Source organism: Elephas maximus, chromosome 6, assembly GCF_024166365.1.
Source record: "Elephas maximus indicus isolate mEleMax1 chromosome 6, mEleMax1 primary haplotype, whole genome shotgun sequence".
NCBI classification, from domain to species: Eukaryota; Metazoa; Chordata; class Mammalia; order Proboscidea; family Elephantidae; genus Elephas; species Elephas maximus.
Genome location: NC_064824.1, coordinates 139,238,622 through 139,310,710, shown reverse-complemented (window position 1 = coordinate 139,310,710; position 72,089 = coordinate 139,238,622). Strand labels below are relative to the sequence as shown.

Here is a 72,089-nt window from a genome sequence, read left to right as displayed (position 1 = left end):
TTCCCTCTTCTGCCCTGGCCTCCCTGCTCTGAAGCCCAGGAGCAAGGCTTCCCCCCATCCCAGCTCCCCTCCGCAGCTAAGGCTCGGCCTGCACGGTGCTGGGTCCAGCCCTTCTCCCGGCCAGCGGCCAGCTGCTATGTGCCATGTCAAGTGCTGTGAGGGCATCTTGTAACTGTCACTAACTGCTGATGGTATTTGGCACTTGTTTATTGCTTAACCAGACGAGAAGCATGTACCTGGAAAGTCACAGCTACAAGCTTTCTGGAAAGTTTGCTGCCTGTGATTTTAATTAAGGACAGCAGGAATCGCCTATCCAAAGTCGGAGCTGGGGATACAAGAGCAAGCCCAGAGACAGAGGTTCTAAGGCTATCTCCTTGTTGCTGTCAGGTGCCATTCCATTAAATTCAGACCCATGGTGACCCCAAGTGACAGAGTAGTACTGACCAATAGGGTTTTCTAGGCTGCAGTCTTTCGGAAGCAGATTGCCAGGTCTTTCTCCTTAGGAGACATTGGGTGGGTTCAAACCGCCGACCTTTCAGTTAGACACTCCCCAAAAGCGAGTTTCAATTGAAAAGAGATGAACATGGAAGACAGAGTGGCGAGATGGGAAGGGGGCTTATGCTCTGGGTAGGACAGACGGGCACTGCCATTCGCTAGCATTGGGGCCTCCTGTAAGTTCCTTTGCCTCTCCGGGCCTCAGCTTCCTCATCTATAAAGTGGGGATAATAAAAACTGCCTGCCAGCCAGCTGTGAGAATCCAGTAAAATGCTGTGCTATGGGGTTCTGTCTTAGACATCTAGTGCTGCTGTAATAGAAGTACCACAAGTGGATGGTTTTAACAAATTTATTCTCTCACAGTCTAGTAGCCTAGGAGTCCAAATTCAGGGCATCAGCTCCAGGGGAAGGCTTTCTATCAGCCTTCTCATCAATCTTGCCCTGGACTAGGAGCTTCTCTGCACAGGAACTTCAGGTCCAAAGGACACGCTCTGCTCCCGGCACTGCTTTCTTGGTGGTATGAGGTCCCCCACTCTCTGCTTGCTTCCCTTTCCTTTTATCTCTTATAAGATAAAAGGTGGTGCAGGTCACACCCCAGGGAAACTCCCCTTACATTGGATCAGGGATAGGACCTGGGTAAGGGTGTTACAATCCCACCCTAATCCTCTTTAACATAAAATCACAATCACAAAATGGAGGACAACCACACAATACTGGGAACCAAGGCATAACCAAATTGACACATATTTTGGGGGGACACAATGCAAACCATGACAGATTACTTTGACTGGAGGAGTTTCTGGGTGGTGTAAATGGTTCAGCACTCTGGCTACTAATGGAAAGGTTGGAGGTTCGAAGCCACCCAGAAGCACCTCGGAAGAAAGGCCTGGAGATTTACTTCTGAAATACCAGCCATTGAAAACCCTGTGGGGCACAGCTCTACTCTGACACATGGCGCGTCACCACGAGTTGGGGTCGACTCAGCAGGACTCGATGGTAACCATTTTTTTTCCCCTCTGAGGCCTCCGGCCCAGGCCTCTCCTGCAGTGAGTAGCCAGGGAAGGCATACAGGCCCTTTGAGGGTTGCCAGCCATGGGTGGCGTCGGACACCCCACGCCCAGTCTGGCATTTACCAGGAGAGCTCGAGGTGGCCTAGTCTGTGATTCAAGTTGTCTACACCACAGTCCCCAGACACCTCTGCAGCCCACCCAGTGGCACACATGCATCCTCATGGGATGTCCTCGTTCTCCTCAGCAAACACTTGGTAGCAGGTCTGTTTACTTTCCAACGTCCTCGGACTCTCCTCAGCGGGGCCGAGGCCACGTATTCATGTCCTCCACCCTGTAGGGTCACTATGAGTCGGAATTGACTTGAGGGCAATGGGTGTGGTCTGGTTTTGGCCGGACCTCTTGTTTGTTTGTTGACATCTCTCTTGTTCAGAGTCAGCATTGGCTGCCAAGAAACAATCTTAAAGCTTCCTTTTAACCGGTAGCTTGCTGGAGTTATTAGCCTGAAGTTATAGTCGCAAGCTCAGAAGCTTCCATTTCAATCTCCTTTTACAGCCTCCCCCAGCTGCCGGGGTGGACAGCATTCCCGTGGCCCGAGTCAGCCGGAGGATGGAGAAGATGCAGGAAGGGCCCAGGAGGGACCAGAAGTGGACTCACTGTGGAGTTCATTTTTATGTATTCTGGAAACTTCCAGCTTGTATTAAGTAGCCATTCGGCTTAACTAATGAACAGACGATAAGAACGGCAACGTCAGAACAGCCTCGACGGGAGCCCAGGCGGTTTCTTGGATGCTGCTGTCAGAGAGAGGGGACTCAGCCCACCCCTGCCCCTGTGCCATTTTGCTCAAGGGTCCAACCCCCAGAGAGGAGAGTCTGATGAAGCCTGGGAGTGGGGACGGGTTGGGTGGCGGGGAGTGCAGGTGGGATGGAGGGCGGTTGTCCTCAAAGGAGAAGTGGGAAGTTATTGTTATAGGAACAGGGATGGATGGGGTGCACACACGAGCCAGGCAGACCCCTCTATCTGCACCCAGAAGGCTGGCTGCCCCGATATGTAATCAGGGAATAAATCACGGAGCTGGCTTGCTCCAGCACCCTCTCCCTGCACAGTGGAACCTCTTGGCAAGAAGACAGGGTGAAGGTCACAGCTGGGGGAACCAGGCTGCCCCCACCCTATCACACACCACAGCACAGGGATACTTGTCACAGCCTGTGGGCTGGGTGTCGGGCCTGGCTTGCTGCAAACACTTCATCAACACAAGTTGTCAGTGAGAACAAAGCCTCCTCCACACACAGTAGACGCCCTGTTCATCTTCTGTGGCCCAGGGGCTGGCCTCCCGTTCTTAGGCTCACCTGGTGGAATGAAGTGGTTCCCAGAGATGGACTGAAGGCGGGGACAGAGCCTGTAAGGAAGTAGAGCCTCAGGCTGCTCCCCAGGACCCCTGGGATGAGCTGAGTGGAGTCTTGGGGTAGAGCAGCCAGCAGCCCTGTACCAAGAGTGGAATGGAGAATCCACAGGGAGAAGGGCCACAACCTCAGGCTGGGGGCCAGGCTGCCACGCTGAAATCCCAGCTCCCCACTTAGAGGTGAGAGCTTCAGGTCACAGGGCTCTAGAAGACCAGCGTCTTCCTCTTCAAAGTTGAGAAAACAACAGCAGCTGCCTCTTCAGTGTGCTGTACAGATGTTCAATGTTTACAGCTTACAGGTCGGTGGCATTAAGTACAGTCACAATATTGTATCATCACGACTATCTATCCAGAAACTTTTCATCACCCCCAACAGAAACTTAATAGCCACGTAGCAATAACTCCCTGACTTAACTACCTAGTGCTGCTCTAACGGAAATACCACAAGTGGGTGGCTTTAACAAATGGGGGTTTATTCTCTCATAGTTTAGGAGGCTAGAAGTTGGAATTCAGGGTGCCAACTCTAGGGGAAGACTTTCTCTCTCTGTTGGCTCTGGGGGAAAGTCCTTGTTATCAATCTTCCCCTGGTCTAGGACTTTCTCAGCTCAGAAAACTTGGGTCCAAAGACCCAAGTCCTTCTTGCTTGGTGATATGAGGTCTCCCTGTCTCTCTGCTCACATCTCAAAAGAGATCAACTCAAGACACAACTTAATCTTGTAGACTGTGTCTTGCTTCATTAACATAACTGCCTCTAATCTTGCCTCATTAACATCATTTAAAAAAAAAAAAAAACCCATTGGCTCCTAGTGACCCTATAGGACAGAGTAGAACTGCTCCATAGGGTTTCCAAGGAGTGCCTGCGGGATTCAAACTGCTGACCTTTTGGTTAGTAACCATAGCTCTTAACCACTACACCACCAGGGTTTCCATTAACATCACAGAGGTAGGATTTACAACACATAAGAAAATCACAAAATGGTGGACAATAATGGACAATACTGGGAATCATGGCCTAGCCAAATTCACATACATTTTGGGGAGACACAATTCAATCCAGAACAATCCCCATCCGCCTCTCCTCCCAGCCTCTGGGAAACTGTATTCTACTTTCTATCTCTATGAATTTGCCTATTCTAGATATTTTGTGGTCTTGGCAAAGAATATTGAATATACCATGAGGCACTGCCAGAAGAATGAACAAATCTGTCTTGGAAGAGGTACAACCAGAATACTCCTTAGAAGCAAGGATGGTGAGACTTTGTCTCACGTACTTTGGACATGTTATCAAGAGGGATCAGTCCCTGGAGAAGGACAACATGCTTGGTAAAGTAGAGGGTCAGCAAAAAAGAGGAAGACCCTCAATGAGATGGACTGACACGATGGCTGCAACAGTGGGCTCAAACACAGCAAAGATTGTGAGGACGGCGCAGGACAGGGCAGTGCTTCATTCTGTTGTACGGAGAGTTGCTGTGAGTGGGAACCGACTCAGTAGCACCTAGGAACACAGCAACAGCTTCTTTTATCCCACTGAAAACGTGGAAAAGTACAAGTTGATAGCAGGGTTAGGAGCACAGGCTGCTGTCCAACAAACGTCTGCTCTGTTCTAAAGGCTTCTCTGAGCCTTGATTTTCCTTTCTGTGCACTGGGCTCTGGGTGCTGCATTGCAGTGTTGTTACAACAGCATGAGGCAGTTTGCACCGGGTCTAAGACAGAGCTCAATAACTGGGAGCTTGAGAATGGATGTTAAACTTTTTTTTTTCCTTAATAGGCCTTATTTTTTGGAGCAGTTTTAGGTTTACAGAAAGATTACGCGGAAAGTACGGACAGTTCCCGTAACCCATCTCCCCCCATACACATTTCCGCTGTTACTAACATCTTGTACTTCTGTGTTACATTTGTTACAACTGATGAAAAGATATCGATACATTATTACTAACAGGAGCGCTCACTCTGCCTGGTACAGTCCTATGGGTTCAGACAAACGCTCCATGTCCTGTGTCTCCCATATGGCATCCTGCAGAACACCTTCACTATCTAAGACCTAGTCTGCACGGTGTCAAACTTTTAAATTGAGAAAACATGTATTTCCCCATAACTTTATTATAGCCCTTTAGCACCTGGTAAAGATTATCAATAAGAGGTCTCAGCAGCTTTATTAATAATAAAAACTCACATTTCTAATCATGCATGTTTGGTGACTTTCAATGGTATTTTCTTGTTCATATCACTGCTCGTGACTATGATTTTATATGACACACACGTACTGGTTTATGCTGTGCTGGATACATTAGCCCTGGTTTATACAATAGAACCATGAACTGTATTGATACACCAAACAGTACCACAAAGAACACCACGGTTCCTAGGGGCCCAGCCACCCAAAACAAGATGGAAAACTCCTGCCATTGTATCCGGAGCTCATTGACATTGTTGTTAGTAGCCATTGAGGTGGCTCTGAAGCATAGTGACTGTCTTAGTTACCTAGCACTGCTATCACAGAAATACCACAAATCGGTGGCTTTGACAAACAGATTCATTCTCTCACAGTTTAGGAGGCTAGAAGTCCAAATTCAGGTTGCTAGTTCCAGGAGAGAGCTTTTTGTTTTTGATGGCTTTCAGGGGAGGTCTTTGTCATCAGTCTTCTCCTGGTCTAGGAGCTTCTCAGTGCAGGGACCCAGGGTCCAAAGGACACACTCTACTCCCAGCTCTCCTCTCAGGGTGGTATGAGGTCCTTCTCTTCTCTGCTGGCTTGTATTTTTTATATCTCAAAAGACGACTGACTCAAGACACAACTTGATCCTATAGACTGAGTCCTTCCTCATTAACACGACTGCCTCTAATCCTGCCTCAATGATTGATAACACATCAGATGACAAAATGGAGGACAACCACACACTACTGGGAATCATGGCCTAACCGGGCTGACACATATTTTGCGGGGACACAATTCAATCCATGACAGAGACCTTACGTGTAACAGAATGCAACGTTGCCCAGTCCTATGCCATGTTCATGATTTTGGTATGTTTGAGCCCATTGTTGTGGCCATCGTGTCAATCCATCTCATGGAGGGTTTCTCTCTTTTTCACTGACCCTCTCCCAAACATGGTATCTTTCTCCACTGATTGTTCTTTCCTTACGACATGTCCAAAGCAAGTGAGCTGAAGTGTCGCCATCCTCACTTCTGGGGGCATTCTGGTTGTACGTCTTCTAAGACTGAGTTGTTTGTTCTTTTGGCCACAGAATATTCGGTATTCCTCGCTGAGGTTAAATGTGGCTATTGGTAAAGAAGGAACATAGAGGCCCACAACGGCCCTGGCTTCTTGCTGAGTGACGCTGGACACGCCAGCTCTGTCCCATGGGTGTCTGCAGGAGGGCTCACAAATGTGTATATAAACTGTGTGTGCCGACATGCCAGAACTGCAGGCCTCACAGATACGAACGGGCCTGAGGAAAAGACCAAAGTGAGAGCTGAAAGCAAAGAGTCGCCATGACGTGAGTTCTAAGCAAAGCTCTGGTTACACTTCCCATCATCTAATCCAGGGGTCACCAACCTTCCCTGTAAAAGGCCAGAGGGCAATGTAGAAGGTCCCAGCATAGTATGGGAGCCAGCATAGCTCCCATACTAACAGTACACAGAGGCATTTTCTAAGATCAGAAACAAGGTGGGGATTTCTGCTCTCACCATTTCTATTCAATGTTGTAACAGAGGATCTGACCAGTGTATTCAGGTGAAGGAATATATATACGTATACATATAATGCAAACATATTACAGACACACACACATATATATGATAGGAAAGGAGTTAAACTATTTTTTTCACAGAAGACATGATTATGTACCTAGAAAAGCTTGGAGAATCTGCAAGAAAAGCCACTACGGCTAACAAGTGGATTTAGTAAGATTGTACGCTCCCTCCCCCCGCCCAAAAAAAACCCCCAAACAAACTAGTCACTGTCAAGTTGATTTTGACTCATTGCGATGCCACATGTGCAAAGTGGAATGGCATCCCACGGGATTTTCAAGGTTGTGACTTTTTGGAAGCAAATTGCCAGGCCTTTCTTCCAAGGTGCCTCTGCATGGGCTCAAACCACCAAACTTTGGGTTACATTTGAGCGCTTAACCATTTGCACCACCCAGAGACTCAGATTGCAGGATACAGGTCAATAAATAAATATCAACTGTATTTCTATATACCAGACATGAAAACAGAAGAAGAAAATTTTACAATACCATTTACATTAGCATCCCAAAACATGAAATATTTAGCCATATATTTAAAAAAAATACATATAAGACTTGTATGGAAACTACAAGACATTGCTGAGAAAGAAAAAAAAAACTTACATGAAGAAATACAGCATGCCCATGAATGGCAAGTTCAACATTGTTAAATGTCATCTCTTCCCAGATTGCCAGATTGATCAAAGGATTCAACAAAACCTTAATGAAAACTCCAGCAAGTTTTTTTTTATAGGATTTTACAAGCTTATTCTAAAATTTATGTGAAAATGCAAATACCCTGTTGTTGTTGTTAGGTGCCATGGAGTCGTCCCGACTCATAGCAAATCTATGTCTACGTACAACAGAACGAAACACTGCCAGGTCCTGTGCCATCCTCACAATCGCTGTTACGCTTCTGTCTTCCTTATTCATTGTCCAGCTTTCACATGCATATGCGGCGATTGAAAATACCATGGCTTGGGTCAAGCACACCTTAGTCTTCAAGGTGACATCTTTGCTTTTTAACACCCTAAAGAAGTCTTTTGCAGCAGATTTGCCCAATGCAATGCATCATTTCATTTCTTGACTGCTGCTTCCACGACTGCTGATTGTGGATCCAAGTAAGATGAAATCCCTGACAACTTCAATCTTTTCTCCGTTTATCATGATGTTGCTCATTGGTCCAGTTGTGAGGACTTTTGTTTTCTTTATGTTGAGGTGTAATCCATACTGAAGGCTGTGGTCTTTGATCTTCATCAGTAAGGGCTTCAAGTTCTCTTCACTTTCAGCAAGCAAGGTTGTGTTATCTGCATAGTGAAGGTTGTTAATGAGTCTTCCTCCAATGCTGATGCCCCGTTCTTCTTCATACAGTCCAGCTTCTCAGATTATCTTCTCTGCATACAGACTGAATAAGTATGGTGAAAGGATATAACCCTGATGCATGCCTTACATGACTTGATACCCAAGAAGAGTCAAAACAATAAGGAAAAAAAGAAAAAAAAGATTGGAAGATGCCAAGTACATGATTTCAAGACCTTCTGCACAGCTATAGGAACCTAGACAGAGTGGTATTAGCAGATAGTAGATGTAAAGATCATCAGAACAAAATAAGGAGTCCAGAAATATGCCCACACATATGGTCAAGTGACATGTGACAAAGGTAATTCAATTTGAAAAGCATGGTTTTTTCAACAAATGGTCCGGGAACAATTGGATATCCACGTTGGGGTGGGGGTGGGGGGGCCGGGATTTAACCTTGACTCTTACTTCACCACACACACGAAAATTAATTTCAAATGGATCATCGGCCCAATCATAAAGGATAAAACTATAAAGTTTCTAGAAGAAAAAATAAGAGAACATCTTCATAACCACGAGGTATACCAGAATTTCTTAGACAGGACCCAGAAAGCATTAACCCTAAAAAAGAAGAAAATTGATTAAATAATGGACTCATCAAAATGAAAACTTGCGCTCTTTGAATGACTCTTCTAAGAAAGTAAAAAGGCAAATCAGAGACCGGGAGAAAATAGTCTCAAAACACATATTTGACAGAGAACTTATTTCCAGAACATATAAAGAAGTCTTGTAACTCCATAATCAGAAGACAGACAACATTATAGAAAGGGGCTGTCTTAGTCACCTAGTGCTGCTGTAATAGGAATATCACAAGTGCATGGCTTTAACAAAGAGAAATTTATACTCTCACAGTCTAGGAGGCTAGAATTCAGGGTGCCAGCTCCAGGGGAAAGTTTTCTCTCTGTGTTGGCTCTGAGGGAAGTTCCTTGTTGTCATCTTCCCCAGTCAAGGATCTTCTCAGCACAGGGACCCCAGGTCGAAAGAACAGTCTATTCTCCTGGCTCTTATTTCTTGGCAGTATGAGGTTCCCTTGTCTCTCTGCTCTCCTCTCTTTTATATCTCAAAAGAGATTGGCTTGAGACACGACCTAATCTTATAGGCTGAGTCTTCACTCATTAACATCTAAACCTCTAATCCTGCCTCATTAACATCATAAAGGTAGGATTTACAACAAACAGGAAAATCACATCAGATGACAAAATGTTGGGCAATCACACAATACTGGAAATCACAGCCCAGCCAAGTTGATACGCATTTTTGGTGGGACAAAATTCAATTTATAAAGGGGCAAAAATCTGAATAGACACTTTACAAAAGAAGATATATGAAGACATGCAAATGGGTCATCAAAAAAGAGAAGACCCTCAAGGAGATGGATTGACACAGTGACTGTAACAATAGGCTCACACGTAACAACAATTATGAAGATGGTGCAGGACCAGGCAGTGTCTTCTGTTGAACACAGGGTCACTATAAGTTGGAACCAACTTGACGGCACCTAACAACACCACCACCATGAATGGCCAATAAGCACATGAAAAGGGGCTCAACATCATCAGTGCTATTAGTCATCAAATGAAATGAATTGATAATTAAAATCCCAATGAGACACCACTACAGACCCATTAGAATTGCTACAGTTAAAAACTGACAACACAGAGGTGGCAGTTGGTGGCCAAATGGTGCCCAGAGGTTTGGGTGTTGCCTCCATGAACCGGGTCCTTGAGCTCCTACCCACGTGTGCAGTGCTGCTGAGCACTCCTTTCATTCTCTTGCCCTTCACCCTGGTTACAGGAGTCCTGCAGCATCTGGGCTGGCCTTGCCTCCAGCACAGGAGGACGCAGCACTGGCTTCCCAAAGGAGACTCCCTTTCCACCACTTTGTATCTTTCAAATGTGGTTCCCTTGCCTATCCCTACCATGCCCCCAAACCTCTGAACACACTTTGCAGGCCTCTCTGAGACACCTTGCCAAATTTAACAAGCGCCTAGGGCTCCTGGTCTCCAAAGACTCTCCCTTTTGCCCGTTTATGTGACAAAAGTGAAACCACCAGCGTTCCCTACAAAAAAGGAGACTAGCAGACTCCTCCTTTCCTGGCTTTCTAGCACATCTAAAACTATAGAAATCCAACTGTTTCGAGTTTGGCAAAACACAAATGGGGTCTTGCCAAGCTTCTTGCCTTAATTGTAAAGTCTGTGTTAACTGAGAAAAACACGAACCTTCTGTTTCTGGTGTGTTTTTTCTGAGATCTTGCAAAATGGCCTTATTAGTTATTCAGTTTTCAAAGAGTCCTCTAGTATCGAGGGCTGGCAGGTTCCAGAAGGAAAACAATAAAAACTGCAATATGTTTGAGTATTTTTTCCACCTAGAAAGCATATGACTGGTGAGATTCTCCCCCAGACAACACTGTCTCTCACCCCTCCTGGCATGGCTCTGTGGGATAGACAAGGACACGGAGGGTAGGGACAACACGTATATTCTAAAGAGAAATTAGGGCCACATGGCTCTGTCTTCAGGACTTTCCCATTAATAGGAAGATGTGAACAGCACCCAAGAGGTTTAACCTGGGAGAAAAGCCAAGTGGGGACTCTGTTTCAGAAGTCAGACTCGGGTTGCTATGAGGAAACTGAAAACAGACAGCTCCCTGATGGTCCATTTTGAAACTAGAATAAGCCCAGTCAGTGTTTGGCTTTCTCTGGCTTCTTGCATGTAACTGGAATGTTTCAGAGAAAACGTAAAACTGGAGGTCAATCTTATGCATGTTGAATACAGTAAAATCCTATTTAAATGTGGTTTTCCCCCACCCATTACCTTTTAATCCCTGTGAATATAAACGTAAACTCAAATCAAATTCAAAAATTGATGGAAAAAAATATCAACTCCACATGATAAATGCAAAGGTAGAAACCAGACTGAAGTGGACTGAGGAGGGAGAGAGACCTGGGAAGATGGGGACAGTGGCTGAGGACAATTGTTAGAGGAGTTTATCTGGGAAGGCAGGGAGAAGATGGGATGGTAGCTGTGGGATGATGAGAGCAGGCAGGGGGTGTAGTGCACACAAAGGGTTGTGTGTTGTTGGTGGAGGTGGCTTTGTGCATGCTAATGAAAAGTAGACAATAGAAGCAAAATGGCAAAGATACAGGAGAGGGTGGGACTCAGACTGGCAACAGGATACCAAGCAGGCGGGAAAAGGCTGGCTGCTTCTCCATCATAAAGGAAAGACATGAGTGGGAACGCAGACTTGATGGTGCAAAATTGGGGGAGCACCTATGCTGGTTTCTATTTTCTCTGGGAAGAGGGAAGAAAGCAAATTCATATGTTGAGAGAAAAGGGGCTCAACGGGGTCAGGGCTAAGCAGTGTGGAGACCACAAATCTGGGTGAGAGAGATTCCCTGAGGACATTCCTTGGAGTCTCTGCTTCCATCTCTCCTCCTCAAAGCTGGAGATCATGGGCAGCTACATCATCGACTCCAGCAGCCAGGCTTTTTTAAGTGCAAGGAATTTTGCAATGTAACATAAATTCGAGGAAATCTTGAGTTGTTCTTTGGTGCTCTGGTTTTCATGCTATTTCACTAACCCAGCCAAAATTTTCATTTATTTTATTTTTTCCCCCAGACAGCCTCTATCAAAGTAGGAGCTTGGCAAAAAAAAAAGTCCACTTCTGTTCACACATAAGGAAGACAAGACCGGCTTCTGACCACCAGTAATCATTGACAGAAAATAGGCTGTGAAGCTTCTCTCTCATTTTTTCTAATAAAAAGAACAATAACGTGGTAGATAGTATTTTCCAAAGACATATACTTACATATTTATCTATACTTATCCCATTCCACAAACTCTCCTTACAGTTTGATTGAGATCCCTGCCAACGCGAGGTGGGGTCTAGTTCCCTACACTCAGATTTGAGCAGGGGTGTCTCACTTCCCTGACCAGTGGAGTATGGAAGAAGTTTGGTAATATGTGACTTCTGAAGCTAAGTCATAAAAATGATAGAGCTTCCTCCTCCCTCTCTCTCTCTCACTCTGTATGCTCACCTTTGGAATTCAGACACCATTACATGAGGAAGCTCAAGCCACATGGAGAGGAACGAGGCCTTCTGCCAACAGTCAGCACAATTTGTCAGCCATGAGAATGAGCCACCTGGGATGTGGACCCTGCTGCCTCAGTCCAACCTTCAGATGATGCAGCCCTGGCTAACACCTGACTGCAACCGCAGGGGAAAGGTGAGCCAGAACCACTCGGCCAAGCTGCTCCTGCATTCCTGACTCACAAGAAAGCGTGTGAAGTACTACATGATTTATTATTGCTCTGTAGAATCAGATAACCAAAACAAATGATAACAGTAAACTAAACAAATACTATCTCAGCATCCACCTATGTCTTAGTCAGGGTTCTCCAGAGAGACAGAACCAAGAAGATATATGGAATATATAGGATATATATACAGACAGAGGAGGAGGGGAGAGGAGACACAAGAGAAGAGGTAAGGGGAGGGGAGGAGAAGGGAGGGGAGGGGAGGGGCAGAGAGAGATTTATTTTAAGGAATTGCCCCATGCGATTGGGGCGACTGGCAAGTCTAAAATCCATAGCTCAGGCAGCAGGCTGGAAACTCTGGCAGTCTTGTGTCTGAAACCTGTAGAGCAGGTGGTAGACTGGGAATTCTGGCAGGATGTCTATTTCCAGTCTTGAGGCAGAATCCTTCTCCTTTGGGAAACCTCAGTTTTTTGCTCTTAAGACCCTCAACTGATTGGATGAGGCCTACCCACATTATGGAGGGTAATCTTCTCTACTTAAGGCCAGCTGATTTAAATGCTAATCAGATGTGAATATCTTCACAACGTCTAGACCAAACAACTGGGCACTGCAACCCAGCCAAGCTGACACATAAAATTCACCATCACAACTCCTCTGTCTGAGCTGTCAGGGCCAGCACCAAGTCCAGGGTGAATAACGCAGAGCAGCCTTCCCGAAAGCACCACACCAAAATATGGAAAATGTTAGGCAGAGTTTCATTTCAGCATTTTTATCTCATAATAATCCTCACAAAAATCCTGCATAGTAGGTGCTGATATTAGGACGATTTTACAGATGAGGAAACTGAAGCCCAAGTGTCACACAACTACAGGAGCCATATATCTGTCCCCGAGGCCACGTCTGAGATGATCTTCACGACCACAAAAGGCGGTACCTTAGGCTGCGTTCTCTAGAGGAGCAAAGCCAGTGAAGCATACATTTAAATACATAGAGAGGGATTTATCACAAGGATTTATCAATTGTGGAGGCTGGCAAGTCCCAAATCCATGGGTCAGGCCGCAGGCTGGAGACCTCCTAACTCATGTGGTCGCAGGGGCTGACGACCCAAAATTGGCAGGTCAGGTGGCAGACTGCTGACTTACAGCCCAAGAACTGAGGGTCCGAGGATGATGAAACGGACACAGGGTTGAGAGAGAGAGTGCTTACATACTAGACGCGGGCCTCACCCCCAAGGGAACTTGCCCTCCAACTGATTGGCTGCTCACACCAGATCACAAAATGGAAGATGATTGCATAATGTCTGCCAAACTGCTGAGAATCATGGCCTAGCCAAGTTGACACATAACAGTAACAACCATAGACAGGCTTTCCCACTGCCTGCCTTCTCACCCAAATCTGGCCCATCTCAGGGTATAGATGAAGGACTATCCAAGCGACCCGCTCATGAGCTTCTGGTTAAGTTTCTCCCTGCCGACTCCCCCATGTTCCCTGTCCACTAGCTGTCCCACTGCTTGTCCATCTCCAGAGACTCTTGCTCTGACTTTGGGGGTATTTGTACCCCCCAAAGACCCAATCATCTGTAAGAAGAAGAAGGGAGCTTCTGCTGGAGGCTAACAAGCAGTAGGAATCACCATGGCGGCTCTCAGTGTCTCCTGCTGGTGATTTGTGTCACAGCCAATGTAGGTTGGGACTGGCAGAGCACACCATGGCCTCAGCCCACCCAACTGCTGACTTTGCCGCATCTGCTGAAATTGTCCCACAGCGCCTCACCTGCAAGACCTTAGCATTTTTGAGCTTGCGGCTCTTTAGGGCCCCTGCCAAAGACTCCCTCCACTTCCTTCCCAGGAACAGATTTCCAATGCACGCGAGATATGTCCAGCGAGGACATCCTTCTCTCAATCCCATCCATCTTCTCAGTATGTTGAAGACGTTTCACAAAGTTTCCTGCCTGTGGATCTCAACCTATTCTGTTTTCCAGTGCTAATTCAGTTCTTAGCACTATTCTTAGCATTGCTCAATCATGAGAATTTGGAGGAGAGAAAAATTCACTTTATGGGCTTTAATTGCCATCTGAAACCACAGATTGAAGATTTTTTAACTGTAAAAGTACCTCCTCTGCAGAGAGAGTTAATTCAGCATAGAGAGCAGAACTTCCGGCAGCCCAACACTGGGGAGATTGGAGGCAGGGAGCAGCCCCTGCCCCAGGCCTCTCTGACATGACACCTTTTTGCCACTTGGCCACAAAGCAGCTGTTCTCTCAGGAGAACAGGAAGACCCAGAGGCAAGAGGTTGGGTGTGCGCCCACGGTTGGAAACTCTAGCTCCCTAGATGATTTTTGCCTTTTCATTGTGGTTAGAGAGGGTATATAATGAACAGTACTGAGTATTCTATGTCCTGGAAATGCAATTTTCCCACCCACAGCTAAGGCAACTAGCCAGCAGCAGTTCCCTCCAGCCAAGGAAAAGATGGCCTGTGGGAACATGAGTCAATGGTCTTGGCCTTGGGGAGGGCAGTAGCCCCAAATTTCCAGCAAGGATCACTTAGTCTGGTCTCCTCCCACCTAAATCCCCTGGAAGCTACATGGCAGGAAACCCAAAGGTCATGATACAGCATTTATGGAACAGCAAGTAAGTCTCTAGGAAACTGGAGTGACCTTCTGGGGGGCCATGGTCTGCTTCGTGAAGTCTCCATGGAAATGAAGTCAGAGTCTCAGGCTCGGTCCCTACAATGGACAGTCTACTCTTTTCTGATTTATGACCTGAGGCTGGACCCTGATCCATATGGTCACGCCCTATTGGCCTAATCATTGTGTTTCCCCCACACTATGGTCTTCTCAACCTCACAAGACACCGCCGTCACCACCAGAGCCAGTGCAGAAGGGTATAGTGGTCTGGCTTCAGTAGTTCTCTGGTTCATGGAGTTAGGCTCAGTGCAGGACTTGATATGATCATTTTGGACAAATCTCCTTTTGTAAACTTAATATTACATCATAAGCAGTTTCTATATAATTTATTGGAAAGCTGCTTAGTGGCTCTACAGTATTGTTATCGCATATATCTGCAATAATTTTTAACTTTTCCTATGATTGAATGTGGAGCCCTGGTGGCACTGGGTTTAAGAGCTAGGGCTGCTAACCAAAAGGTTGGCTTTTGGAATCCAGTAGCCACTCCTTGGAAAACCTATGGGGGCAGTTCTCTTTCTTATAGGGTCTCTATCAGTCTGAATCAACTCGATGGCAACAGGTTTGATTTTTTTTTTTTTAAATGATTGAATATTTCAGAATTTTTTGCAAGTTTACTATTATAAAATTGTTGAAATAAAACCCTGCCTAATATTTTACATATTTTGGTTTAGTCCTTAGAATAGATTCCCAGAGAGAAAATTAATGAGTAAAAGGATACAAACATTTTTCAGTCTCATGAAATGTATTGCAAAATTTCTTTCGAAAATTTTGAAATGATGTATATTCCCTCCAACAGTGTTTGAGAATGCTTATTTTCTCACACCCTTTCTAGCTGTGGACAGCCTCACTTAAGCACAGGGGAAAAACAAAACTTTTGCTAATTAAAAACAACTCCATACACAACATAATGCATATATGGACAGGGATACCTATCCACATACTTCAACAGAAAATCTCCTTCCCAGTCCAGAAGTTTACAGTATTTCATTCAGGTGACTGGAAACAAATCCGGGGAAAAACTAAGGCTGAAGTGTTATTTGAAATTCCTTAACTGACTCATGATTTTCTCATCAGCATTACTAATTTTTTTTCCTTCCTAAGAGCTAAACTACAAGCATAAAGGTAAATGAGCCATTTGCTGGGCTCTCAAAACTTGACCTGAGATCAACCGACGAGGCCAGCCAGGCAGGCTCTAAGAGTGAAACCCCCATGCAGCTCCCTTAGGAGCCATTTTCAGATTAGTCAGACTTATTCTGTGCTCTTGACATACAGTAACGTGTATTGCAAGAAAGGAAAAAAAGATGGCTAAGGAGGTACTTAGAAGCAATCTGGCTTCCAGTGGGTAGAGGTAAAACACAGGAAAGGAACCTGTGAACAGCTCATCTTTTTTCACACACAGGATGTGGGGGGAACCCAAAATAGAATACAAAGAGTGACAAGTGAACCCAACTCTGTTACAGATAACTGAGAAGCAGTGACACCCCAGTAGCAGTGAGCACACCTGGTGCCTGTATCTTGGTTTCTACGTAACACTCTCCAGTTAAAGGAATCAGGGTTCCTTGGAGAAATAGCTGACACCAGGGCTGGGACATGGGAAGTACAAGAGGAGCCAGGAAACTTTTGTGTGGGTCGTGCCAAACTTTTGGATCATGCCAAAAAGAGAGCCAATTAGGAAGGATCTCACACTGACTAAGTCTGGGATGAATGGCGGAACTACCCAGGGTAGTAATGGGTTATAATCCATGAAAATAGTGGATTACAACTCATAAAGGAAAATAAATACCCGTGAGTCCATACTAGTACAAATAAATACTTCAATAAATAAATAGGAGCAAAAGGATAGCTCTTCTTTACGGTAGAATTCCAGCTAATAAATCTAGAAGGAAATTATGGGAATAGGACGTCATTATTTGGCTGCAGGCAAGGATCATTAACGCGTGCTAAAATTAGTGAGTGAAAGTTTGCTGAGAAACAGGTTATTCCCATACTGCATAATACATGTTATTGCTGTTAGCTGCTGCTGAGTGAACTCCGACTCATGGCGACTCCATGCACAATGGAACAAAATGCTGCCGGGTCATGTGCCATCTTCATGATCACTGATGTGCTTGAGTCCATTATTTTTGCAGCCACTGCATATTTTGTGTGTCTTCCAATGTAGGGGGCTCATCTTCCAGCACTATTTCAGACGGCGTTCTGTTGTGGTCCACAGAGTTTTCACTGGCTAATTTTTGAAAGTAGATCGCCAGTTTGTTTAATCTGGGAGCTCCACTGAGACTTGTTCACCACAGGTGACCCCGCTGGCATTTGAAATATTGGTGGCATGGCATCCAGCATCACAGCAACACACAAGCCACTACAGTATGACAGACTGACAGAAAGGTTGTGGCAGAATATATACCCATTGTTGTCGAGTTGATTTCAACTCACAGCGACCCTATAGGACAGAGCAGAACTGCCCTATAAGCTTTCCAAGGAGCATCTGGTGGATTTGAACTGCTGACCTTTTGGTTAGCAGCCAAATTCTTAACTACTATGCCATCAGGGTTTCCGGCATGGCACATAGTACTTTTTAATTACAGAGGGAAAAATAGTAACTTCACAGTGAAGAAATCTGGTGGACACCTCATTAACCAGTAACCAAAGTTACCATCACTGGTAATAAGATGTACTGACCTTGTGTACCTCTGAAAAGATGTGTTGAGAATGGCACAGCATTGCTTCCGTGGTGTCCTTGGAAAAAATGTGTAACCTCAATCTCATGGCGAGAAAACATCAGAGAAATCCAAATCATCCACAAATTCTTCCTTTGTGTCAAGGTCACGAAAGACAAAGAAAGATTAAGGCACTTTCCCAGATAGGAGGAAACTAGGGAGTTTGATGACTGAGTGAAATGTGGGATTGTGGATTGGATCCTTGACCAGAAACAGGACATTTGTAGGGCAGTTGGTGATATCTGAATAAGGTCTATAGGTTAGTTAACGGTATTATATCTATGTTAATATCCTGAAGTTGATGATTGTACTATGGTTATTTTAGATATTAACATTTGAAGAAGCTGGAGGGAGAGTACACTGAACATTTTAAACTATTTTTGCATGTGTATTGTAAGTCTTGGAGCCCTGACGGTGCAGTGGTTAAGAGCTGCAGCTGCTAACCAAAGGTCAGCAGTTCAAATCTATCAGCCGCTCCTTGGAAATCCAATGGTGCCGTTCTACTCTGTCTTATAAGACGGAGTAGAATACTGGGTTCAGATGAGTTGGAATTGACTCAATGGCACACAACAAAACAACAATTATTTAAGTCTGGAATTATTTCCAAATAAAAAGCCAAGAAGAAGGGGGGACAAAAGGAAAAGAAATGGTGGGTACACATAACTGGCGCTGTCCCCAAATATGACGTCTAAGCTGGCTTCTTCTCCCCTTGTTCCTGATAGGCTTGTTTTTCCACAGATTATTTATGGCAGATGTATTACATCAAAACACAACAAAGATACAGAATGATTACTCTCAAGGCTACCGCCTACGAGACTGGTTGTTTCCCTTTGTTCTTATCCCTGTCTGAAGAGACAGGCTTTTGTAACACACGCGTTCTGGGCGTTTACCTTAAGCAAGCCTCATGTCCTCAGTGGGCTGTGGTGGCCTGCACCTTGGCCAATGGCTGGTTTCTCTGGCAGCCAAGACCTTTCACGTGCTCAACTAAGAAGGAATTTGTTTCCTTTTAACTTTATTTAAAAAAAAAAAAAAAAAAGCACATGCACACAAATTCGAACTTATCTTCACCTATAAAAGTGATGAACTGTGCCCTTCATTTCGGAAATTTCTTCACTAGCTTTCTTTTTCTGCCTCGATAACTTAATCCTTTATCTACCTCCAAATATGGTTCTTTTTCTACCCTAAAAAGACTACTTTTCTGATTATAGAGACAATGAATGAATGTTCACTGTGCACTATTTCAAAAGCCCAGAACAGCACAAAAAAGAAAATGGATTTGCTGAGGGGGCACCGAGTTTCCGTGAACGGTGGTGGATATATCCGCTGGAAAAGGAGACGACGAAGGCGGCACCACACGGAGGATGTAATCAATGGCCCTGAGTTACATGCGTAGAAGTGGCTGACTTGGTGAGTGTTTTCTTGTGTATATTTTCATCGCAATAATAAAAAGAAAATAGAAATCGCACGTATTACCACCCCAGAGACCGCCACGGCAACCCTCTCGTGAATCATTTCGCACTTCATCAGTCTCAAATGGCTGTGTATTATTCCATCGCAGAGGCTAACAAAATCTGTTTCCCTGACTCCCTGTTGTTGAACATTTAAATTATGGGCAAATTTTCCTGCTATAACAAATAGTATGAAATGACCATTCCTTGCTTATAAATATGTGCACATCTCTCTCCTTCTGTTTGGATGATCTTCAAAGTGGCATTGCTGCATTTTAAAAAATGCATTTTTTTTTGTTTAGGTTGTCCATTGCCTTTCAGAAAATGCTATCGATTAAGACTCCCATCAGCAGTGTCTGAGCCGTTATTCTTGGCACGTTCACCAGGGGTTAATCCGTATCTTTAAATCTTTAACACATTTGCTCTGATTATTTTATACTTAAGTAGGGAACAACTCTTTATTGAATCATCCATCTTTTTGCCACCCATTTCAGCTATCATTGCTATCATGCACAAAACATTTGATTCTGGGTTTTCTATGCTTTTTGTCGTGTGTGTGTGTGCGCGCGCATGCGCGCACGTGCACACCAGCATCACAATGTTTGATTCCTGATACATTTGATATAATTGCCGCATTTGAGTGCCAATGTCTCCTTTAAAAAATAATATTTCCTTGAATACATTTGTTCACCTTTTACAGATCAATTTTAGTGTATTTTTATAAAGTTTCAAAATGTGTCACTGGGACTTTGATTACATTGCATTTGATTTATTACTCACTTTAGGAAAAAACTGACCGTCTTAATAATACTGAGCCTTTTGTCAGGTCACACGGCTTGGTCTCTTCCTTTAAAATGAACAACAACATGTTGTTGTTAGGCGCGGTTGAGGCAGTTCCAACTCACAGTGAGCCTATGTACCACAGAATGAAACCCTGCCTGGTCCACCATCCTCACAACCGTTGCTGTGTTTGAGCCCACTGCGGCAGCCAATGTGTCAATCCATCTCGTTGAGGGCCTTCCTCTTTTTCGCTGACCTTCACTTTACCAGGCATGATGTCCTTCTCTAGGGACCGATCCCTCCTGATACCATGTCCTAAATATGTGAGATGAAGCCCCACCACCCTCACTGTTAATGAGCATTCTGGTTGTGCTTCTTCTGAGACAGACTTGTTCGTTTTTCTTGCAGTCCATGGTATATTCAGTGTTCTTCACCAACACCGTAATTCAAAGGCATCAATTCTTCTTTGGTCTTCCTTATTCATTGTCCAACTTTCACACGCACATGAGGCAACTGAAAAAACCATGACTTGAGTCCAGCACACCTTAGTCCTCCAAGTGACATCTTTACTTTTTAAGTAAACGTAGTTTACTGAAAAGTCTTGGAAGTAAAACTAGCTGAGGAAGTGGCTGTATTTTAGTGGTGAGCAACAGAGCTAATAGTTATCCAAAATCAACTGTGCTGGGCTAGAGGGAGGTCATGCTGCACTAATTATACGAATCCCTGATGGACTGTCCTGTTTAAAACAGAACTGAAACTAGCATTTACAGGAACACTTAGCAAAGATCGAGAACCCCACAAAAGTATTTATGTCATCAAGGCACTTTTCAGAGGCATGCCTTTGACTTCCTGCAGCTGAGTTCAGACACAGGCCAATCTGCTCTCCTAGCTGAAGGCCAGCTTTGGATAATTAGCTAAGGGCGTCGCTGGAACACTGGAGTGCCATGTAAATTGCTGATGATCTGAGAATGGGCTAACAACAGGGCTTCCAATGGTTTGTTCCAGTTCGAACCCCTGCTAAGAATTTGCATTTTGAACAGGTTCCTGGGTAATGCTGCTGGTTAGGCACCAAGTCTGAGAAACACTAGCAGAGCGGTGGTTCTCAAAATGTATTATACATAAAGGAATCACCTGGGGATCTTGGTAAACTGTAGGTCCTGATTCAGTTTATCTGGGGTGGAAATGCAGATTCTCAGCAAGGGTTCAAACTGGAATGAACTGGTTCGAAGCCCTAGCTAATAAGGTAGGCTCTCCAATTGGCTGTGGGCTTTATCATAAAATGAAGCAATAGTCAAAAGCCTAGATATCAAGTTCAGTCACACACAATCCCTCCTCTCTGCTTTTACTGTTTGGTGATGACAGATGACTTCCATCAGGGACCTTCCATAAAAGCTTCTGGTTCTAGACGACATCCCAAACTTTAGTATTTTTTATAACCATTACTCTACCAAATCCCCACAAAGAGACCTAACAGGATAATGGGCAAATTCTCCATCATCCTGGGAGCTAGAAAAAGGCGCCATTCAACTTCCACAATCCCTGATGACTGTCAGTAAGAAATGGTACCAGAACAGAATGGAGTCAAGTAGCTTGCAGAGGAGGTTACAGATACGGGGGTTCAGTTCATGGGAAATGAATTCCAGGCCTGCTGCAGCCCCAGTCGGGGGCAACCTCAGTCTTCGATAACTACAGGCAGAGAGAGGCGGGGAGGGTGGCCCTTTTGAGGGGCCGGGAGTTCTGTTCTGTCAGTCCTTGCTGAGGGTTGCCCCTCCCAAGTCAACTGACAAAGGGGGATAAAGGCTCAGTGCCCCCAGCTGGCTGGAGACCACCACGGCACGTGTCAGTCTGCGAGAGGAGACCCCATCCTATGCTATTTTTTAGGAATCCCAGAGCGGAAGAGGGAAATGCTATTGTTTCATCTTTGATTGTTGTTATTGTTTTTTATGGCAGGGTTTCTTAACCTCAGCACTGCTGACATTTTGGGCCAGGTAATTCTCTGTCACAGGGTGGTCCTGTTCCTTGCAGGATACTCAGCAGCATCCTTGGCCTCCACCCCTAGAGGGCAGTAGTCTCTCCCCTCCCCAGCTGTGACAAAGTATCTCCAACATTGCCAAATGTTCCATTTGGCAAAATTGCCTCCAGTTAAAAACCACTGATTTAGGGCAATAAAAACCAGTTGCCATCAATTCCGACTCATGGCGACCCTGTGTGTCCAGAGTCGAACTGCACTCCGTAGGGTTTTCATGGCTGTGACCTTTCCGAAGCAGATTGCCAGGTCTTTCTCTTGAGGTGCATCTGGGTGGGTTTGAACCGCCAGCCTTTTGGGTAGTAGCTGAGGGCTTAACTGTTTGCATCGCCTAGGGACCCCTGTGATTTAGGGCAAAAGAGAAATTAAAGGCTTTGGACAAAATAAAGTGTATTTCTGACAACCACAACATCTCCGTGTATTTGCCTGGAAACAAGGGGCTGCTTTCCTGCTGAGTGGCAGCTAACCCCAGCAAGGTTAGGACTCAAGGTCAAACTCTTCACATAATTGCTTCCATTTTCCAAGGCTACTTTGCTGGGTAACCTACAGGCTCCGCCCCAGCTCTAAAGATTACTTTTCTGTAACATATACTAAAAATATAAAGTTTTGTTTTCTTAATACCTTTACAAAATGTTTCAGGCCACACAAGATATTGAGGATGAAGGACAGGCTAGAATCAGACAGAAGGAGCTCAGAACCCTGGCTGCGCATTTTCCAGCTGTGTGGGGTCAAATTCCTGATGTCTCTGAGGTGCGATTCTTCTAGACTGTAAAATAGTACCTCATCCACGGGAGTCTCCTGAGGAGTAAATGATAGCAGATTCCTTAAGGCCTTTGCCTCAGCACTTCTCTCCTGTTGTAGGTGCCTGGACTTCTAGTCACTGCCCATCTTCTCGTGGTGTGCCCACCTACGCATCTTGCCCCAGGGGAGAAGAAACAGCGGAAAAACAGTGAGATGTCCTGTTGCTGTGTGGGATTTTATTTCTCCTCATGAACCGGGCAAAACCCAGAGCCCAGCTTCACCTGACTGAAAATAGAACATGCGACCTTTATAAACATCCCTGAATTAACACGGAATAACCCCCAAATAAGCAAACAGGTGTGGTACATTGAAAAAGAAGGCTTTGTGGTCTTACAACCCACTCAGACCAGGCCGGCAGAGGCGGCAGGGGTTTGGGTGGGGTGAGGGTGGAAGGTGGTTGATGGGGCCAAGATGACAGCTGATTTCATGGAGCTGACGTCAGTCGGCCCTGGCTGAAAAAGCCTTGTTTCAGAGCCCTTATTGGAGGAAGCAAATTTGGGGAAGGGGGAGGGGGAGGGGAGAGGAAAGACACATGTGTGTGCACTTGCACTCACGCAATTCACACTCACACAGACTGTCCATAAAGACTTTCACACACACTCCTATACAACAATCACACGCAGGCCTCACACACACACACACAGACTCACACATTCACACTCATACACACAGGCTGTCCACAGACTCTCACACACACTCCTACACAACAATCACACACAGGCCTCACACGCACACACACACACAGGCTGTCCACACAGACTCTCACACATTCACACTCACACAGACTGTCCACACAGACTCACACACTCCTATACAACAATCACATGCAGGCCTCACACACACACACACACACACACACACAGAGACTCACATTCACACTCACACACACACGCTGTCCACACAGACTCACACACTCCTACACAACAATCACACACAGGCCTCACACACACACACACAGACTCACACATTCACACTCAGACTGTCCACAGACACACACTCCTATACAACAATCACACACAGGCCTCACACACACACACAGACTCACACATTCACACTCAGACACAGACTGTCCACACAAACTCTCACACACACTCCTACACAATCACACACAGCCCTCACACTCACACTCTCATACTCACACACATGCACACACTCCTACATGACAATCACACACAGCCCTCACACTCACACTCTCATACACTCTCACACACATGCACACACACACACTCCTACATGACAATCACATGCAGACCTCACAGACTATCACATAAACACACATGCACACAGACACACACAATCACACACATGCAGACACACACACTCACAGACTATCACACACATGCACACACTCTCACAACCACACATGCACAGATGCACACACACACATTCACACACAGACTCTCCCTCTTACACACCCTCCCTCCCTCTTACTCACCCTCCCTCCCTCTTACTCACCCTCCCTCCCTCTTACTCATACACTCACACACACACACACACACCCTCCCCCCTCTTACACACACACTCACACACTCCTACGCAGTTTTAGTCCCTAAGAAGGGTCGCAGCTCCTGTTTCCCTCTCTGACTCAGGGCTCCCAGAAGGAAGAATCACCATCATGGGCTTGGCGCCCCAGCCCACTCCGTCTTCCCAGACACTCATCCTGTGGTGAGTCACAAGCCTCTGGTTTATTTAACCACTTCAACAAGCTGGATTTCCTCCAGGTGCTTTGTGGGGCAACAGGGAATGCGAAGTGGGAGAGGGGTGGGAAGGGAAAGCAGGGATGACTCTTGACTAGCGGTTTAGAAACCAGCATGTTTCCCCCGTGCTTCCAGCTAGAATGGGGACCAGGCCGGGCCTCCAGGCGTTATTCAGACCAGTTAGGAGCTCTGACTTGGCGTTAGAGCGCCCCCCAGGGCCCAGAGGACACGGTAGCCTCATTCCACCCCACTTGGTGGACCCTGGGGCGCCATGGAACTTCGACAGACGGATTTGACTGAGGTGGGCTGTCCTGCCCCCAAAGAAAATAAGAACCCACCGCGAACCTCACGCATGAATGTAGCCTGACAAGCTGAGAATCAAGGCAGCTTGTAGGAATGTCTTCATTTTAGCTGATGTGGCACTCACAAAACCAGAGGAAACAGGAGATTTGAGTAAACAAAGACGCTGCCTGAAACTTTTGGGAAGGCCTTTATCTGACAACTGTTGATAAGATCAAGGCGAATGCCTAAATAATGTTTTCTGCATTTGTTTCTCATGCTGTTTAAAAAAAACTTTTTTTAAAGCAAAGGGGAAAACAGCTGCCAGGAGTGCACGAAACAAAGAGATTTAACTTCTTTTCAAAGCAGCTGAAATCTAGTGATTTACTGGGGCTCAGATGCAACTTTTATTTTTTTAATAATATTTTTATTTATTTATTTTACTGTGCTTTAAGTGAAAGTTTACAGTTCAAGTTAGTTTCTCAGACAAAAATGTATACACACATTGTTACAGTTGCTCTCCCTATAATGTGACAGCACACTCCCCCTCCCCACTCCGGATTTCCTGAGTTCATTCGACCAGCTCCTCTCTGTCCCCTCTTGCCTCTGCCCAGGAGCTGCCCATTTAGTCTTGCGTATCTACTTGAACTAAGGACACTCTTCACAAGTGCTATTTGATGCCTGTGGTCCAGCCTAATCTTTTGAAGAGTTGGCTTTGGGATGGTTTAATTCTGGGTTAACAGAGAGCTGGGGGCCATGACTTCTGGGGTTCCTCCAGTCTCAGTCAGGTCATTAAGTGTAGTCTTTTTACTAGAATTTGAGTTCTGCACCCCATTTTTCTTCTGCTCCGTCAGGGACTTCCTGTTGTGTTACCTGTCAGGGCAGTCACTGGTGGTAGCCAGGCACCATCTAGTTCTTCTGGTCTCAGACTGATGGAGTCTCTGGTTTATGTGGCCCCTTTTGCCTCTTGGGCTAATATTTTCCTTGCATCTTTGGTGTTCTTTAGTCTCCTTTGCTCCAGGTGGTTTGGGACCAATTGATGCATCTTAAGATGGCCGCTTGCTAGCTTTTAAGACCCTAGATGCCACTCACCAAAGTCGGAGGCAGAACATTTTCTTAATAAACTTTGTTATGCCAATTGACCTAGATGTTCCCCGAAACCATGGTCCTCATTCTCCTGCCCCTGCTACTCTGTCCCTCAAAGTGTTTGGTTGTGTTCAGGAAGCTTCTTAGCTTTTGGTTTAGTCCAGTTGTGCTGACTTCCCCCATACTGTGTGTTGTCCTTCCCTTCACCTAAGATAATTCTTGTCTACAATCTAGTTACTGAATTCCCCTCACCCTCCCTCCCCACCATCATAACCATTAAAGAATGTTTTCTTCTGTGTTTAAACCTTTTCTTGAGTTCCTATGATAGTGGTCCTATACAATATTTGTCCTTTTGTGAATGAGTAATTTTACTCAGCATAATGCCATCCAGATTCATCCATGTTGTGAGATGTTTCTCAGATTTGTCGTCATTCTTTATCATCGCTTAGTATTCCATTGTGTGAGTATACCATAATTTGTTTACCCAGTAGTATGTTGATGGGCACCTTGGTTGCTTCCATCTTTTTGCTACTGTGAACAGTGCTGCAGTGAACATGGGAGTGCATATATCTATTCATGTGAAGGCTTTTATTTCTCTAGGGTATATTCCAAGGAGTGGGATTGTTGGATCGTATGGTAGTTCTATTTCTAGCTTTTTAAGGAAGTGCCAAATCAATTTCCAAAGTGGTTGTACCATTTGACATTCCCACCAGCAGTGTATAACTGTTCCAGTCTCTCCACAACCTCTCCAACATTTATTATTTTGTGTTCTTTTGGATTAATGCCAGCCTTGTTGGGATGAGACGGTATCTCATTGTAGTTTTGATTTGCATTTCTCTAATGGCTAGTGATTGTGAGCAATTTCCTCATGTATCAGTTAGCCACCTGAATGTCTTCTTTGGTGAAGTGCCTGTTCATATCATTTGCCCATTTTTTAATTGGGTTGTCTTTCTGTGGTTGAAGTTTTGCAGTATCTTGTAGATTTTAGAGATTAGACCCTGATCAGGTATGTCCTAGCCAAAACTTCTTTCCTAGTCTGTAGGTTGTCTTTTTATTCTTTTGATGAAGTCTTTGGATGAGGATAAGTGTTTGATTTTTAGGAACTCCCAGCTATCTGGTTTCTCTTCTGGTGTTTGTGCATTGTTAGTTATGTTTTGTATTCTGTTTATGCCATTATTAGGGCTCCTAGCATTGTCCCTATTTTTTCTTCCATGATTTTTATTATTTTAGATTTTATATTTAGGTCTTTGATCCATTTTGAGTTAGTTTTAGATTTTCTAACCAGAGGACTCCCTTTAGTATTTCTTGTAATTTTGGTTTGGTTTTTATAAATTCCCTAAACTTCTGTTTATCTGGAAATGCCCTAATTTCACCATCAAATTTGAGAGAGAGTTTTGTTGGGTATATAAAAATTCTTGGCTGGCAATTTTTTCTTTCAAGGTTTCATATATGTCATCCCGTTGCCTTCTTGCCTGTGTGGTTTCTCCTGAGTAGTCAGAGCTTAGTCCTATTGACTCTCCTTTGTAGATGGCTTTTTGTTTATTCCTAGCCACTCTTAAAAGTCTCTCTTCATCTCTGCTTTTGGCAAGTTTGATTATGTCTTGGCGACTTTCTTTTGGGATTTACCCGTGAGGGATTTGATGAGCTTCTTGGATAGATATTGTCTCATCTTTCAGGATAACAGGGAAATTTTCTGCCAACAAATCTTCAAAAATTATCTCTGTATTTTCTGTTATCCTCCCTGTTCTGGTACCCCAATCACTTGCAGGTTATTCCTCTTGATAGAGTCCAACATAACTCTTAGGGTTTTTTCATTTTTTAAAATTCTTTTATCTGATTTTTCCTTAAATAAGTTGGTGTCAAGTGCTTTATCTTCAATCTCACTAATTCTGACTTCCATTGCCTCAATTCTGCTCCCATGACTTTGTTTGCTGTCTCTCTATGGATTCTTGCAGCCTGTTAAATTTGTCATTATGCTCTTGTATAACCTTTTTAAGTTCCTCTCTTGCTTTGTCTGTGTGTTCCTTGGCTTGTTCTTCATTTTGCCTGATCTCTTGAAGAGCTCTGTATGTTTATCTTCTGAATTTTACCTCTGGTAATTCCAAAAATTATCTTCCTTCAGAAGGTTTCTTGTTTGGTCCATTGCTGAAGCCATCATGGTCTGCCTCTTTATGTGATTTGATATTGACTATCGTCTCCAAGCCGTCAATGAGTTATTATATTTATTTTATATTAGCTGTGTCCTAGTTTGTTTTGATATGCCCAAATAGGCTGGTCATGTTAGCTAGTTTGGTTATTGGCATCTTTGAAGCTCTCATGTCCTGTCACCAGGTGGCTAGAGCTGTTACCAGGTATGTGAGCCCAGGAGTCCACTTACTTTTCTTGTATGGATTCAGCTCAGGTGTCCAGGTAGTCAGTTGCCAAGTGTGTGGTGCAGGCTCTCACTACAGTCCTAGACAGGCATGGGTGCTGGAGTACGCACAGGTATCTGGCTGTACTGGGGGTCATGTGCTGAGCAAGGCAGGGGGCTGATGGCTGCCCCTGAGTGTCTGGGTGGAAGGTGTGTCCCTGTTCCCTAAGTGGGTGGGTTTTGCCGCCAGACTATGGGCACCCAATGCTGTTGGCTGTAAGGGCTAGGAGGCACCACTTATTCTTGGACCCCTGTCACAGGTGACTAGGTAGACTGAGTGAGCCACCAGTCCTCAGGCCTCTAATGTGGGTAGGTGAGAACCCTGCTTAATGGGCATGGTGGTATCAAATGTCATGAGTTTGTCACTCCACCATATAGCTGTTAGACTTCAGTTATATACCCTGTTGTACTGTGCTAATGAGGGCCTATGCTGCTGAAATGGGTCCACACAGGTCTATGCAGGGGTAGAAGGCATTCAATGTCTGTGGACCCCTTATGCCTGTGCCTAGGCAAAGGGCCTGTGCCTGCCCTGAGTTTCCAGCTTAGGGGAGCTGGCAGATTATTGTTTCCTGTTTGTTAATTTGTCCCTTCTCCAAAGCTGGGAGAACAGCTCAGAGCACACGACAGATCGACAGATCGTACTTCTGGCCCAAGGGGCACAGCAATCACTGAAGCCAGACTGGGACCCTGAGCAGAACAGGGACAGGGCAGGTAAACGGTAGAGAGGTATCTCCCAAAGGGGGGAATTTTTGATCCGCACAGTAAGTTGGACGCTTGTACTCATCTTTTGGTGATTGAGTGCCATTTCACCCTGGTTCTAGAGGTTTGTGCAGACTCTCCACTGCTCAGTCTCTCCCAATGTGGAAAACACATCCTGAGCACCACTGCCTGCCTCAGCCCACATGTGCCAGCCGATCCAGCCTGAAGGGTACTGGTGCCGGACAGATCAGGACCAGCAACTCCTTGTGGCTTCTGAACCATCTCTCCCTCCCCCTGCCGCTCAGTCCTACTCAACTTTGTCTTTGATGTTCAGGGCTCCTAGATTGTCATATATAATCGATTTGCTTATTTTTTCGGGTCTCTGTTGTAAGAGGGACCACAGGAAGTGTCTGACTACTTCTGCATCTTGGCCCCGCCTCCTCACAACCGTCTTTAAAATGTTCCTTCTTCTCGCCAGACCAGCTGTCATATGTTTTGAGTTTTCCTGAACGAAGTCAGTACCTATCTCTCCTGAACACTGATGAGATTTGGGGCCAAAGGAGGAAGGCCTCCAACCTTCCCCAGAAGGAAACACAGGTTAGAGGGGAGCAGCCCTATGTGTGGAGACATCTCTGAAGAAGGAGTGAGCTAACCCACTCAGTATCTTTACTCATTCCTTACTACATTTACTGGTTCCGCAAGTACAAACACATTCTTAATTTGGATGATACCAGAATGGCTCAAAGTTTACACTTTAAACTTGGAAGGAAGAAAAAAAAAACTTCTTTGTGGTAGAAAAATTTAGCCAATTGAACAAAAAAAGGCCAACTCTAAAATCTTTTTCTTGTAATGCTAAGGAAATTCATTTCTAGACTTAGAAATTTTCATTTCTCAATTTTCAAAATGTTGCAAATTATTTTCAGAGATTGGCATTAAGGACATGGAACGTGTTGACATTCACATATTTAATGGTTCTTCAAGGAGCTCTGGTGGTGCAATGGTTAATTGCTTGGCTGCTAACCGAAGGGTTGGTGGTTCAAACACACTCCCTGCTCCTCAGGAGAAAGATGTGGCAGTCTGCTTCTATTAAGATTACAGCCTTGGAAACCCTATGGGGCAGTTCTACTCTGTCCTACAGGGTCGCTAAGAGTCGGAATCGATTTGATGGCACACGACAACAACAAGGGTTCTTCGATCCTAGTATGACATTTATAAAAACAGATGAAACATTTGCTGCCCCTCCCAGTTTTTGTCTAGACAGAAAAAAACACACATAACAAAATAGCTCAGCAAGTTTAAATTGACGCATTTGAACAATGGAAAAAGCTTCAATTTTTTTGTTTTTAATTACAGAATGGGTTTGTAAATGCAAAGGTTCTAAATATATTTTGGAGTTAATTCAGTGGTCAATTACTCCAGTAAAACATTTGCTGCCTTGACAGAGAAGAGGTACAGCGGGGATGAGGGGGTCCTTCTTGGGCACGAATTTTAGTAAGTTTTATTTTCATTTTCATCTAGTTCAAAAGATTTTCTAGTTTCTCTTGAGACTTCTTCATTAAGCCATAGGTTATTTAGAAGTATGTTGTTCCAAACAATTTTCAAATATGTGGGGATTTTCCAGCTATCGTTCTGTTACTGATTTCAAATTTAACTCCACTGTGATCTGAGAATATACTTGGTGTATCTTCTAGTCTTTTAGATTCACTAAGGAAATAGCTGCAAACATCCATTAATAATCAGAACACGGAATGTATGAAGTCTGAATCTAGGAAAATTGGAAGTCGCCAAAAATGAAATGGAACACATAAAGACCTATATCCTAGGCATTAGTGAGCTGAAATGGACTGTTATTGGCCATTCTGAATCAGACAATCATATGGTTTATTATGCTGGGAATGACAAATTGAAGAGGAATGGCATTGCATTCATCATGAAAAAGAACATTTCAAAACCTATTCTGAAGTACAACACTGTCAGTGATAAGATAATGTCCATACACCTACAAGGAAGACCAGTTAACGTGACTATTATTCAAACTTACAACCAACCACCAATTCCAAAGGTGAGGAAATTAAAGACTTTTACCAACTTCTGAGTCTGAAACTGATCAAACATGCAATCAAGATGAATTGATAATTATTAGAGATCGAAAGGCAAAAGTTGGAAATAAAGAAGGATCGGTGGTGAGAAAATATGGTCTTGTGACGGAAACCATGCCTGAGATCACATGACAGAATTTTGCAAGACCTTTTTTCAATGAACATAAATGGTGACTTCTCATGTGGACCTCACTGTATGAAAAACACAAGAATCAACTAAACAAGGCCGGGGGCAAGAGTGGAACAGACCATCACTTGCTCATATGCAAGTTCAAGTTAAAACTGAAGAAAATTAAGACAAGTTCACTAGAGCAAAAATATGATCTTGAGTATATCCCACTTGAAAGTGGAGACCATCTCAACAATACATTTGACTCATGGAACACTAATGACAGAAGACCAGAGGAGTTGAGGGATGATATCAAAGGACATCATACAAGAAGAAAACAAAAGGTCATCGAAAAAACTAGAAAGACCAAAATGGATGTCAGAAGAGACTCTGAAACCTGCTCTTGAATGTAGAGTAGCTAAAGCAAATGGTAGAAATGATGAAGTAAAAGAGCTGAACAGAAGATTTCAAAGGGAGGCTCAAGAAGACAAAGTATTATAATGACATGTGCAAAGACCTGGAATTAGAAAACACAAAGGGAAGAACACGCTCAGCATTTCTCAAGCTGAAAGAACTGAAGGAAAAATTCGACTCAAGTTGCAAATTTGAAGGATTCTATGGGCAAAGCATTGGAGGACACAGGAGGCATCAAAAGAAGATGGAAGGAATACACAGAATCACCATACCAAAAAGAATTGGTCGATATTCAACCATTTCAGGAGGTAGTATATGATCAAGAACCGATGATACTGAAGGAAGAAGTCCAAGCTTCACTGAAGGCATTGGCAAGAAACAAGGCTCCAGGAGTTGATAGAATTCCAACTGACATGTTTCAACAAATGGATGCAGTACTGGAAGTGTTCGCTCATTTATGCCAAGAAATCTGGAAGACAGCTAACTGACTGGAAGTAATCCATACTTTTACCCATTCCAAAGAAAAGGTGATCCAACAGAATGAGGAAATTACTGAACGATATCATTAATACCACACAAGTAAAATTTTGCTGAAGATCATTTAAAAGCAGTTGCTGCAGTACACTGACAAGGAACTGCCAGAAATTCAAGCCGGATTCAGAGGAGAACTTAGAACAAGGGATATCATTGGTGATGTCAGATAGATACTGGCTGAGAGCAGAAAATACCAGAAAGATGTTTACATGTATTTTATTGACTATGCAAAGGCATTCAACTCTATGGGTCATAACAAATTACTGATAACATTGTGAAGAATGGGAATTCTAGAACACTTAATTGTGCTCATGAGGAACCTGTACATGGACCCAGAGGCAGTCATTCAAACAGAACAAGGGGATACTGCATGGTTTAAAGTCAGTAAAGGTGTGTACCAGGGTTGCATCCTTTCACCACATTACTCAATCTGTACGCTGAGCAAATAATCCAAGAAGCTGGACTATATGAAGAAGAACGCAGCATCAGGATTGGAGGAAGACTCATTCATGACCCGTGATATGCAGATGACACAAACTTGCTTGCTGAAAGTGAAGAGGACTTGAAGCACTTACTGATGAAGATCAATGACCACAGCCTTCAGAATGGATTATGCCTCAACATAAAAAAAACAAAAATCCTCACAATTAGAATAATAAGCAACATCATGATAAATGGGGAAAAGACTGAAGTTGTCAAGGATTTCATTTTACTTGAATCCACAATCAATGCCCATGGAAGCAGCAGTCAAGAAACCAAACGATGTGTTGGATTGGGCAAATCTGCTGCAAAAGATCTCTTTAAAGAGTTAAAAAGCAAAGATGATGCTTTAAGGACTAAGTTGTGTTTGACCCAAGCCATGGTGTTTTCAATTGCCTCATATGCATGTGAAAGCTAGACACTGATTAAGGAAGACCAGAGAAGAATTGATGCTTTTGAATTATGTTGTTGGCAAAGAATACAGAATATACCATAGACTTTCAAGAGAACAAACAAATCTGTCTTGGTAGAGGGTCAGCAAAAAAGAGCAAGACCCTCAATGAGATGGAATGACACAGTGGCCCAATGGGCTCAAGCATAACAATGATTATGAGGATGGGGCAGGGCTAGGCAGCGTCTCCATCTCTCATACATAGGGTCATTACGAGTTGGAACAGACTTGAGGGCACCTAACAACATTCATTTAAGCTTGTCTCTAACGTATCTTTATTCTTTGTCAGCCTACATATTTTATCAATTATTGGGACGATGTGTTGCATATCTCTGCTATGATTATTTGTTAATGCCTCCTTGTAATTTTTTTTTTCCTGTCTTTATACATTTGACAGTATATTGTCTTAGGACTTGGGACTTTCCAGCCTCTACAACCACATGAGTTATTTCCTTGAGATAAATCTCTCTCCCCACCCCTCCCCGTTCTACATATATATATACACGTTTCACTGGCTTTGCTTCTCTAGAGAACCCAGCCTAAGACAACATTTAATATAGCATCATCTTTTTTGCTTAATCTTGATCTGGTATCTATTCCATCTTTTCCCTACCGTGGCGTTTTAGGTGTGTTCCTCATGTCAGGAGCATATACCTGAATTTTATCATGCAATCTGATAATCATTGTTTTTGAGTTTAGTTTGTTCACAGTTACCGTGACTGCTCGTAAGTTTGGATTACTTTTTACTATTTTAGTTTGTGTTTTGTATTTACCATTTTCTCTTTCCATACTTCTCCTTCCTTTCTTAATAGATTGAATTTGCATTCCTTCTTTCCCCTATCTAATGGTTTAAAGGAGTTCCCGAGTGGTGCACACTGCTAATGTGCCCGACTGCTAACTGAACAGTTTGAGGCTCTAGTGCACCCAGAGGTACCTTGGAAGAAAAGCCTGGTGATCTACTTCTGAAAACCAGCCATTGAAAACCCTGTGGAGCACGGTTCTACTCTGACACACGTGGGGGTGCCATGTCAGAGTCAACTCGATGGCAACTGTTTTTTTTTTCTTTCCCCAATGGTTTAAAAGCTATATACATTCTTGAGTACACCACACTATGTTCACATATACTTGGTGTCTCTCTTTCCAGAGCTTCTCCTTACAGGAGGATTATACGCCAAGCCCTGTCGAGCTCTTCTCTCTCCGTAACGTTTCACACCAAGGCTGCTCTGTCACCTGGACCCGAGTGACAGTGACACAGAGCAGTGCCTTCGCTGACCCGCAGCGGGCACGTAGCATGGCACACAATAGACATTTGCTTTTGTAAGGCACCCACATTTGAGACTCATTTGTTAGTGCGGCGTAACTTAGCTTATCTTGACTAATATAGTAGCTTTCGCAAATAATGAGTTCAATCTAAAATATTGTTATTGTGCCCTCATTTTAGATTGGTAGTTAACCAAGCAGAGAATTCTATATTTATAATTATTTTTCCTCAGCACTGAATCTCAAATATCTTCCCAATAGCTACTAATAACGCGTGAACCAAAGACAAACACACCAGTTGTCATTGAGTCAATCCCAAGTCGTGGCAACCCCATGTGTGTCACAGTAGAACTGTGCTCCACATGGTTTTTAACAGCTGTATTTTTTAGAAGGAGAATTGCCAGGCCTTTCTTCTGAGGAGCCTCTAGGAGACTTGAACCTCCAACTTTGTTAGCAGTAAGTTAACCATTTGCACCACCCAGGGACTCCAGTATATGAATAACTAACATCATTCATTGAGTGCTTCCTAAAAACCAAACCCTGGTGGCGTAGTGGTTAAGAGCTATGGCTGCTAACCAAAAGTCGGCAGTTCGAATCCACCAGGCGCTCCCTGGAAACTCTATGGGGCAGTTCTACTCTGTCCTGTAGGGTCACTATGAGTCGGAATCGACTCCACGGCAACAGGCTTGGTTTGGTTTTTTGGTTTTTTTTGCTCAGACCTTCACATGTTTTCTTGTTTAATTCTCACAACAACCCCATTTAGCAATGGAGGAAACGACAGCTTGGTGGTTAAGTTACATGCTTAAGAACCAGGACTTCCAACTGCTTCGCTCCAGTTCAAACCCCTGCTGAGAATTTGCATTTCTAACAAGTTGCCAGGTGAGGCTAATGCTGCTGGTTGGGGACCAATTCTGAGAACCACTAGTAGAGCAGTGGGTCTCAAAATTTATGATACATAGGAATCACCTGGTGGCATGGTGGTTAAGTGCTACGGCTGCTAACCAAAGAGTCGGCAGTTTGAATCCACCAGGCGCTCCTTGGAAACTCTGTGGGGCAGTTCTACTCTGTCCTATAGGGTCGCTGTGAGTAGGAATCGACTCGACTGCACCGGGTTTTGGTTAAGAATTACCTGGGGAGCTTGCTAAACTGCAGAATCTGATTCAGTGTATCTGGGGTGGAATTGCAGGCTCTCAGCCCGGGCTGGAACCGGAACAAACTGGTTTGAAACCCCATTAAGAACCAACCAGAACCCACTGCCATCGAGTCGATTCCGACTCACATCGACCCTGTAGGACAGTAGAACTGCCCCATAGAGTTTCCAAGGAGTGCTTGGTGGATTCAAACTGCTGACCTTATGATCAGCAGCCGTAGCAGTTAACCTCTGCGCCACCTGGGCTTCCCCATTAAGAACACAACGTAGAAAACAGCAGAGTAACAGCTCACAACTAGAGCTGTCTGCTTCCAAAGTGCTATGCCATGCCAGCAGCTCAGCAGCTCGTCGCCACTGCTCCACTGGAGAAAACTGTGCGCCAGCACAGAGCAGACTCAGATCACAACTGGGGTGTCTGTATCACCACTCATCCACTATTCTCTCTCCTCACTCCCACTGGGCGAGTGGTGTCTACTTCCTCGTCCCGTTGGTTTTGTGCTTGGCCATCTGACTTCCTTTGGACAGCGGAACGGTAGCAGACACGATGTAAGAGGGATCTTAGGGAGCCCAGAGGGGAGCAACAGTCAAGCACTCGGCTACAAACTGAAAGGTCAGTGGTCTGAACCAACACGGCTAAGTGGGGAAAGGCCTGGTGATCTGCTCCCATAGACTGCAGCCTAGGTAACCCTGTGGGGAAGTCCTGCTCTATCACACGGGGTGGCTGTGAGTCAGCATCAACCTGAGGACACCCAACGACAGGCTGGTCTCACCCTGTGGGACTTGGGAGATTCCACAGCAGAAGAGCGTGGTGGGTGGCTGCTGGCCATTCAGAAAGCACTCGCGGAGTAGACGCTCAGCTCACAGCCAAGCGCAGCCAGCACACAGCTGGAAGCAGACCCCCCCGCCCGCCACACCGCACACCCCTGCACACCCCCGAGTGGAAGAATGAATGCTATTTGTCGTAGCCACTGAGTTTCGGGGTCGTTTGTTACCCAGTGTTGCTGTGGAAAGAGCTGACACAACAAGGCGAACACTGTGCCTGCTGCGCTTCGTGCTGGTCTGTAGCCCTAATGTCGCTGTCAGGCTGAAGCTGGCCGTCGGTGGACCTCATCAATCTCAAATGTTACAACTGTTATTTGAGAGTAAGCAACCTTAAACTTGAAAATATAAAAATATTAAATACACCCAGTGGAAAAAAATGGATATAAAAAATGGAAATAAAAGGATTAAAGAAAAAAGAAGTTGAATTCACCAATAATCTCAACATCTGGTGGTAACCATGTGTAAACATTTTGGTGTATTTCCTTTCATTCTCTATTTTCTTCAGCAAAACTAGTGAAATGTTTGTATCTTTTTTCATTTATTAGTTTTCCTTAAAAATATTTTTCATATATTGTTTCACACCATAGTTTATTATATGGTTGTGCTATTATTTTCTTAATCAACAAAAACACCAACAATAGTAAACACTTCTACAAAAAAGAAAAAAAATTTTTTTTTACAGCGCTTTCTAATTCCCAAAAAACCAAACCCATTGTCATTGAGTAGATTCTGACTCACAGCGACTCTACAGGACAGAGCAGAACTGCCCCACAAGGTTTCCAAGGAGCAGCTGTTGGATTCGAACTGCCGACCTTTTGATTAGCAGCCGTGGCTCTTCACCACTGCACCCACTAGGGCTCCAATTCCCGGACACTACTACAAGCACTTCACATATAAAATAGCTCATTTAATCCCATGACAACCCTTGTTTTGGACATTTGGAGGCTTCCTTTGTAGACGCTGTTTTCATTTTCTAAGTAACGTGGTGATGAACATTCTTTCCCCAAATCTTCAGCCGCATCTCAGATTACGTCTTTAGAAACAACCAGGAGCAGCAAGGTCGATGGGTGGATGGCCAAGTGATCTTTGCAGCATTTAAATTATGCTACTTTCATCTGAACATTCCAGTGTGAGGATCTCAAGAGGCTTGTTCTTCTGAGACCTTCTATCTAATCAGTCAGTTATGCATCGCCTCTGAAGGACTCTGGTAATTTGTCTGATCTCTTTCCACTGAGTGGCCCCGCCGCCCCCCGAAGAGTGGTTCAGCATGATAGTTCAGATAAGTACCTTGGGCTTCGTGGCCCCACTACAAGGCTGCCTGAGCTTGGGCACTTGAGACCCTGGCTTTCAGTGTTTACAAAATGGAGACACAGAGATCTACCCTCCAGTGTTTTGTGGGGATGAAATAATCAGGGGCAGACTGTCCAATAGGCAAGATAAACACGGTGCTTACCTTGCTTACCAGGTCATCTGTAGTGAACAATTTCATTTTTCACCACATCAAAAACTATTTCTAGGTATGGCTGGCATCTATCTCTCTCCCAACCCCACAGCACTTCCCTACAGAATCAGAGCCTCTTTTCAAATTTACAGTCCCTGATAGAGGCAGATGGCCCAGGAAGCAAGGTAAACACAGGTTTCCTTGTGCTTCCTTAACAATCTGTAGTGAACGGTTTCAAGGATATGGTGAAACCCCTGTGAAATTGTTCACTACATGCGATCTGGTAAGCAAGGCCAGCATGGGTTTACTTGCATTTACTTAGTAATCTGTGGTGAACAATTTCACAGGGGTTTCACCACCTCGAGGACCACGCTTACCTGGCCTATTGGATAATCCGCCCCGGAAATGCTGTACATGAAAACGACAGCAGTGTGCTAAATTACAGTAAAGAACTTTAGCTCAACACTAAATAACCACATGCTGCTGAGCTGACTCCAACTTATGGCAACCCCGCATGTGTCAGAGCAAAACTGTGCTCAGTAACGTTTTCAATCCCTGACTTTTTCAGAAGTAGCTTGCCAGGCCTTTCTTCCAAGGTGCCTCTGGATAGACTTGAACCACTCACTTTTCAGTGAGTCCCAGACATGAAATACATAGGCAAAAGTTAACATCAGTACTCAGAGCTGGCACCCCTCCCCGATGGCGAAAGGACGACTGACCACGGAGCAGAGGCATCTACACACGCAAACCTGCTTCCCAGCAGCGGATGTTGTGGTGGGCAGGAAGGCTGGATGTCGGGGCTGAGAAACCTGGCAAGTGGTTCTTTGAAAAATACCATGGCAGCTTCCTTCATCGGCTGAGGAAACACACCATCAGAGAGGGCTGCTAGTTGTCCTTCATGGCACTGATTTATAAATGCATTTCCCCACTGGCTCTAGAAAAAAACAGTGTATTTACAGAAATGCATTCAGGATAAAAAAGAAGTAACAAAGGCAGGGCGTGAGGCTGGTAAGTAGAGGGAGAGAAAGAAATAGGAAGTTTAAGAAAAAATAAGTGTCATGTGCTCACGGAGCGCTGCCAGACAGACTCGGAATAAGGTTCTGAGCTTCAGAGCCAAGGCAGGGAGCAGCTCGAGCCCATTAAGGCAGTATCCACGCATAAGACACTCCCCGGACACTGAGACCTGCGAGGAATTTCTCACTGGGGGCTGGGGGCCTCCTGTAAAAAAGTTCCTTGGTGACATGGGGACACCCTATTTTTACCCCAAATACAACAATGAGTTTCCTCAGGCCGCTTCTCACAACGTTCCCGTCTTAACTATTACTGCTGCTGTACCAGAAATACAAGTAGGGCTTTAACAGAAACTATTCTCTCACAGTTTAGGAGACTAGAAGTCAGAATTTAGGGCGGCAGCTCTTGGGGAAGGCCATCTTTCTTTGATGGCTCCGGGGGAAGGTCCTTGTCTCTTTTCAGCTTTTGTTCCTTGGGGATTTTCACGTGACCTGGCATCTACCTTCCCCCATCTCTGCTTGCTGAATCTGCTCTACCTCAAAAGAGGCTGGCTTAAGGCACACCCCCGACTAATCCTGCCTCCTTAACAGAACAGAGAAAGCCTATTTCCAAATGGGATTATAATCACAGGTATAGGGGTTAGGATTAGAGCACACATTTTTTTTTTGGGGGGGGCACGACGCACTCCATAACAGTCCTGTAATACAAGTACACAGCACCCCACCTAAAACGGAGTAGCTGTGAAGCCCCTACAGCAGGCTCCCCGAACTTCCCTGTGCACAGGAATCCCTGGGGTCTTGTTAAAATGCAGACGTTGATTCCGCAGGTCTGGACTGGGGCTCCCGGGTGATGCCCAACTTGTGGTCTGGGACTCGGGGAGTCCGCCAGGAATATTAACTTTCACAACAGAGCTTTGGCAGCCTGGAGAGCAGGCATCGGGAGTGAATTTTCTAAGAGCTGTGTGCTGCAAGCACAGGCCAGGCCAGGCAGCTGGGCTGACTTCCCCACGCGGCGACGCCACGGGCCGGGCACCCAGGTCGGAAGTGAGCGTCCTGTGCTCCCTGCAGATGGGACCATGTCCTCAGCGGGCCCAGCTGGGGTCCCCTCACACCAGTGACTCTGACTTTGATCTTTTTCTCTTCGCAAACCTCTAGAATAACGTGGCTACATTTAAATTTTGTCTTTTTTTTTTTTAAATCTATCATACAATTGAATTTGATCTTCTAAGTTCATAAATTACAAATGCATGAAAACCTCCCAAAAAAACTACTTGGTGGAGTCATTTAAATCTTTATTTTTTAAACATTAGGAACTCAGCTCAAATTCAGGAATTTTCTATCTGGCCAAATCTTAGTAAGCTCAGCCATTCCACTCTTATGACAGAAGGTACTGGAGTCTCAAGGGCCGATAAAAGAAACAAAACCAAAAAACTCAAATATGACGTCTCTTTAAAAACATCTAATAACACAGCGGCGGTTTCGCCAGCCTTCGCAGACTTCTCTCTCTGCAGGACTGTGCCCACTGCCAGAAGTGAGAGCGACCGGATATCCGAGGAAGGGAGCCATCGGAGGGCCCCGGGCATCAAAGGGATTCCAGCAGCGTATTTCCAACAATGAGAAAGCCTAGAGGCGATGAGGGATGCCTGGCTCTCACCAGCTGGCTTTCCCTATCTCACTCAGGAGGGTTTGAAAACGCAGCATCCGCCCTGCCCGTGTGGTTTCTCCCATCAGCGCCCTCTGCTACCCGGGGGAAGGGGCGGGTGGAAGTGCGGGAAAGCTGCTCTGCAGTTTCTGACCCCAGAGCAGCAGCTCTGGTCACATGAAAGGCGGCACATCACACAGAAGAACAAAACAGACATTCGGCCGAGATGATACTGAAAACCGCACTAAAACCTCCTCATCTCTTGAAAGCAGGCCATGTTAAATTGCCTTGGGCAGAATAAAGCAACGGAGAATGAACTCCAATATTTCCATTCAGTCTTTGTGTCTTCTGGGGAAGTGGGCTCAAGATTCCAGGTACCAGTCTGCTGGAAATCTGTATTTTAAGGGTGGCATCCAAGGGGCTTAAAGCTCCAGATGGGTTTGGCATTTCTTGAGCCAATATTCTTTCGTATTCTTCACCCCCACAACTTCAGCAGCACCCTAATCCAGTCTTTAGATGTTATTTAGCCGACATGGAAGAAAGCCCTGGAGGTTACTTCCAAAAAATCAGCCACTGAAAACCGTATGGGGCTCAGTTCTACTCTGACACACATGCAGTCGGAACTGACTCAAGGGCGCCTAGTTTACTGGTTAGCTGGCACAGGATGCCTGTGACTAGGTTCTCATCACCTCAGGGCTTATCCTGCATCGAGGCTTCTTGCTGTCTGTCCTGAGTTACTCTTCTTACAGAACAGGGAGCAGGTAAGCAGTCGGAGCACAGGTGAGCAGCCGCAGCACAGGTGAGCAGCCACAGCACAGGTGAGCAGCCAGAGCACAGGTGAGCATTGGGAGCACAGGTGAGCAGCCAGAGCACTGGTGAGCAGTCAGCACTGCTGAACCCATACTCCTTTCCTGTGGCTCCTCGTGGTGTGACTCCCAAGGGGAAAGCGGCCTGGTTCCTCTTCTATTCTGAGCGGAACCTTCTCCTATGGCTTTAAAGCCATAGGGAAAAAAAAAGCACAATTCGCACCTAGGATCCGTATATTCTGGTCAGGTGGGTAGACACAGCACAACCGTCAAAGCTCACTCATTCCTGGAGGACGTTCAGAGCACTCCTGGTTGTCCACTATCCCTGCTGACCCAGGAGGCCCTTGACAATCATTTAAATCCAGACACATCCACCCTGGTTTTAGTTTGTCTTTTGGAATCAGATAAACTCACGCAGTCTCTTCACTATGTTCCGAAAACTGCCTTTACTCAGAGAAGCAACAGGACCAGAGGAAACCTACTACTCTGCTGCAAAAAATGATCAGAATCCAAGGTTGTCCTGAACTCCATCTAAAAGGCAAATGTCAGCTTCCTCAAACCGCAGAAATCCAGGCACAGCTCATGAACAAGGACGTACTTATGCCAATTCATGCCTTGTTCCAGCCAAGAGTCAATAGGTATCTTTGTGTCCCCGTTTTTTATGCAGTTTAATCACAGGTTGTTAAAAATGCCCCAAACGCACTAAAAGCTACAAGACTCATGGAAAACAGTTATTCTCTCCCAGAAGATAGAAACAACCCCTACTCTTTGCTGTGTGTCAAATGTTTCTGAAGACTTTCCAGTATGTTCCACTGTTTTTCTCTACATTAATGTGAACACTGACACTGGCTTGTCTTCTGGTTGCAGTTTTACTAACGTTTTCTCTCTGGTTTCTACTTACAGCACCCCAGCCTCTTGTGCTTACGAGATACTGTAGGAAAACTACCCTAAGCAAAAGGAGCCCTGCTGGTGCAGTTTTTAAGAACTCTGCTGCTAACTGAAAGGTTGGTGGTTCAAGCCCACCCAGCAGCTCCACGAGAGAAAGCCCTGGCACTCTGCTCCTGCCAAGATTTACAGCCTTGGAAATCCTCTGGAGACAGATCTACTGTGTCGCATGGGGTCACCAGCAGTTGGAATTGATCTGATGGCGAATGGGTGCACGCAGAGACACACAAAACCCCGACCAAAGGAGGAGACCTGGTGGCCCAACAGTTAAGTGCCTGGCTGCTAACCAAAAGGTTAGCAGTTTGAACCCACCCAGAGGCTCCTCAGGAGAAACGCCCGGTGATCTGCTCCTGTAAAGACCACACGTGGGGATGCAAGTGAAAATCTAACTCGACGGCACCTAGCACCTCAAGCAAATTAAAAATTCTCCAAATGTCTTGAAGAGTAAATAGGTGTGTGTTTTAGCCTCTCAAGTCTCCACTTTTATTCCTCCAGCCTTATGAAGTGCCAAAGGACCTGCAGGAGACCAGGTCTCCAGGAGGGGCCTGCCCTGGCAGAGCCTGGCTCTTGCTGTGCCCAGATTAGCAAATGCCCCAGAAAAAGGTAGCTGCAGGTCACCTCTGTGTGGCTCTGCCCTCTCCTGAAACTTGTTCCTCTAACCCTCATTGCTTCAGGGGCTCTCGGATGCTTATATTCTTTCTGGATGTACCAATCTTTGCAGTTCTTGGCACAACTGTGATTCTGCCTCAAACTCCTTGAACCCAGCAGCGGCAATCTGCAGGTACTTACCCCATCCTCCCTGCCCTGTTTGTTTTTTACAGAAACTCACCTACGTGTCCTGTGAATATTCCCCGCATGCCAGATTTGGCTAACAGGTTGCTCATCAATGCCTTCATTTCTTTAACTCCCACATCTCAAGTACAGCCTTCATTGTGCTCATGCTCACCTGCTGCTGCACCAAGAACGCCGCACGGCTGGGCCGCGTGCCTGCAGAGCACCCCATCGTGCTGGCCCGTCCCAGGCGCGTGCCTACAGAGCACCCCATCCTGCTGGCCCATCCAGCTGCGTGCCTACAGAGCGCCCCATCGTGCTGGCCCATCCGGCTGCGTGCCTACAGAGCACCCCATCGTGCCGGCCCATCCCGGCCACGTGCCCGCGCAGCGCCCCATCATGCTGGCCCATCCAGCTGCGTGCCTATGGACCACCCATAATGCTGGCCCGTCCCAGCCACGTGCCTGCGGAGCACCCCATCCTGCTGGCCCATCCCGGCCACGTGCCTGTGGAGCACCCCATCCTGCTGGCCCGTCCCGGCCACGTGCCTGCGGAGCACCCCATCGTGCTGGCCCGTCCCTGCTGTGCAGCACCACCCTGTGCAGCTGCTGCCACTAAGTTGATTCCAACTCATAGCGACCCTATAGGACACAGCTGAACTGCCCCACAGGGTTTCCAAGGCTGTCATCTTTACACAAACAGACTGCAGCATCTTTCTCCCACAGAGCAGCTGGTAGGTTTGACCCACCGACCTTTCAGTTAGCAACCAAGCACTTAACCACTGCACCACCAGGGCTCCTTACTATCCTGTATACGGTTGGTTACTCAACCAGTCCCACTTTACTAAACACGTGGGTTGATCCTAACCGGCTATGACGAATAGGGCCCACTGTACAATCTGTATTCATATCTCAACATTCAAAACTGCTATCATCACTTTCTCATTGCTAATCTGTGGACTTCTGCAATTGCCATTCCTCAACCGTAAAACAGGAGGTTTCACAACATGACTTACCCACCATGGTTAAACAAAAGTACAACTTAAAAACTGAAAGAGCAGGTTGGTTTTTTCTTTGATAAAAACGTCACCTAACTTTGTGAAATACGCTTAGCTTAGCGTTAGCGTGACGAGCTCTGCTGCTTTTTTCAGAGCTGGCGCGAGGGCAGTGGTCTGATCACTATCTAGTACTCCTTCACCTAAGTACAAGTTTCTGAAATAAACTGGAACACACTCAGGGAACATCCGAAACAGCAGGGATTCCAAATGACAGTACACGAGGACTAGTAGGAGCAGGGTGTTCACTCTGAGAAAAGAAGAAATTGGGGCGAGAAGAGTTGCTTTTCAAACATATGAAGGACAGCCACTTGTTACAAAAGCACCAAGGAAGGAAGCTCGGCTCATCCGAATGAAAACCTGAGCCCTGTTTGTAAAACAACGTGCGTAACGTCAGCCAAGAAAATATGCTTAAAATGAGTGAAAACATGAATCATGCAATTATGACTATACAGGTCATCTCTGCTTAATTAGGAAACTCATATTTTAAGAGACACTGACAAACTACAACGTGTCTATAGAAAGAAGGCCAAGAGTGAAATTTCCAGAAACAACTTTGGCTGAAACAATGGAAGAATTCAATTAAATATTTATTGAACAAATGCAGAATGAATGAACTAGGGGGTGTTTTAACCCAAAGATACAATAAACAAGTTCAAACAGTAAGAGGGGTCACACAAGAAATGAAAGATTCATTATTTCTGTAAAAGGCAGAACTTGAACCCGGGGTAAATGCGAGCAGCCGGCAGGTGGCAGGAGTCACACAAACTCATTCCCAAGCTGCTTCTCCAACAGCACGCCCTGCACACGTCCCTTCCCCTCCTGAGAGGACATAACACAACTGCAGGCTTCTCACGAGCACCTTAAATGAGCTGCTCTTCCTGGGCACCCTCTGCTGCCAGCAATGGGTACACTCAGGCCATCAGGAGAAATCTCGTCGACAGCCTGGCGTATGAAGGAAATGGTCTTCTGTCCCTCAGCTGTACCCAGTGTCCCACATTAGTGATTCTCAGGAGCTTGTGGGGCGGGGGGAGCATATTTTCCAAAGAAGGAGAACCAGAATGTGGCAATGTGGCTACGGCCTTCGGGGGATGGACCCCCTCAAGCCCCAACGAATCCACCCCACCTCAGCCAGTGGCGCCAACAGGAGTGCCGTATGCTGAGGCACGGACACACGGGGACAGATGGGGGCAGCCGCTGCACTACACGGAACCGCAGAGGGACAGACGGGGGCAGCCGCTGTGCTACACGGAGCCGCAGAGGGACAGACGGGGACAGGCGGGTGCGGCCGCTGCACTACACGGAGCCACAGAGCCACGCTTTACGAGTCACTGGGAAACACAAACCAGCCACCTAACACTGATGGGCTCCAGCTGTTACACGTTGCAAACTGAGAACCCTTTCAACAGCTAGTCAGCAACGACGTTTCAGGGCAAAGTACGTACAATCTACTCTGTATTACACACTGACTTCCTCACCTACTCAGTGAGGGATGCTGAGGTGCTTAATCCATTCTAAAAACTGAAAACAAACGTTTTACGTTTCTCCATTTGTCAGCATACAGGACTCTGAAGGTGGATCTCGGACTCGGGGTGGGAAGTCAGTTTTCAAGGAAAGCCACGTAATCGGTCAGCCTGGCTAACTGCTGCTCGTTGGGGATTGGTGGGACCGGGGCAGGCTCTGTGGGTGGAGAGAGAACGTATGTAAGTCACGTGCCAGGGTGACAAAGCTCTGGCCCTGCCCTCGCCCCCAACACCTTCACTTCGGAGGAGGAAACTCTATTAGCCTGCCCTGATTTTAGACATTCTAGGTCTCTTATAAGGCCTTGGCATTTTGGGGGGCGTTGCGGGGGAGGCCAAGAAGTCCCACATTTTATTAGTAGTGTTTTCCCAAACTGGGAGTATAGGTATGCCTGGCTTTGCTGTCCTTACTCAAGTATTCTGTGTGAAGGTTAAAAACACTTGTAACGTTTTAACATGCAAAGTTTCTCTTCAGAGGCAGCTACAGCTGTCCTTCCAAAGGCCCCTAACCCATACAACCACTGACTTAACAAATAATTCCTGCAGGCCTATACATCGGGAACTATTCCAGAAGGGTGCTGTCAATGAACGAGGCAGCACAAAGGCCCTGCCCTCGGTGAGTTCACAAGCTAGCATTAAGTCACCACTGGTCAGGCTGGGGTCCCTTCTGAATAAAGGAGAAGCCGTTTCAGGGCTCTGTCACACAATACTGAAGGGGCTTTACAGGGTGGGGGGTGGAGGGTGCCGCTGCCCCAAGGTCACTCTTGCAACCACATGCTGCGGGTGACTCAACACAACACTGAGTATTAGAAACAATAAATATAGAGTTTAATCTCTTTGTTCACAAGGGCAGAGCTAAGAGAAGCTGGATACATGTTATAAAAAAGAAGTTTAGAACAACGAAACATTTTTAAAATGAGTGTATAGAAACACATACCGGACAGGGGAATAAACCTGTGAAAGGACACATCCTGGGCTCCTGAAACAAAAAAAACAGAATTTACAGTCTGGTTGACAGAGATATCACTGCAAAGGGCTTTCCCGTGCTACATGTCCTTATTTGTTACGCCCTCTGCATTTACAGCACTTTGTTTCTCAAACAGAGAACTTTACTACGTATTCAACAATGCCTAAAACAAGAGGAATTCAGAGGAGGTGGAAAGAAACATGGGTTGAAGCAATGCATAAGGGCTCAGGGAAGTGGGCGTACAGCCTGGCCATGGAGGGGCTCCTGGTAAACAGGACGACCATCAACAAAAAGCAGGAATCAGCCCGGCTAGTTTGGGACAAGGAGGGGACATGTTCACCTGAGACAGAGGTCGGGGGCAGGGGATTCAGAGTGAGACAATAAGGACAGATCACATCGTCTAAGGCATTAAAAGAAAAGCCAGATAACTTAAACGGGTGAACATTAAGTCATTGAAGGTTTTTATTTAGAAGAGTCTACACGACTTGAGTACAAGGAGAAAAAGGAAGTATTTGAGTACTTGAAAAAGTTTTTTTTTTAAGGGCAGCAGTCTAGATATAATGAGAAGCACCGTCAGAAACGGCTTCATAGGTCAAAGGGCAGAAGACAATTAGTAACATTTTAGTTATAATTAGAATGATGAAACACCTATATTCTTCTGTGACTACATTTAAAAGGTGAGTCCCATCAATTTTGTTACTATAGCAGACTTTGTAGCAAATGATTCAAATTCAATGCCTGAAAAACAAGCAATCTTACATGGAAGAGTTCAACGCCACAAGGGTGAAGAGCGCCACCTACCGGGCTTTTTGGGCATAACCATTCTTGTGGTGGAGTCGGCTTGCCATCCTTGCTCTAATATGCCTGAAAATGTGTATTTAACACAAAAATAAATTAATAATTCAATCTTCATTGAACAAGGTCCACATTCTACCAATGATGTTAACTGTCTAGGAGATCTGCATTTTTGGTTTAAGCTGTTACATGTACTTTTACTAAAAAGATATACTATAGATAGCATTCTCAACCATACTGGTTTCTGAAGTATTTCAAAACATGAAAGCTTGATTTTACTCTGTAAGTGCTTGGCTGCTAACCAAAAGATCAGTGCCTCAAACCCATCATCTGCTCCCCAAGAGAAAGCTGTGGCAGTCTGCTTCTGTGAAGATTTACAGCCTTGGAAATCCTGTGGGGCAGTTCTACTCTGTCCTATAGGGTCACCAGGAGTCGGAATCTACTGGACAGTAGTGAGTGTGGTTTTATTTTGTTATGCTGTTATGGTCCAGTTTGGGAGTGAGTTGTCCCTTATGTCAAGGAGGCAGGATTAGGGTGGGTATGTCTCAAGTCATCACCTTACTAGAGGGTATGACTCAAGTCACCACCCTTACCCCAACACCCTTATTCAAATCACACCCTTGCACTGTCTTGCTCAAGTACGGGGAGTTTCCTAAAGGGTACGGTCTGCACTCAATACATCTGAATGCTCCTGACCAAGTCGGAGCCTGGCGGTGCAGTGATGAAGTGATTAGCTGCTAACCAAAAGGTCAGCAGTTTGAACCCACCAGCTGCTCCACAGGAGAAAAGATGTGACAGTCTCCCTCTGTGAAGATATATGGCCTTGGAAACCCTATGGGGCAGTTCTGTTCTATCCCACAGGGCCGCCATGAGTGGAACTGACTCGACAGCAGTGGGCTTTGGGTCTGGCAAAGTTCTCTCTCTCGCTCTGGATCCTGCATCTGGCTCATCATCATCTGACCTCCAGTTCTTGAAACTCGAGCCAGCAGCCTGCTGTCTCACCTGATTCGCCAACTTCAGCAGCCCTGTGAGCTAGCAGCCTGCTGTCTCACCTGATTCGCCAACTTCAGCAGCCCTGTGAGCCAGCAGCCTACTGTCTCACCTGATTCGCCAACTTCAGCAGCCCTGTGAGCCAGCAGCCTGCTGTCTCACCTGATTCGCCAACTTCAGCAGCCCTGTGAGCCAGCAGCCTACTGTCTCACCTGATTCGCCAACTTCAGCAGCCCTGTGAGCCAGCAGCCTGCTGTCTGACCTGCCAGCACGGATTCGCCAGCCTCTGCAACCACGTGAGTCAGAAGAAGCCTCCAGCCTGGTGCCTGACCCACAGACCTGGGACTTTCCAGGCTCTGAAACTGCACGAGCCATTTCCTTCATGGCTGACTGAGTGCTGTGAGGTGCTGCAGCAGGTGATGGAGCCCAAAGACAGGGGGGAGAGTGCTGGGGGGGGGCGGGGGAGGGAGTAGCTGACGTGAGAGATGATGGAGTGGGACGGCAGTTTGGAAAAGCTGGACGTTTGGGGCGTGTTTAACCTCCGCTTCATAGGAATCAGCTTTGTGCTGATCCTTATAAAAGAAATTATTCATTCAAAACCCAAAAGCTACTTTAAAGAGTACGGACTCTCGAGTACATTATATACTAAATAAATTATGGGTCAATTTCAAGAGGCAAAAACCAGTAAGTGTTTGAATAGTAAGTAACAGCATGATTTCATCATCCCGTCCACTATGTGTCTGGAATTATCCTGGATCCTGGAAATTTAGTAATAAGATGTGGTGCCTGACGGAGCTCACGTTTTAGCTGGAAAATCAAAACAACAATCACTGTGAAACAAAGCAACACGTGCTAAAATAAAAGTAGAAAACAATATTCTACATGGTAATACAGCAAGCTGAGGGTGTGGTTTAGCACCACCTAAGAAATTAAAATGCACAAGCACATAAGGTGAACGGTGGTTAGGAGTCGGGGGCGAACAAGAGACACCAAAGGGAAATGGGCTGAAATGGGATGCTGGGATGAGACTGCCTTTACAAGGAAGGGTGAAATGAGGACTTCTAAATGTGAGCCATGAGATAAAAAAAAAAAAATAAGATAAGCTAAGATTTATTTTAACACACACATATGCACGCCCATTTACGTATTTACGTAGCAACATATTAATTTTCAGAGAAAAAGGAATAATTAAAAAAAATAATTTAAAGAAGTTGTCGTTAGGTGCTGTCAAGTCAGTTCCTACTCATCGTGACCCCATGCACAACAGTAAAACACTGCCCGGTCCTGCACCATCCTCACAATCCTTGCTATGCTTGAGCGCACTACTGCAGCCACTGCGTCAATCTATCTCGTTGAGGGTCTTCCTCTTTTTCACTGACCCCTACTTTACCAAGTACGATGTCCTTCTCTAGGGACTGATCCCTCCTGACAACATGGCCAAAGTATGTGAGACGAAGTCTCGCCATGCTCACTTCTAAGGAGCATTCTGGCTGTATTTCTTCCACGACAGATTAGCTCATTCCTTTGGCAGTCCATGGTGTATTCGACATTCTTCGCCAACAGCACAATTCAAAGGCATCGATTCTTCTTCGGTCTTCCTTATTCATTGTCCAGCTTTCGCATACATATGAGGTGACTGAAAACACCATGGCTTGGGTCTGGTGCACCTCAGTCCTCAAAGTGACATCTTTGCTTTTCAACACTTTGCAGCAGATTTACCCAATGCAATGCATCCATTGATTTCCTGACTGTTGCTTCCATGGGCGTTGATCGTTGCCAACTTCAATCTTTTCTCCATTTATCATGATGTTGTGAGAAGTTACACTATTTTCTTCCATCTTCATTTTACACTACTCGTAAGAGCTACACTGTAATCTGTGGCTCAGATTTGGGGTTGGGATCAAATGCTCCACTCTGTCCCTCTCTCCCCTGCCCTCCTCTTCCAGTGACTCAGCCCTCCTGCCACCTTCCTTGGCCCTTGCACTACGAGTAGCTCCAATTGTTCTTTCCTGGGCATAAGCCTGGAGGGCTTACCACTGCCAAATAGAACATGGGCTCTTGATCAAAGGTCTGAGAGAGAAACTGAGAAAAAAATCCAGGGGACAGGCCATGGGAGCCATGACGAGATGACTGAATGGAAGATTAAAGAGGCTACGTTGAGGAGAGAGGTCGAGTGCTCATATGCACCAAGGGTACATACCAGAGATACACATTTTTAATTTTATAAAAACGGCCAAGGACTCATTTGCAAAGCTCTTAATCTAAGATGCCTTTAACTGGTGCCCAACTGGCCAGAAGGGCTTTAAGAGTAAATTCTGGTTCAAAATCTCTTATTTGCAACTCAGAAATCCCAAAAGCTCTACAAACTAAAAGCTTCTTCTTAACTCATTTGGTGGCAAAACCTAACCAGAACCACTGTAGTCTACTTTCAACCTCCAAGCTCCCGCGTGTGGGATGTGCACAGGTTTTGTTGCAGAGACATTGCCGTGCTTGGTTACAGAGGGCTACTGCCCCAGATCCCATACAGGGACAGTGCAAAGTTTCATAAAAACCCAAAAACCAAACCTATTGCCGTTGAGTCAATTCCAACTCATAGCGACCCTATGGGACAGAGCTGAATTGCCCCATAGGGTTTCCAAGGTTGTAATCTTTACAGAAGCAGACTGCCACATCTTTCTCCTGCAGAGCGGCTGGTGGGTTTGAACTGCCGACCTTTTAGTTAGCAGCTAAGTGCTTAACCACTGCACCACCAGAGCTCCTCGTTCCCTAAAGATGTCTCATAGTACAGTAAAACCTGCAAAAGCCGGAACCTGTATAAGACAGAGACCTGCCAGAGAAGGAAAATGCAAATATTTTCCACGAAAACATGAGACAGGAAAAGTGTTAAGCTGTACCCTGCAAAAGGTGGAAAACTTGTTAAGACCCAGAAAAACAACGCAGTCCTGTTGAGTTCCAGCTCTCACAAGTCTCACTGTAACTTCTGAAAAACAAAGGTCTGAATTCCACAAACACATCTGGTTCCAAGGGTTCAGATAAGGAACTGTGGACAAGAATTCCCATTTCTAGCTCTTTTTCCCCTTAACAGAAAGCAGGCCAACGCTACCTTTCACAGCCTCCTCCACAGGAAGTCCGACGAAGGCCGCGAAGTCGTCGGCGATGATGGAGGTATACGCCTGGGAAACCAGGGCGAAGGCACGTCCCCTGGTAGCGTCTATGGGGGGAACGAAGGGGGAGCAGACAACGGACCCAAAGAGCAGACATTTTTAAAATACATAATTACACTGTTTTCCTCACCTCATTTTTATGGACCAGCAAGACCACATCAACCCCAAGATTTCTGTGCTTATAGATACAGATACACATGCCTTGCTTGTAGGAGGCGTTTCAGTATCGTTAAATCAACAAATATAATTGTTACATTGCCTCTTAGACCAATAATCTCTCAGTCAACAATGGAAATTCCAAGATAGGAAAACAGTTAATACAAAGAAGCCTCAAACTGTAAGAAAATTTCATTTAAACATATTCATGTACCTGTGGTGTAAACTTTGTTTTTTTTCCCCTACGGAACATAACACCTGAACTTGTGTCTAACACACATCATATAATAAGGTGCAAGCCTAATTACTGATGAAGATCAAACCGAAACACGTTACTAAATATGCTTCAACACCTGCGTTCACGTATTCATTTACAGGCGCTGGAATGAGTGAGGCAGAAAATGCCTACTTGCGAAATCAGCTGTTGTTTCTCAGGAGGGTCTCCAGCATGGGATCCCACCTGCAGTTGCAGAACAAACCAACTGCAGCCCTCTCCCTACCTTCCAAGTCTGTGCTAACTCATGACTTCACTCAGGTTCAAAATCCTAAATTCCAGCCTGAAAGACTGAGCCTCAACAGAAGGGGCTGCCAAACCAATCAGCGACAGGAGTTCTTCCCTGGAAACAACATCTCGGACCGTTCTGAGGCTCACCTAGCCACATTGAATCAACTCAGGAAGGAGACAGTCGATAAAGAAACAGGAGAAAGTCACACCAGCTGGCCTACCTGCCTGCCCAGCGCTCTCATGGGAACACAAGGGCTTCTCTACCTGGTTCTCCAAGTGTTCAGGAACTATTCTGCATCTCACACTTAACAAGCAAGTGTACATGTATAAGAACAGCCCTGCACCACACTGAAAATCCCCTCTCCAGTCCTGGCCCCATCACTGGCTCTCGGATGGTCTCACCCCTCCTCATCTCCAATCCTTTGGCTTATGCTGTCCCTGGCCTGGACTGCCCTTTCTCTGCTGGCCGAGGGACCACATTTTATCCACTATTCCCAGGGCTGTCTGTAAGCACCCCTACAGCACTAAATCACAGCAACCTCTGCCCCTCTCTAAGCTCCCAGTCGTAGGCCACAGACTTATTTAATAAGTGATCTTTTACCCTATGGCGTGCTTTGTCCCCGCCACACCGTCATCTCAATTACAACCCACGCTCCTGACAGGAAGAGTTGTCTTCTGTATCTTTATATCCCCCAAGGCACCAAGCACAACACCTTCAGTGACGCATGTGCTGGACAGCCCCTTCTCTAAGCTCTAGTAATACCAGCCCCCGATCTTGCTCCTCGAGGCCTAGGGTGAGAACGGCTACTCCCCATGTGCCTCACCAGTCCTCGTTGGCTTCCACGAACCTACCTTCAGTTAAGGCATTCTAACAGGACTAATTCCAAAAAGAATGAGATCTAAGAACGTGATTGTTTTAACTAGAAAACAAATGCTTGTAATAAATTAGAAAACAAACAGACTTAATTCAGCAGTGACTCAGATCTGTTAGGAGAATATCCTCATCGCACTGTTCTACGTAGAAAAAATACAACAGCATTCACGAACGTGGGGATTTGTAGAAGTCTCAGCATATGCCTGCAAACACTGCAGGGAGCAGAGCTGTGCTTCAGAAGGTGGCAAGTACTCACACACCATTCGTGCAGTCCCTGAAACAACCTGAGGCCAGTGCTTTTGCTAACCCTATTTTACAACTGGGGCAGATGAGGCCCAGGGCTCACCCCTAGTGAGGGACAGAGCCAGGATGAGAACTCTGGAAGCCTGGCTCCACTGCCCCGACTCCTATGTGTTACATGGACAGCCGCTCCTGGGTCTACTGGCCTGCTTTCCGAGGCGTTCTGACCTAGTGGAGACTCCACGGCAGGAGGGCCCTGGGGAAGGAACACACTGTGCACATGGGAGGCAGAGAGTACACAGTACAGTGCACAGCACAGTGCTGACGGAGTCAGGAGGCCTGCGTCCTCATCCTGCCCACCAGCTTGCTGGGTAACACTAGGAAAAGCACGGGGCTGAACTAGGCGCCTCTGACGTCCACTCCTACACAAAGAGGCTAAGGGCACTTCCTATTGTACCTATGCGACCTTACTGCACACTCATCCCCGCCAGCCGCCTGCCCTCTGCACCCAGGCAAGCCGGAGCCCTGCTCATTGTGTCTCGGCCGACAGCAAGGGCCATGTCTTGTCACTTCCCTCGTTTTATGCTGGGATGGCATTACCACTTCAGAGGACTTCAGTGCACCTGAAAAGCAGTCTTTCTGCTCTAACCAAACCAAACTCATTGCCATCGAGTTGATCCTGACTCATAGCGACCCCGAAGAATAGAGACGAACTGCCCCCTAGGGTCTCTAAGGAGCGGCTGGTGGATTCAAACTGCCAACCTTTTGGTTAGCAGCTGAGTTCTTAACCACTGCGCCACCAGGGCTGCCCTTCCCCTTCACCACATTCCTCATCAAGTGATGAGTACATGGTAGTTGTTCCTAATTTCCTGCTAACTGCCTCCTCCAGAGCAGGAAGGCGTTCAGTGAGGGGAGGACTAACTACAGAGATAACAATAAGCAATAAAGGAATACGAAGATAAAAAGAAGTCACTGAATGATGTTTACAAGACGGGAGAAATAGTGAACCAGCAAGACTGGAAGCAAATGTTGGGGTGGGGGGAATGGAAAAACAAGGTAGGGAACAGGTCTCTACTGTGGGACAGGTATCATGCTGCACCAATCTTTTACTCTAGCAAAGCAATTAATAAAATATTTCAGCCTCTACATACTAAATGGGTTAGTTATAAAGTCCAGAAGCTGGATACAACATTTATCCAGGATGAAGTCTACAATGTCCAAAGCATAGTCCCTGCTCTCAAATATGTGGATTTTGAAAGTCTTAACCAATAAATACCCTGAACTTATTAGAGTGCTGTAAGATTTCATTTTAGTGGCCAAAACAAACCCTTCTGCATACAAGAGTAAATTCAATCTAGAATTAAGAGACAGTGAGGCCACTAACTGCCAACATACTCAAGAAATATGAAATAAAGTCATGTGCTTATACCAAAATTACACCTAAATTACCAATCTGAAAAAGAATTCTCCCATTCTCCCAGCAGAAAGTGTCTCCCTCTGAGCACATCACTGACTCCCTTCCACAGTGGAGCACTCAGGAAGCAGCTGCAGTCTAATGTAATGCGTAACCGCCACAATACCTCTCAGTGCTGCCATGATGGGCTGGACCGTCTCTGACCACTGGTGAGCGTTGATGGTTGTATAGATCCCAGGGAAATCTCTCTGCCAGATTCTCTGTCCTACTGACCAGATCCCCCCAAGTTCAGAATTTGCCTGCAACAAATATTATTGCCTTTGAGGACATTCACTGCAGATTTACCAACGCTGTATCTTAAAACATCATACCAGAAATGGTATTAAACTTGTTACTTGTATCATTAAAAACAGAATTTAACACTCCTTAAAAGAAGTAACTTTTTCAGCCAATTAACTATCAAAGAGGTTTCTAACCATTGTGAGCAGTCATATAAATTTCATCTGAACTTTTGATATAAACTTTTATTATTAAAGCTTAAGAAAACAGTCCAAAAACACTTCAGACTTAGGCCTGGGAATTAATTTTTTAAACATTTTTGTTTTTGTAGAGTGTTTTCTTTATATTTCATACGCACACACACACATACAAAATACAGACGAAACACCTCTCTCTGTATGCATATAAAGTTTACCAGAAAAATAATAGCAAAATGGCCGATGCAGACACTAAGCGTAAAGTAGCACACACTGTAGGTTCTCTAAGGGTGGAGCTTTTATCTGTACTATTAAACTATGCTTATTTTTCACAATTCTTTGCTTAAACCAACGAAACGTGGTGCAGGAACATGCTAATCTTAACGGGACATCTGGGAAAAGAAGACAGAGTAAAAACACTAATTGGATATGCTGCTGAATGTCAACAACACACAAAAGAGTTTAGACGAATTCTTGGTAACATTCTGAATGTTTTAAAAAGTTGCTTCACGCTTACACTGGACACAGAAAAGTAAGTGAAATTAAAAATCTGCTTCATTCCACTTTAGAAGAAACTCTTCAGAGGTTATATAATCTCACCTCCCAAGCAAAATAAGAAATCTAAAATCCTGACTGGCAAAATCATCTCAATGCTGTGTACAGTACAACATCATTTTTTAGAAAACAGTCATAACTTACCAGTTTCAAGTTAAATACCATTATAGCAAAGCACACAAACCAGATCTAAGCTTGCTCAGCTGTTTAACTGACTGGCCGAGCTGCTCTTACAAGAAGTATCTCAAGAAATCTGTCAGCAGGAGCTAAGCACAGACTTCCATACCATGCGAGGGAGTAAAAATTTTTGATTAGAGGAATTTGGAAATCTATTCTTAAACCTGAATGCTAGTTGAATGACTACTTCTGTAAGCCACATAGGAAAGAAAACAGACCATCTTAGAGGTTGCGATTTACATCACTGCTGGTGCCATGAATGGTGAGCGCCATTGCTACATAAAGGTAGAAAATACGTTAAAGAACACTTACAGATTTGATAGCAGGTGGTATTCTTTTCCAAAGATATCTTGCATTATTCCTAATTTACAACCCCCCCCAAAAGAAAACAAAAAAACCATGATCAATGACAAAAATAATCATCTCAATTAACATTTACACTTTCTAGGTTCCAACACAAATATACAGAAGTATATCCTAAAATACTCCATGCAGTGGAGTAGAATGTAATTTTACATGAATTTGTCCAGGGGAAAGAGAAGTTGTTTCCCAGATAAAAATACATTAAAATATTTTTATCAAAAGGTAACATCCTGCCATTTTTAGTGACTTTTTTATTAAAGATCTATGTTCTAAGCACACTAAAAACACAAAGCTTAAGACAGAACCATTGCCCAAATAAGGCATTCCAACATAAAGATAAGCAAATCCGCACACCATCAAGGCTCTAGCATTTCCTGACAATGTGTGTGGGACCCAAAGCAATCACCTCATCATGGCCCTGCTGACCAGTGGCACAGAGCCTCCAAACTCTGCCAGGATGGGAGTTTATAAGGGTTTGAAAACCTGAACAACAGCAAACATATGATGATGGAATTATAAAAAATTAAGCAGAGAACTTACACAAACTGTAATAAGACTCTTGGTATTTAATTTTCAAAAAGGTATGGAAATAAAAAGATTTGGAAGAATTTAAACCAGAAACGTATCAGTAATTCTCTATGGGGTGTAAAACGATCAGAGACTCCTCTTTGTCTGCACAGCTGTGCTCTCTGGTTTTTCTTCAATGAACATGGATAATTAAAACACAAAACTCTGAAGAAATCTCATATGCTTTGCTAATAAATTCTTCTTAGCTTTCTCAAACAATTCTCCCTTTCAGCTCCTCTTGGACTATCGATTAAATGTGAGGTTACATCAACAAATGTCATTAGAAAGTTAAAAAAAAAAGGTCAATAGATGTTAAGGAATAACTGCACATAGACTTGACTAACACTGTAGTCTCTCGTAACAAACTGAAATATTTTTATAAGGTACCTGATAAACAAATGTAAATAAAAATAACTCAGCCTAATCAGAATTCATTAAGTTATGCTTCAAGGTAAAACAGGTGTATGCAGTGTTACGGTAAAAGATACAGCTCGCTGTGTCCATGACTTAGTGTGCTGCTTCAAGGCGAGGGTGATTCTGTCTAACTTTGGGGACACTGCTGCTGTTGGCTTTAGGTAGAAGGCACGTACATGTCGTTATAGAGCAGATACAAGGCCAGAAGCTGACCGTACACTGGGGCTGTGGCAATTCCTCCAGGAGCCTACAAAGCCAAAAGGGAAAGAGAAAAACCTTATTTATTCTTACCTCTTATTTAAAAAAAAAAAAAAAGCATTTTTTTAAATACAATGCATGTTTTATAGCCCTATTACATATATAAAAACAGCTTACAAAAGTATCAAACACTAAAACCATTGAACGAAGCTTAGCTCTGTCATCAGTTGTGACTTATCTCCCTCTGAGCCTTAATTTCTTCACATGATAATCTAATTGGGGTCTCTTTCCAAGTTTTCAAATTCTAATTTAAACGACTTTACTATTATAAGACACAAACATTCTGAACCAATTCCTAAAGCACTATGACTCTACCCATTATATCAAATATGTCGAACAGTCAACCAAAAAAAAACAAACCTATTGTCATGGAGTCGATTCTGACCCATAGCCACTCTGTAGGGCAGAGTAGAACTCCCCCATAGGGTTTCCAAGGAGCAGCTGGTGGATTCGAACTGACAACCTTTTGGTTAGCGGCCAAATGCTTCAACCACTAAGCCACCAGGGTCCACATGTTGAACAGTTAAGTACCGGTAAATGAGTGGGGAATAGAAAAACATCATGGCTGAGGTACAAAAACATTTCTTTCCCCATTTAACTTCAGGAAACATTTATTAAGCGTTTTTTATCAGTGAGCTAGAGCTACTTGGTCTCACTGTTCTCTCCTTTAATTAATTAACTATTTATAATAATGTCATGCATTTAAATGTCTAACTCAAAAAAGTCTAAACTATTAACTTCAACAGCATAATAAAACTTTCATTTGTCTTAACTAAAGACAAAACAGCAAATTTACTTGGTAGGAGTATTATGAGAATAAGACCGGCTTTCTGAGTCAAGGAAAGGTCCCACCTTTCTTGGTCTGTTTGTATATACATGGGCACATGCCTGCACAAGTGTCTTTAATAAAACCCACGTTTCCCCTCCCCCGGCCAATGACAAAGAAAGCAGCGTGTCTCGTCTAATTAATATAAAAAGCATACTGGTGGGTGTTAGGAGCAAAGACGCATATATTTGTTTTGTTTTTTCTCTCACAAGCTGAAGTTATTTGTCTTCAAACTTCAGCTTGTAAGAGAAAAAACAAAACAAGCTGAAGACAAATAACAAGTTAAACAGCAACAAAAAAGCCTTGTATAAGAAATACTACCCTACGCTTTGAAAAGCAGAAAAATTGGAACGAATTCTAAAAAGTATGTTTACTGTCCCCGCACCTGGGTGCACGTCGCAAATCGTTAACAAAGTACTGTTAACACAAGCAATGTAAAGGTCTTATCTGGGTACAAATGAACCAAAAATTGATTATAATATGGAAAAACCCAAATCTCAAACCCGTCGGCGTCGAGTAGATTCCGACTCATAGCGACCCTGCAGGACAGAGCAGAACTGCCTCATAGGGTTTCCAAGGGGCAGCTGGCGGATTCGAAGTGTCCACCTTTTGGTTAGCAGTCAAGCTCTTAACCAAAAAGGGCCAAAATTAAACTAAAGGAAAAAAAAAAAAGTCAAAATACACTGTATCAGACCAACTTAAGTCCCCAACATGGAGTCGGGGGACAGGAGAATTTCCACGCCTAGTAAGCCCAACCCGGGTCACACGAGAAAGGTGGCCCGCGCGGAGGGCGAGGCGTGATGACAGGTGGCCGGACAGCCCTGGTGCGGGGGCAGAATGGGGCTGCGACCGCGGTCCAGGCCGCGCTTCCCTCCAGGAGGCCGGGCCCGAGGGCTTCCAGGCGGAGCCGGCCGCAGCCGCCCGGGCTCCCCGCGCCCAGCTCCCGCGCCCGTCCCCTGCCGGCCGCCGTAGGGCCCGTTACCCCGGAGACCCCGCGGCTTCTCCCGGCCCGAGCCGAGCCCTACCTCGAGCTCCTGGTTCTCGCACTGATCCAGCAGCTTCTTGAAACTGAAGGCACTTTCCGCCATCACCGCCACTGGCATCTTCCCCGCCGCTCCCGCCGCCTCACCTCCCCGAAAACCAGACCCCAGACTGTCCCTACGGGTGTCGCGCCGGCGATGACGTAAAAAGCCTCGGCCGCCGACGAGCGCCCGTAGGTACTGGCAGGCGCGCCTGAGGTTTCCGTGCGTCCTCAGACGTCTCTGCGTCGGCTCGGGGGCGGGGGCAGGGGTCGTGGCCGCTCTGGCCCGCCTCTCTATGCTCTGGAGGACCGGTCGGTCCTCGCCGGAAGTCGGCGTCAGGAGTCAAGGCCAAGTCCGGGAAGGGCGGCGTTTTGTGCCTGCGGGAGGACTCCTTTTGAAGACAACCCATACGCGGAAAATAATAAACAGAAATTCCTCTAGAGGCACAGTAAAACGTTTATGTATAATAAGAAAAGAATGAGCCCTGCCGTACTGGTCGATGCCCTGCCTAGCGTTCTGGACAACGCCCTGCGCTTAGTAGGTGCTCAAGTTATGTTTGTATGTCTCAGGTTTGTGTTTTCAACCGCCTACTTGATACGTCGGCTTTGAGGCCTAATAGGCACGCAGACTTAGGTTCAAACCCTACCTCAGTCTGTTTCCCAAGCCCGCTTTTTCGCAGCCCTTCCCTCTTAGTAAAGGGCCTCACCATCCTCCAACCTGGCTCCCCTCTGCGCACCCCGCATTCGAGACTCAGGGAATCCCCGCTCTTCGCCTTCAGAATACATACAGAACCAGAACCTTTTCCAACTCGGACCCCTGAAATAGGCCAGCTACCACCCCTGTCTGCCTCCAGCCTGTTCTCTACACAGCAGCCAAAATGACTTTTATGAAACATAAATTAATTCTTGTTATTCCTCTTTTCAAAGCCCTAAAATCCAAAGGCTTTTCCATTGCTTACAAAGCTTACATGATCCAAATCCCAGCTGCTCTCTGACTCTGCTCCAGGCCTTGGGCTCCTTGGTTCTCTGCATGATACTGACTGCTGCCAAACAGTATGTTATAAATGTGTTTATTCGCTACTAAACCACAGGCGCCCCCAGGGCTAAGGCTTTGCTTTGTTCCCAGATGGCTTCACTAGTGAATTCTACCAAACATTTAAAGAAGGATTTATGCCAATTCTTCACAAACTCTTCCAAAAATTAGAAGAAGAAACACTTTACACTCATCTTATGAGGCTAGTATTACCCTAATACCAAAACCAGACAAAGTCATCACAAGGAAAGAAAACCACAGACTAAAATTGAAACCCCAAGTCGCCGTGGCTTCCTCCACTCCACTGAGGCACTCCCCCAACCTTCGTCTGCTGTCCTTGCAAACCACAGCTTCTAACTGCAGTTTGCTCCAAGCCCACAGCCCTACAAACCTTGGCTTCTAACCTTAGTTTGTTGGGGTCAAATCTTTGTACGTGCGCAGGTCAAGATCTTGGCACATGCGCAGATCAAGAGAATTCTGTACCTGACCCCAGGCCTGAGCATCACCAGAGGGGAAGATATTCTCCAGCACCCAGTGCCACCCGAGCTACTTTGGAAAGCGAGAAGTCCCCCAACTTGAACTTCCTGTGAAGAGTGACTCAGCATGACTCAGCACCCAGATCCCCAGGGATCTGAGGACATAAAAGCTCCCCAATCCTTACCTTGCTCCTTGTCTGCGCAGACAATAAATTTGCCACTTCCTATTTCCCTTGCAATTGGTGTCTGTCTTATTTTTGTGTTTTTTCAAAATCTCTTATGAATATAGATACAATTGTCCTCCACAAAATACAGGCAACCTCATCCGGCAATATACAAAATCGATTACATGCTATGGCCAAGTAGGATTTAGCCCAGAAATGTAAGGTGAGTTTAACATTCAAAAAACAATTAATATAATACGCCATATCAATAGAAAAAGGTACCAAATCCATAGATTCAGAAAAAGTGTGTGACAAAATCCAACACCCCTTCATGATAAAAATACTCAACAAACTAGGCATAGAAGGGAATTTCCTCAATGTGATGAAGGACATCTGTGAGAAACCCACACCTACAGCATATTTAATAGTAAAAGGTTGAATCCTGTGAAGCAATGAATCCCCTTACAGAGAGAAATTTGACCTTTGTCCTCAGTTCCTGAGAAATAACTGAAATTTCCTGAGTAATTACAGTACCTTTTGTTATTTGGGAGCCCTGGTGGCAGAGTGGTTAAGCACTCGGCTGCTAACCAAAAAAGGTCTGCAGTTTGAATCCACCAGTTGCTCCTTGGAAACCCTATGGGGCAGCTCTACCCTGTCCTATAGGGTTGCTATGAGTCTGAATTGACTCAACAGCAATGGGTTTGTTACTTAAGCTTAAGGACTATACCAGAGGATTTATGCTAATGAGTGGGGGGCTGGCCAAGCTAGAAGGACCACATCATGACCTGAAATCAGCTGACCTCAGGGAGATAAGGGAACATGATTCAATCACGCATATGCAATGAGGCTCTTACCATGAATATGAATATGAATATGAATATGCAATGAGGCCCCTATCATGCATATGTAATGAAACAAATAAAGGCTCTGGACACAGAGGCTTCAGGAGCTTCCTGGTTGGTGAAAGGCATGGATACACATGGGAGGGTAGTGAGCTTCTTGGGGGGTATGGAAACTCTTCATTGAGAATACCCCTGGACCTTGCCCTGTACATCTCTTCACTATGCTGATTTGTATTCTTTTTGCTACAATAAGCCTGTAACCGTAAGTATAGTATTTTCTGAGCTCTATGAATTGTTCCAGTGAATTATCAAACCCAAAGGAACAGTGGGAGCCAGCAAGTGAAAGTTAGGAAGTCCAGGGGAGGCCCCCAAACTTGGACTGACATTCTGAATGAATAGTGGGAAATACCCAAGTTTGTAGCCAGCAGGTTAGAAGTAAGGGTGTCATGTGGACTCCCAGGCTTGTGGCTGGCATCTGCCTATTTGGCAGTCTGAAGGATGGTGTCCTTTTAAGTTGTGAGATCTGACCTAGCTGGGGGTGGCTAGGGTCAGAACGAGAAAGTGCCGTGTGGGCAGAGGTTGTCAGAGATAATTGAGAAATGGGAAAGTGGGCATTTGAGTAATCTTCACATTTTGAGGATTGAATTTATGTAAATTTTTATCTGTGAAAATGCTTTTCTCCCAAAATCAAGAGGAAGACAAAGATGTCCACTGTCACCACTTCTATTTAGCACTTCACTAGAAGTTCTATTCAGGGCATTTTGGGTTTGAGGGTGTTAATGTGGCCAAGAACAAGATGATAGATTGCTCAGGTACTTCCATCGGACCACTGGCTGAGAGGGACATTTGTGTCCTTGACGGGTGAAATATCAGTTTGAGCTCTTGGGCAAGGCACCCCTGTGGGCGGCCCTGTGGTAGATGTTGCCATTTCATTAAGCAAGGTAGCAATACACAATGAAAACCATGACATAGTCTTAGCCTTGGACTTAGTGTACTGCCCTTGGGAAGCTATCCTAATGAAATAATTACTGAAGAGGGAATGAACTGCAGCTAAAACGTGGTGCAAAATCATAAAGTACAATAGCTAAACCACTGAATGACCTAATAGGTGCATGGTTAAACATGCCATGTCTGTGTCTTAGTCTCCTAGGACTGCCATAACAAAATACCACAAGTGGGTGGCTTTGAAGAACAGAAATTTATTGTCTCACAGTTCTGCAGGCTAGAAGTCCAAGTCAGCGTCTCTTCCATGTTGATTCCTCCTGAGGACTATGAGAGCGGAGCAGCCGCATGCCGCTCCCCTTGTTTCTGGTGGTGAGAATCCTGGGAGCTCCTTTGCTGCTTCTATGTGCATCTGCTTCCATCAGCTTACGCTGTGTCTTCACCCCAGGTATGTCTCTGTGTCTAAAACTGCTCCTCTTCTATGAGATGCCTCTGAGAAGGGTTTGGGATTAGGGCCCACCCTACGCCTGTATAACTTCGTTAATTTTTATGAATGTATCAATAAATACGGGAAGTGAATAAAGAAGTGAAAACTGTTGTAAGGTTTTTATGGTTAAGGTTATGTGTCACCTTGGCTAGGCCATGATTCTCAGTGGTATGGCAGATATAACGCAATCACTGTCCATGATGTGATCTGTTGTGAGCAGCCAATCAGTTGAAAAGGCAGTTTCCTTGGGGGTGTGGCCTGCAGCCAATATATATGGATGTTACAGCAAAGCTTGCTCTCTCTTGATCCTACATTAAACTGTCATAGTCTAACCTCTGATTCTTGGGATGTGAACCAGCAGCCTGCTGTCTGACCTGCCAATTTTGGGTTCATCAGACCCTACAAATGTATGACTCAGGAAAAATCTCCAGCCTGAGAGCTGACCCACAGAATTTGGGTCTTGCCAGCCTCCATAATTACATGACCCAAATAAATCTCTCTCTCTCTGTGTATATATATATGATATGCAGATGACACAACCTTGCTTGCTGAAAATGAAGAGGACTTAAAAGACTTACAGGTGAATACCAAAGACTAAAGCCTTCAGTATGGACTACACCTCAACATAAAGATGAGAAAACTCCTCACTGCTGGACCAATAAGCAACAGCATGATAATGGACAAAATATTGAAGTTGTCAAGGATTTCATTTGACTTGAATCTACAATACCAACAACACCCATGGAAGCAGCAGTCAAGAAATCAAATGACATATTGCATCGCACAAATCTGCTGCAAAATGCCCCTTTACAGTGTTAAAAAGCAAAGATGTCACTTTGAAGACTAAGATGTCCCTGACCCAAGGCATGATATTTTCAGTCACCTCACATTCATGTGAAAGCTGGACAATAAATAAGGAAGACTGAAAAAGAATTGATGCCTTTGAATTACTGTGTTGGTGAAGAATATTGAATATATCATGGGCTCCCAGAAGAATAGACAAATCTGTTTTGGAAAAATACGGCCAGAATGCTCCTTAGAAGCAAGGATGGTGAGACTTCATCTCACATTCTTTGGACATGTTATCAGGAGTCACCTGTACCTGGAAAAGGACATCATGCTTGGTAGAGTAGAGGGTCAGTGAAAAAGAGGAAGACTCTCAAAGAGATGGACTGACACAGTGGCTGCAACAATGTGCTCAAACATAGCAACAATTGTGAGGATGGCACAGGACCAGGCAGTATTTCCTTCTCTTATACCTATGGTCACTATGAGTTGGAACTGACCTGAGGGCAACATATGTACATATGTATGTGTGTATGCACGCGTGTGTGTGTGCGCGTGTGTGTATACACTTCACTGGTTTTGCTCTTCTAGAGAACCTAGCCGAAGAAATTTGGCACTGAGAGTGGTTCTTAAGGAAAAAAATAGTTAAGGATGAGTTTTCCGAATTGGTTCTCAAGTCTGTTTAGCCTTAAAAGCACTGATGACTGAGCCTCCAGTAGCAAAGATGGCACTGCCAATCCATGGCGCAATGTGGCACTGTTGTTGTTAGGTACCATCAAGTCAGCTCCTACTCATAGCGACCCGAGGTACACCAGAATGAAACACTGCCCATGAAATGCCCCGAAGACACACCTGTTACTACAATGGTGAGAAACAAATTTGTGAAGGGAGCCCCAGAATCCTTGAAAACTGCTGTGATTACTATTTTATCTAAGTCAGATTTGACAGTGGGAACTGCCCCTACCTAGGAAAATAGTAAACCATAAGCAATACTGCATTCCTCGAGGGACTGCAGAGATTACTGCCACCATCAAGGACCTGAAGGGTACAGGGGCGGTGGTTCCTGCCACATCTCCATTCAACTCACCTATTTGGCCTTTGCAAAAAACAGGTGGGAGGCAGAGCCAAGATGGCGGAATAGACAGGTGCGTCCATGGAGCCCTCTTTACAACAAAGACCTGAAAAAACAAGTGAAATGAGTATATTTGTGACAAGCTGGGAGCCCTGAGCATCAAAGGCAAGCTTAGACAACGACCTGAGGGGCAGGGGGAGGAAGAGACCATTCAGAAGCGGAGAGGAGTTACCGGACCTGAATCGCGGGGAGCCCTCAAGCACCATTCCCGAAGCGGCGGCGGCGGGCCGGTCCTAGTGTTCGGCCTCAGTTTCCTCAGGGAGAAGCAGCAGCCACACAGCCCACTCACACCTCCGGAACCTGAGGAGAACAGCACTCTCGGCAAAAGCTAAGTACCTGTGGATATTTTACCGCATCTCCCCCGCCCCCAACCCAGCTTCAGCGGCTGAATCCCTGGGCCTGAGATAGACCCTGGTGAGCACCTGGAGCCATCCTCCCGGCCTTGGGGAAGGAAAAAGTTTCCAACTGGGGGGAAAAGATAATTTGCTAGCTCTATTAACCAGGGCAGCTCAGGGTAGAAGTGGCTCCTGTCCAGGCATAAACTGTCCATGGACCTTGAGCAACTTTCCCTTCTGCATGGACCTGTGTGGGCTATTTCGGGAGATTAGGCCCTTGTTGGCAAACTCCAACCATTTCAGCGGTGCGGTGGAGAGGTGGGTGTTTGACGTTTGACGTTGCTTTGCCTATTAAACAAAGTCCTCACCTACCCACAACAGGGGCCTAAGGACTGGTGGCTCCAATTGGGTCACCCAGCCACTGCGACAGGGGCCCAGGGATAACTGGTACCTCCCAGTCCTTACAACAAAATCTTTGGGTGCCCATGGTCCCTCTGCAGAGCCCACCCACCAGCACGCTCTAGGGAACAGAGACACGTTTTCCTCAGAGACACTTGGGGGTTGGTTCTTAGCCCCCTGCTTTGTTCAGAGCATGACCCTCTGCTGCAATCAGATACGGGTATATACGCCAATCACCCTTGCCCCTCTAAGACTGTAGGACAGTGCCTGTACCACACACTTGATATCAGCTACCTGGAAACCTAAGCTGAATTCATAGAAGAAAACTGAATGGACTCCTAGACTGATATACCTGATAACAGCTCTAGCCAGCTGGGGACAGGACACCAGAGCTCCAAAGGTGAAAATAATCAAGCTAGCTCACTCAAGCAACCCATAGGGGTATACCAAAACGAAACAAAGCAAGCAGCTACGACACAGTAAGCAAGCATAAACTAATACAATAACTTACAGATGGTTCAGAGACAATAGTCAATATCAAGTCACATAAAGAAACAGGCCATGATCACCTCAACAAGCTCTCAAAACAAAGAATCCAGGGATCTTCTAGATGAAAGTGCATTCCTGGAATTACCAGATGCAGAATACAAAAGTTTAATGTACAGAACCCTTCAAGACATCAGGAAGGAAATGAGGCAATACGCAGAACAAGCCAAGGAACACACAGATAAAGCAACTGACGAACTCAGAAAGATTATTCAGGAATATAATGAAACATTTAATAAGGTGGAAAAATCCATAGACAGACAGCAATCAGAAATTCAGAAGATTAACGATAAAATTACAGAAATAGATAACTCAATATAAAGTCAGAGGAGCAGAATTGAGCAAGTAGAAGCTAAAATTTCTGAACTTGAAGATAAATCACTTGGCACTAACATATTTGAAGAAAAATCAGATAAAAGAATTTTAAAAAATGAAGAAACCTTAAGAATCATGTGGGACTCTATCAAGAGAAATAACCTGCAAGTGACTGGAGTACCAGAACAGGGAGGTATAACAGAAAATACAGAGAAAATTGTTAAGGATTTGTTGGCAGAAAACTTTCCTGATATTGTCAAAGATGAGAAGATATCTATCCAAGACGCTCATCAAACTCCACACAAGGTAGATCTGAAAAGAAAGTCACCAAGACATATTATAATCAAGCTTGCCAAAACCGAAGATAAAGAGACAATTATAAGAGCAGTGAGGGATAAAAGAAAAGTCACCTACAAAGGAGGGCCAATAAGAATAAGCTCGGAATACTCGGCAGAAACCATGCAGACAAGAAGGCAATGGGATTGAAAGAAAAAAATTGCCTGCCAAGAATCATATATATCCATCAAAACTGTCTCTTAAATATGAAGGTGAAGTTAAGACATTTCCAGATAAACACAAGTTTAGGGAATTTGTAAAAACCAAACCAAAACTACAAGAAATACTAAAGGAAGTTCTTTGGTTAGAAGATCAATAATATTAGGTATCGACCCAAGACTAGAACACTGGGCAGAGCAACCAGAAGTCAACCCAGACAGGGAAATCCAAAAAAAAAAAAAAAAAAAAGCAAGATTAAAAAAAAAAAGCCCAACACAGGGTAACAACGATGTTATTATATAAAAGAAGACAACATTAAAATAATAAAGAGGGACTAAGAAATGTAATCATACACCCTCCATATGGAGAGGAAGATATGGCGATACAAAGAAATAAAAGTTAGTTATAAATTTAGAAAAATAGGGGTAAATAATAAGGTAACCACAAAGGAGACAAGCTGTCCTACTCATCAAAATAAAATACAAGGGAAAAATACAGACTCAGCAGAAACAAAGTAAGCAACAAAAAATATGAGGAAAGGACAATATAAAGAAAATCTACTCAGCACATAAAATCAAGTGGGAAAAAGAAGCTGTCAACACGCAAAAAAAAGACATCAAAATGATAGCACTAAATTCATACCTATCCATAATTACCCTGAATGTAAATGGACTAAATGCACCAATAAAGAGACAGAGGGTGGCAGAATGGATTAAAAAACAAGATCAGTCTATATGCTGCCTACAAGAGACACACCTTAGACTTAGAGACACAAACAAATTAAAACTCAAAGGATGGAAAAAAATATATCAAGCAAAGAACAATCAAAAAAGAGCAAGAGTGGCAATATTAATTTCTGACAAAATAGACTTCAAATCCATCAGAAAGGATAAGGAAGGACACTATATAATGATTAAAGGGACAATACACCAAGAAGATATAACCATATTAAATATTTATGCACCCAGTGACAGGGCTGCAAGATACATAAAACAAACTCTATCAGCTTTCAAAAGTGAGACAGACAGCTCCACAATAATAGTAGGAGACTTCAACACACCACTTTCGGTGAAGGGCAGGACATCCAGAAAGAAGCTCAATAAAGACATGGAAGATCTAAAATGTCACAATCAACCAACTTGACCTCATAGACATATACAGAACACTCCACCCAACAGCAACCAACTGTACTTTCTTTTCTAGTGCACATGGAACATTCTCTAGAATAGACCACATATTAGGTCATAGAGCAAGCCTTAGCAGAATCCGAAACATTGAAATATTACAAAGCAACTTCTCTGACCATAAGGCCATAAAAGTGGAAATCAATAACAGGAAAAGCAGGGAAAATCAAATCAATCAAACACTTGGAAACTGAACAATACCCTGCTCAAAAAAGACTGGATTATAGAAGACATTAGGGATGGAATAAAGAAATTTATAGAATCCAATGAGAATGAAAACACTTCCTATCAGAACTTTTGGGACACAGCAAAAGCGGTGCTCAGAGGCCAATTTATATCAATAAATGCACCCATCCAAAAAGAAGAAAGGGCCAAAATCAAAGAACTATCCCTACAACTTGAACAAATAGAAAGAGAGCAACAAAAGAAACCCACAGGCACCAGAAGAAAACAAAAAATAAAAATTAGAGCTGAACTAAATGAAATAGAAAACAGAAAAACAATTGAAAGAATTAACCAGACCAAAAGCTGGTTTTTTGAAAAACTCAACAAAATTGATAAACCATTGGCCAAACTGACAAAAGAAAAACAGGAGAGTAAGCAAATAACCTGAATAAGAAATGAGATGGGCGATATTACAACAGACCCAACTGAAATTAAAAGAATCATATCAGATTACTATGAAAAACTATACTCAAACACATTTGAAAACCTGGAAGAAATGGATGAATTCCTAGAAACACACTACCTACCTAAACTAACACAAACAGAGGTAGAACAACTAAATAGACCCATAACAAAAGAAGAGATTGAAAAGGTAATCAAAAACTCCCAACAAAAAAAAAGCCCTAGTCCAGACGGCTTCGCTACAGATTTCTACCAAACTTTCAGAGAAGAGTTAACACCACTACTACTAAAAGTATTTCAGAACATAGAAAAGGATGGAATACTACCAAATTCATTCTACGAAACCATCCTATCCCTGATACCAAAACCAGGTAAAGACACCACAAGAAAAGAAAATTATAGACCTATATCCCTCATGAATGTAGATGTAAAAATCCTCAACAAAATTCTAGCCAATAGAATTCAACAACATATCAAAAAAATAATGCACCATGACCAAGTGGGATTCATAGCAGGTATGCAGGGATGATTCAACATTAGTAATCCACCACAGAAATAAAACAAAAGACAAGAATCAGATGATTTTATCAATTGATGCGGAAAAGGCATTTGACAAAGTTCAACACTCATTCATGACAAAAACTCTCAGCAAAATAGGAATAGAAGGAAAATTTCTCAACATAATAAAGGGCATTTACACAAAGTCAACAGCCAACATCACTCTAAATGGAGAGAGCCTGAAAACATTCCCATTGAGATCAGGAAACAGACAAGGATGCCCTTTATCACCACTCTTATTCAACATTGTGTTGGAAGTCCTAGCCAGAACAATTAGGCTAGATAAAGAAATAAAGGGTATCCAGATTGGCAAGGAAGAAATAGAAGTATCCCTATTTGCAGATGATATGATCTTATACACAGAAAACCCTAAGGAATCCTCCAGAAAATTACTGAAACTAATAGAAGAGTTCAGCAGAGTATCAGGATACAAGATAAACATACAAAAATCAGTTGGATTCCTACACCAACAAAAAGAACATCAAAGAGGAAATCACCGAATCAATGCCATTGACAGTAGCCCCCAAGAAGATAAAATACTTAGGAATAAATCTTACCGGAGAGGTAAAAGACTTATACAAAAAAACTACAGTACACTTCTGCAAGAAACCAAAAGAGACTTACATAAGTGGAAAAACATACCTTGCTCATGGAAAGGAAGACTTAGCATTATAAAAATGTCTATTCTACCAAAAGCGACCTACACATTTAATGCAATTCTGATCCAAATCCCAACGGCATTCTTTAATGAGATGGAGAAACAGATCACCAACTTCATATGGAAGAGAAAGAGGCCCCGGACAAATAAGGCATTACTGAAAAGAAGAACAAAGTGGGAGGCCTCACTTTACCTAGTTTTAGAACCTATTATACCACCACAGTAGTCAAAACAGCCTGGTACTGGTACAGCAACAGATACGTGGACCAATGGAACAGAATTGAGAATCCAGACATAAATCCATCCACATATGAGCAACTGATATTTGACAAAGGCCCCATATCAGTTAAATGGGGAAAAGGCAGTCTTTTTAACAAATGGTGCTGGCATACCTGGATATTCATCTGCAAAAAAATGAAACAAAACCCATATCTCACTCCATGCACTAAAACTAACTCAAAATGGATCAAAGACCTAAATATAAAATCTAAAATGATAAAGATCATGGAAGAAAAAATAGGGACAATGTTAGGAGCCCTAATACATGGCATAAACAGTATAGAAAACATTATAAAGAATGTAAAAGAAAAACTAGATAACTGGGGGCTCCTAAAAATCAGACACTTATGCTCATCCAAAGACTTCACCAAAAGAGTAAAAATATTACCTACAGACTGGGAAAAAGTTTTTAGCTATGACATTTCTGATCAGCGCCTGATCTCTAAAATCTACGTAATACTGCAAAAACTCAACTGCAAAAAGACAACCCAATTTGAAAATTGGCAAAAGATATGAATAGACACTTCACTAAAGAAGACATTCAGGTAGCTAACAGATATATGAGGAAATGTTCACGATCATTAGCCATTAGAGAAATGCAGATCAAAACTCCAGTGAGATTTCATCTCACTTCAACAAGGCTGGCATTAATCCAAAAAACACAAAATAATAAATGTTGGAGAGGCTGTGGAGAGATTGGAACACTTATACACTGCTGGTGGGAATGTTAAATGGTACAACCACTTTGGAAATCGATTTGGGGCTTCCTTAAAAAGCTAGAAATAGAACTACCATACGATCCAGCAATCCCCCTCCTTGGAATATATCCTAGAGAAATAAGAACCTTTACACGAACAGATATATGCATACCCATGTTTATTGCAGCACTGTTTACGATAGCAAAAAGCTGGAAGCAACCAAGGTGCCCATCAATGGATGAATGGATAAATAAATTATGGTATATTCACACAATGGAATACTACGCATCAATAAAGAACAGTGAGGGATCTGTGAAACATTTTATAACATGGAGGAACCTGGAAGGCATTATGCTGATAGAAATTAGTCAGTTGCAAAAGGACACATTTTGTATAAGACCACTATTACGAGAACTTGAGAAATAGTTTAAACCCGGAAGAAAACATTCTTTTGTGGTTACGAGAGGGGGGAGGGGTATTCACTAATTAGATAGTAGATAAGAACTACTTTAGGTGAAGGGAAAGCCAGCACACAGTACAGGGGAGGTCAGCACAATTGGTCAGCACAAAAGCAAAGAAGTTTCCTGAATAAACTGAATGCTTCGAAGGCCAGCGTAGCAGGGGCAGGGGTCTGGGGACCATGGTTTCAGGGGACATCTAAGTCAATTGGCATAATAACATCTATTAAGAAAACATTCTGCATCCCACTTTGAAGAGTGGTGTCTGGGGTCTTAAACACTAGCGAGTGGCTATCTAAGATGCATCAATTGGTCTCAACCCACCTGGATCAAAGGAGAATGAAGAACACCAAGGACACAAAGAGATTAGGAGCCCGAGAGACAGAAAGGGCCACATGAACCAGTGACTACATCATCCTGAGACCAGAAGAACTAGATGGTGCCTGGCTACAACTGATGACTTCCCTGACAGGTAACACAACAGAGAACCCCTGAGGCAGCAGGAGAGCAGTGGGATGCAGACCCCAAATTCTCATAAGA

At 44.5% G+C, this 72,089-nt stretch overlaps 1 protein-coding gene across 2 annotated transcripts; it reads right to left on the bottom strand.

Moving 5' to 3' along the window:
- Positions 1–44,457: 44,457 nt before the first annotated feature.
- On the bottom strand, positions 44,458–59,357 carry COPS8 (COP9 signalosome subunit 8). Of its 2 annotated transcripts, XM_049888519.1 has the most exons (8): positions 59,140–59,356; positions 57,207–57,277; positions 55,999–56,047; positions 54,645–54,777; positions 51,229–51,336; positions 47,142–47,204; positions 46,311–46,352; positions 44,461–45,533 (listed from the first exon to the last, which is right to left on the bottom strand). In XM_049888519.1, exons 1-8 carry the CDS (start codon positions 59,215–59,217, stop codon positions 45,454–45,456), a joined length of 624 nt encoding a protein of 207 aa, XP_049744476.1. In that variant the 5' UTR covers positions 59,218–59,356; the 3' UTR covers positions 44,461–45,453. The 2 variants fall into 2 exon arrangements, with proteins under 2 accessions (XP_049744477.1, XP_049744476.1); XM_049888520.1 differs by lacking the exon at positions 51,229–51,336 and having other exon boundaries at positions 44,458–45,533; positions 59,140–59,357.
- Between the last annotated feature and the right edge of the window lie 12,732 nt (positions 59,358–72,089).

Excerpts from the sequence above, each read along its gene's own strand:
- COPS8 (XM_049888519.1), bottom strand. The coding sequence starts at position 59,217 with ATGCCAGTGGCGGTGATGGCGGAAAGTGCCTTCAGTTTCAAGAAGCTG. Across the intron at positions 51,337-54,644 it reads CATCATGGCAGCACTGAGAG|ACGCTACCAGGGGACGTGCC; the intron begins GTATTGTGGCGG and ends TTCCCCCCATAG. Across the intron at positions 47,205-51,228 it reads TGTGGAGGAGGCTGTGAAAG|GCATATTAGAGCAAGGATGG; the intron begins GTAGCGTTGGCC and ends ACACATTTTCAG.